Genomic DNA, 72,089 nt, shown 5'->3' on the forward strand with positions numbered 1-72,089 from the left:
AAATAGCTCACCAGCCCTCAGCACGACCGCACATTTACCTTTCATAATGCTGCCCGAAGAAGCGCAGTAGCTTCTGATTAGATATTTGGGGGGCTAGGGTAAAGCCTACAGCGCGAACGTTATTCAAGAAATGCTCAGCTTAGCAGCTCAAAGTACTGCAATAGAATAGAATAGAATAGAATAGAATAAAATAGAATTTTATTTCATGTTCTTTATAAGACATGACAATCCAACTAGTAAACGCCATATCCGATATGGGAGAGGTGGGCCTCAACATAAATAGTTGTTATTTGATGGCCCGGTTACATGTTACCTAAGCCTAATTTGATTTCCTAGGTTCCGTAGCCTAGGTTCAAATCTCCGGAAAGAGGCTTCTTTTGTTGGCCGAGTGTGTTTATTTGGACGATTCGCCGACGACCCGACGGATACTACATAAAATAGACATGTACGTCAGACCCGGCGGTGCGGGAGAGACATGCAGCGGTTCACCATATCCGATGAACTGGAGCACCGGAGTTCAGCCACTCCGTCCCTCTCGGCTCGGCCTTCCTACTGCATGAAAACATACTTGCATACGCCTAAAGAAGTGCAAGGACTTTTATCCGGCTCACTTCTGCGAACAACGTGCGAATAGCAGGTCATGACAATTTCGTTAGTATGGCTAATGCGCCATAACAGATAACGTGAGAAACAATGGACACGGCAGAACCGAAACCGAATCCATCTAGAACTCCCCAAAAATAAAGAGCTGAACTACATCCTCACAATTCCCCTTCATTCCAATAATACTAAAGTTTTTCCTAAAGAAAAAACAGCATTGACAAAAATCGCAATGGCATATTAATGAAATTTAGAATGTTGAACAGCGTCCAATAGCATTGCAAGACAAGTTCGCCTCATACGAAACATCAAGGGAAATGGTAAAGAGCATGCGAAAAGAACATCGCTGTGGAATCCTTTTCTACTCAATAGGTTCACGTAAACGCACTCACAGAAGTGGAAACCTGCCCTATAGGACTCCAAACCTTCATCTGCACAAGTGATCTCAGAACGTTTTCAAATCACTTTAGTGTTCCTTTAGAGATTCCCTGAAGTGAATTCTTCAAACTTATGTTTGTATTTGCATTTCATAGACTTCATCCGCTCAATAAAACAGTATTCAATTTATAAAACCGGTAAGAATAAAAAATTTGCGCCCGTCGGTCAGTCATGCAGCACTTCTACAAACTATACAATCCCGTCACAAAAAATATAGCGGATTATCACGACCGACCGGCTGCGGCCGTAGCCACGGTAGACAAGCAAGGAAGCGCAGTCACCTCAGGTACAATCCTGACGAAGCATCCTGAGGTGGCGGAAGAGGCGGCTATTGCGCTCGCGATAGCTAGCACAGAAGCCAACATTATTGTGTCCGATTCCAAGACGGCAATGAGAAACTTCCTGGCGGGATGAATATCCCTGCAAGCGGCCAATATTCTTTCGACGTTTATTGGTGACAGATGCAGGCATGTTAGCCTTGTATGTACACCAGCTCACTCGTCTCTGGGGGAATGGACTGGCTCACAAGACAGCCCGAGATTTCGGCAACTAGGCTAACATCGACGGAGACATCTGGCCTACGTTCAAGGGGAGCAGAGACAGGCTGGCCACGTACAGGGATATTACGCACCACTACAGGTTGAGCCGCCTCAAGTACCCTGCACCACACTCTTCCCTCACGAGATGGCAGTTGGTTGCGTGGAGACGACTACAGTCAAACATCTTCCCCTACCCCGTTTTCTACAACCGATATCTCCCAGACACATATTCGGAGAGATGCAAGTGCAGTACAGACAAAGCCACCCTACAACACATCATATGTGCATGCCCCCAGAAACTTCGTTTACCTTCGTCTTGATCAAACATCAGGACTCAAGATCAATGGGAGGCTGCCTTGCTCAGCTCTCACCCCGCCCGACTCACAACAACTACTCGTCCAGCTGGCGGAAGATGCCGCTAGGGCCCACGGGCTCATGGCTGCCATCTAACGGGGAAGGCTAGGTGACTTCCTCCCTGTCACCCCCTCCCTTCTACCAGTTTGGGCTCAAATAAAGTTCCTTCTCTCTCTCTTTCACACACACAAAAATATATCTTAAGGCACTCCAGAAGTGTCTTGAAAAGGCAAAAACCGCATTGTGTAGAGGGTAATGTTCATGTTTCTTTTAACAGTTTGTGGCAAAATGTCGCGCAACAACACCGCGTCGCGGCAAAAACAAAGCAACAGTAATGGTTCCTTGTTGATATAAGCGGAAATTGTTCGACCAAGAGATCGAACGTCCTTTTTCCCGCAAGCATGTTTTCACTAAGCGTTTTGATTTCGGCAGCTTAAAGAAAAACGTTTTTGAGTATTCTAAACCCTAGACATATCTTATCACTAGTGGCTGCATTCTTTAGGCGGGAAAAAACGAGATCGCAAATGTGCGATCATGCTGCTGGACTCCGCGCTAGCTCAACCTACGCAAAAAATGTTTCCCGTGTTTTAATTTTGCGCTTTGCAAGAAAAGTGTTGGTTGTTTTTCTTTTTTGCTTATTACCCACATTAAAGTCGCTTAATGCTCTCCCACTTTTTAATGGCCTTTGGTTTTCTACTACGTACCAGTTACATGGGCAACTACAGCTTACACCTCCTGTGAAGCGAACTCAGAGAAGCATCGTAAGCCAATATACATATTGCAGGGGCGCTAGTGTAGACATACATTGACTTGGACTTTTTACAAGCTAACAAAATATTCTTCGGGCACAATTCTTGTCGGGGTTTGGTTTCAACTGAGCGAAGGAATTGCGACAATGCGCCGGCAGCCCGCCGAGGGTCGGTGAGCCGCAGTAGGCGTAGTCAGGCGAAGCCCATAAGACTAAGCGTCATACGAAGCGTCATAAAAAATCGGCAAGGAGGATGCAGAGATTAAGACCACACTTTAAAATTAACTTTTTTACTAAATAAATTCGCGTAAAAGCACCCAGAGTGGTCAAAACCTGGCACAGGGACGCCAGACTACAGTCTCCGCGCTTAATCCCGCAATGTTTACACATTACTTAAGCGTCCCCGTAAGGTAATTCGACTTCCATGCACAAGGTAACGTGTATGGCACAGCGTCGCAGGTGGCCCTTATATGTTCCTATGGTTAAGGGTGCATATTCCTTCTCTCCGAAAAAAAAAATTGTTCCCCGTACCATTTGAATGCTTGAAGAATTTGGCGGGTATTCGCAAACCCTCGGCTAACGCCATAGCCAACAGAATTCACGCAGGTATCGCCATCCACTAAGCCATCGAATTTCTGCTCAGACGTCCTACAGATCGCTTAAAACGTACCGCCGCAATACTATTACAAATATGTGCCTTCCGCTTTTACAAAAAGTCGAGAGAAATGAATCGCGAAGCTTGGTATGGAGCTGCGATAAAGAACTTGATAGGCTTTCACCGAGCCGCCGTCACAACACCGCTCTGGTGGAGGGCGGGGAAAGTCAGGCCCGTGGACAACACTTTAGTAGAAGGGTGGCATAATTCTACTGCGCTGTCGCTCTTCGGGTTAATATCCCGCCCTTACGTAACTTACTCAGTTCCTTAAAGGGAAGCTGAAGCGCTTTCCAAAAAATTTGAGTTAGATTAACAGTTATATAGTTTCTTGCGCGCTGATTCCGAATATGACATTGAAATTTATCGTACAGGAGTCCAAGTGGCATTTATCTTGCAAAAAGCGCGGCCCCGTTTGAAAGACGCGCGCTTTTCGTCTTTTGACGCCCCTGATTGGTTGCGCCCGTCATGACGTCAAAGGAGGACACCCTTCGGCCGCGCGGGTTGTCGGAAGCATTGCGAACGATCGCACGGTTGCCTTTGCGGCAATTTAGCTTGCAGTTTATTTTCGCACATGACTGGAAGTTTATTTTATAATTTCCCGTGCTGTTGGTTCAATTATGTTGGAGTTTAAATTTGCTTTACACGACAGAGAACCCCAAAGCAGTGACTGTGACGTCGACTAGTGGGTTCCGTCAAAATATTTTTGAATTAGGCAACCAGCATAGGGGGATTGTATACCTTATGTTAATATTAGGTACTGCCTTAACTGTTTCTTATTATACACAAAACCATTTATGCCGAAGATTAATGGGCGTTTTATGAACAATCTACCAGCGAAAAGCACGTACGTGCACTGCGCGAAAAAATAGCGTTCATGCGCTGTAAACGTATATGCGACACTCATCTTGCCGGTACACGCATAAACCAACAAGCAGACTCTGCTTCCGCATTTCCTTTGTTCGTTGTCGCCCACCCCAGCCCCGTTACTCATCCCCGTACACAGACCCACACGCGCGCGCCATTTCGGCAGCGGCGCTACGGCGCCTCCGCGATTGCTAGCTGCACTTCGATGAGTGGCGTCTTACTGCTTCACATGCATTTATTCTGAAAACACTGCAGCATACTAGTGCCTGCTCAGCATTATTGGCTGTAGTAGTGCTTGATTTTCGCTTGTGCGTTGCGCATTCTGCTACAATATTACGGCCACCTCGTTATAATTAACAGACAAGTCGGACAAGGCAGTTACGTTGTAGTTACGTTACTATAGGTACCAATCACCAAACGTTTGTGATAATGAATCGTTGGCCTGTTTCAGCATTTTTAGATTTAAGCATTTACCGCGCTAGTCGGACAGAGGCCGTATATTTACTCTTCGCTCCTAATTTTTTTTAGTATCATCATTATATATATCACCGACTATCACTGGAGCATACTTGAGGTTCAGTGACAACAAGTGCTTGCCAGGTTATAATATGCAGCCACACGGAATCTTGGGCAAAAAATTAGGCCCCCGCAGTCAACACGAATTATAGCACGGTGGTGGTTCGGAGTGGTGTTTTTTTTTTTAATTCCAGACAAACATCACCTTATCGTGACATGTATACTTGCAAAATAAGTAATCTGGCTGTCTTGGTTCTTTTACTTTGTAGGAATACTGTTTCCTCTTAGCCGAAAGAGAACTTCTATGAGGATTAGCCCCTTGTTTTAGTTTCGCCAAAAAATTGTTTTTTTGAACACTGTCCTGAGCCCATAGGGAAAGAAAACCGACGCGTTTAACGAAACAAGTATTTCCTGAACAAATGTGACTTGGTTTCTGGAATGGAACGAAACATCCCCGGCCAAAGTACAGCAGTATTCCCCATTCTTCCTAAATGTAGAATCTAGTGTGAACATTCACGTCCGTCGCATCAAAAAAAAAAAAAAAAAAACCAGCATTGGAGCGGTTTACAAAGTATTTAACGTAGTGTAGTATATTCTCTGTCATCAAGCACAGCCACCTCGGCTGTCGCTTCCGTATGTTATCAAGCATCCCGGCGTGGCATTATTCTGCTTAGGAATACGGCATGATAACGTATGCCTCGTTTGGCGTTCGTGCAGACTTTTTGAACACGGAAATTGTACAAATGAGTGCTATCAACCACAACAACAAGTATCATTCACAAGAAAACACGGCGAAAAGAGCGTGGCCGAGGCGGCCGATCCGGCCGGAAGTCCAGGTATGACGTTTTTCAGCCGGTTTTCGCCCGCGCTCTTCGGTCTTCCGGCATCGCGCGGCGAGATGGGGGCGGGGCATCGGGCCACTTTTGTTTGCTCATTGTGCCGCTTCTATTGCATGTATTGCGAAAATATTTCGTACACATGAACTATTCAATGTGTACTTGCTACTAGTCAACTTTTCTTTTAATTCTAAAACCGCTTCACGTTCCCTTTAAAACAGTTGAACTATCACCTGTCGTGTTCCGTGCGGGGAGACCCGCGCGCAGGCGCGCACCGTGAAGAGCAAGTGGACAGCAGCCAGCTCACGAACAAGAACTGGTTTATTGGCACAGCGCGCGCTTCTTATGCGCGCTGGCGGTTGCTTATCCGAGAGATAACTAAACATACAGGTGACGCCTGTCGGCGCTGTCACATCACCGAAGAACCAAACTCAAACTTCGAAGCTTTATCCAATCACTCTGGTGAGACGTATAGAGGAGAGTCTTGCGCGGGATCGAAAGGCAGCATAGTAAAATTGGGCAATTTCTGTTATTTAGCAATAGTCAAGCTCTCTGGTAGAAAGTGTGAAGTTATCTGTACGGTATAAAGGGGCCTTTTTACTCTTGCAAGCTCGCCTAAATTGTAACTAAAAATACCAAAGAGCACAACTGAGCAAGCGACTGTTCGCAGATATCAGTTACACTTGCTTAAGCTGCATGTGTTCATGCTGCGTAGGGGAACTTGAGTTCGTTCAGAGGAACACATCATTTTAAGCAAAGCTTTCTACCTCTACCAGCCAACGGTTCTTTCGCGGCGTGGGGACAAAACCTCCAACGCGGCGGAGACGGCGGCTGGGGGTAGGTGGGGCGATAGGTTTCACTCACGGAGCACTCGGTAGACGGCGCGGCGAATTTACCAAGCGTTACCGGCGCGGAGGTGGCTGTTCGGCGGCGGGCGCGTTGGCGGTACGGCTTTGTCGTCTGTTTTAGCGACAGTTGTTTTGGGCCTGTTTTGGCGCAGCTTCGCGTCCATTCTGTGCTTCCTTCTCACGGCTTGATGAACTTGTTCGACAGCACCTCCTGGGGTACCCGAACCCGATGGAATTAAGTGGTCGTACGGCAACGATACGTAAGGTATTGGTTTGCAGGGCGGAAAAACAAAATGTAGACACCGCATACAGACATCTGGTAGGTAGAGAAACACTACCTTTTGCGCACGGCTTGACGTGAATGGTACTCCGTTTTCAAAGTTGGTGAATACCAATTCGATTGTGTTTTAAGAGGTGAAAGGAGAAAAAGGCGAAAGGAGTCACTGGTTCTGGTAAATAGCGATTGTAGAAGTTCGCTCAGCTTTCTCGCAATTCTCAAACTTACTAAACTAACTAGTTTTAAATCGGCACAAATGGGAATCACTAAGCTCACATGCCGAATTATTTCGGTGTCGGCGCTTGTGGCACGCGGTGGTGCAGCCCGAGCCAGTCTATCAAGATGGCTAGGTTCCGCTGTCCAACCCTTCGAAAGATGCTCCTCTCCATTTTATTTCTGTCGAAGCACGGCCCGCCTACAGCGGCGGCGTCTGCCGCTGTACACCGACCGTGGCCGACGCTGCTGCATTCGGGACGCCACCCCCGCGAATTCCAGGTAACGGCTGCCAGAATCTCTGGTTTCCCTCTTTATAGCGCCACGTGTGTGAATCCAAGTGACGTCGCATGGGAAATTTTTGTGGGTGACGTTTAAACCTTTGCTTTCGAATCAACTTCACAGCGTGGATTGGAGCCAGTTTTTTAGATATGCGGTTGGTGCATTCTTGCTAAGAGGAAGGTAACAAATCTTGTAAATACGCACGCATGCAGACACAGGCATGAAAGAGAACCCAGCGCGTCCACAAAAATGTTTGTTGTGGACGTTATTCTGTCCACATGACAGTGATAGCATATATCTCGTAAACTAGTTACCGTATTTACTCGCCTAATTGTCGCACCTTTTTCCCCAAAAATATGATGCAAATTTAGGGGTGCGTTCTTTACGCGATAGTAAATTTTTCTGGAAAAACGTTTCAGCGCAGAAAACGCAAGCAATTCGCAGGTCAGAATTTTTACGATAGGTTTCGTGAACATAATAAATAAAAACATAACAAAAACCCCACAGACCACCGCCAGCCACGTTGCAAAGTGACGCAAAATGCAGTGTTTTTATGAATTACGGAACCCGCCGGAACGAGTTTGCTGCGAGGGGAGAACATGTCGACCAATAAGTGCCTGCCGCTGTCTCAGTGAGGGATATGAAAACAGACACGACTGCCGACGCAGCAAGCTGAGCGCGTTTTTTCTTTTTCTTGTGAGTACATTATGTGCTTTTAGTGAGAGTTTCTCTCATGCTAGCCGATATTGCTAATATCGGAAAGTCTGCGGCAATAACGTAGCCACGTCCGCTTTGAAAGAGGAAGAAACATAGGCAAGTACGACCATTATCAGCTGGACTTGGCAGACATACGACATACTGCTGCGGCAAGTTGAGGGTGCGATCATTGCGCGGGAAGTAAAAAAAGACGTATTTTGACGACGAACTTCAGGGGTGCGATCATTACGCGAGTGCTATCATTACGCGAGTAGATACGGTATTTCGTAATCGTTTAGCTGTGTTTCGGGAATAGCATTCCTGGCCACGTGGAAAGCCTAATGCATGGAATACATTTAAAGTTGAACTATCGGTATTTCAGTGATGTTATACATTCGCACCTGAAATGACAACGTTCTTGCTATTAATTTACTGAATTGGGTAGTGAATATGATTCTAGAGTGCTTCGGACGCTCATTATGTCAAGTAGCCAAAGACGACGCAGCTGTCTTGAAGGACAAACAAAACAAGTTTATTAAAGCGAACTTTTGCTCCCCTAAAAACTCAAAGAATACACAGGCGGCGAAGAAGCAGTCAACAAAGTGACCCGTGCCTAGTGTCGGCGAACCCAATGCCGCGCCGTCCCCGCTGCAGGCATTTATCTTTCGGCCCGGGTGTTCCTCGAACCATCGAATTACATCGAGAACACTAGATAAACAAGACTATTCTAGGCTAGTGGCGCTAGGGCGAAGCATTCTCCCTTTAAATTAGATAATCACCTGCGGCATCAGAAAGAACGGAACATACGCTTCACTCGGGACACAGATAACACAGCCCTGTGCAGCTGGGCGGTAAAAGCAAGAACATAAACAAACAAATCCAATGCATGGTTTGTGGCATCACCGCCCTCTAAGAGTGCATCGACCCGATGCTAAAATAAAATGACGCTCCTAAAAACCAAAAAAAGTCCCTCATTTTGCGTATTAAGGTTTTAGGCGATCCACATAAGTGAGTTCGGGCTGCGTGCTTCGTCGTGATGTTCTGAAATCACCGTCGGGGAACACCTCGTAGGAAAATTGGCCAACAAGTTGTAGAATCCGGTAGTTTCCGAAATACCGTCACAGTAGCTTCTCACTGAGTCCACGTCGTCGGATGACACTCCAAACCCACACACGATGCCCACGATAGTACTCAGCGTCTCGGCGTCGGAGGTTGTAGCGTCCAGCATCCACCAGCTGCTGGTCCGATGTACCAACTCCAGCGACCTGGTGGGCCTCCTCCGAATGCTGAAGGTATTCTTCGACGTCGGTGTTGAGGTTGCCGCCTTGTACGTTCGGAAGCATGGCTTCAAGCATTGTAGTCCACCGTCTTCCGTAGACAAGCTGGAGAGCCCTGTTGTACGCAAACGTGACGTACGGAAGTACTTCGTCCCAAGTCGTGTATTCAACGTGGCGTACTTAGACAGCATATCCGCGATGGTCTTATTCAGACTATTGTAACAAAGTGTAAATTTTCTGGAGTATACCGTCGTCAGCTATGTGCCATCGATCAACGAGCCATCTTCTTCATCAAATCAACATCTTCATCGACCGATTCACCCATCACATCGTATTTCAACTGGTGCCGTGACCAGGATGGATCAAGAGGCTCCCTGCGGACGACGGAGAGGCTACTCCACGGATGGGGCGACATCCCAGTGAGAGGCCCCAGGGAGCAGAAGCTCCAAGCTGCAGCGGCGACAAGCCAGGTTCCGGGGTAACATCTCCGTGAGAGACCCCGAGGGAGCAGAAGCTCCAGGCTGCAGTGACGCGGACGACGTCAAGGACGGGATAGGGCTGCCTTCTCGGAGGCAGCACCCGGGGGAGCGACGGCGGGCGTTCGACCGCTCGAGTGAATGCGCCACGTGTGCCCCGAGCTCTTTGCAAGCGAAGTGTGCAGTGTTTGTGCGCGAGCGACGGCCACCCTGGCCCACCTGATGTGGGGTTGTGACGCAGTGTGCGCGGACGGTCAGACGTTACCGCCGCGAGTGAGACAGTGCGTGGGGTCCGCGGACCCGAGTGACCAAAGGAGGGCCGTCCAGCAGCTCGAGGCTGCCCTGGCCCTGCAGAGACGAAAGGGCGACCGCCCGAGTAGTCCGAGCGGGGTAGGGGCGCACCAAAGCCTTGGGTCCTAGGCCCGACGTGAACTCTTAGGACTATAAGAGTAGCGTAAGGTAGGGTGACCCCCGTGCCCTGCGCGGCCGATGGGGATCCCGCATGCCGGACGTGTGACAATAAAGTCTTTTCTCTCTCTCTCTCGAGTGAATGAGCGTCGTCGGTTAGGCGACAACGAGGTTCCTCTGAGAGTTCGAGCCGAGCATCGAGCGGAGCGAGAAGTTTGTGCGAGGCCCCTGGAGCGTGGCTCCAACTCAGTACGAGAGGGTGCATCGGACACATCGCGTCACGCCGGACGGCGGTGTCACCACAGGTGGGCCCTGATTTGTTTTCTCCGGGTACACAATGGCCACAACGCTAACGGAAGGTCGGGGCTCCGATCAGAGCCGTATGGCTATGGTTTGGGAGACTGAAGAGCTTCGAGCTAGGCTGGCTCTCCGAAATGCCCAGAATGCGTCTGAAAAGGCGAGGCTAGCGGGTAGTCGGGGCATTGGCGGTCTTTCCGATTGGTCAGGTAATGAGCTCAGTGCTCCACTGGTGGTCGGAAGGGCCGAAATCGCTTATGAAAAAGCGATGTTTCGTCGGAATGATCAGCTCACAGTGGATATCCGTGGGCCTACCCAAATATTGACCATGTTCGCTCCATCATGGGCGTTTAGAGCGCCTCAGAATAAGGAGTGTGAGGCCGGAGCGACACGCGTAGAAGCTTGCAAGCGTATGGAGCCCGAGATGGCAGCTGCTGCAGGTGAGGCGGCTCAGGGAGTAGAGAATCCATCTAGCACTCCCGTTGTCGTGGAGTAGAGCAATGCTGTGCTCAGTTGAGGAGGCCGCCAGTCCAGTTGTCGAGCAATTACTTAGCATGCCCTTTGTGACGGAGGAGGTAGTAACTTCTCGAAGAATAGCGGCCTTAACATCTATCGGCACTCCAGTTCACGCGGATACTGAGCAGCTGTCGGTTACTGATGCAGCACAGCCGTGTTTTGTGCATATTGTCACGAAGCCAAGGACGACGCAGTTGTTTGGAAAAGAAACAAGTTTATTGGAGCGAACTTGTGCTCCCCTAACAACTGAAAAGAATACAGAGGCGGCGAGGCAGCGGTCAACAAAGTGACGTACGTGCGTCGGCGAGCGTCGCAGAATCGAATGCCCCGGCGTCTGCTCTGCAGGCTTTTTATCTTTCGGCGCGCGTGGTTCTGGAACCGTCGATTCGCATCGAGAACATTGTAGATGCAAGAAGATTATTCCGGGCTGTTCACGTAAATCGGAATGCTCTCCCTATCACAACAGATAACACATGCGGCACAGAAAGAAGGAATGGAACACGCGCTTCCCTTGGCACGGAGATAACACAGACCGGCGCAGCCGGGCGGTAAAAGCAAAACACAAATAAACAAACCCAATGTATGGTTTGCGGCATTACCCCCCCTCTAAGAGTGCATCGACCCGATGCTAACATAAGCGACAGTCCGAAAATAAAAATAAAAGTTCGTCATCGTCCGTAGAAAGGTTTCAAGCGAACCACGTGGATGACTTCGGGCCGCGTACGTCGTCGTGATGTGCCGGAGTCACCATCGGGGATCACTTCGTAGGTAAGTTGGCCAACACGTCGCAGAATCTGGTAGGGTCCGAAATACCGTCGCAGAAGTTTCTCACTCAGTCCGCGTCGTCGGATGGGAGTCCAAACCCACACACGATCCCCTGGTTGGTACTCGGCGTCTCGGCGTCGGAGGTTGTAGCGGCCGGCATCCACCAGCTGCTGGTCCCTTATACGAACTCGAGCGAGCTGGCGGGCCTCCTCCGCACGTTGAAGGTATCCTTGGACGTCGGCGTTGAGGTCGTCGTCTTCTAGATGCGGAAGCATGGCGTCGAGCATCGTAGTCGGTCGTCTTCCGTAGACAAGCTCGAACGGTGTCATCTGCGTAGTTTCCTGCGTCACTGTATTGTACGCAAACGTGACATACGGGAGGACTTCGTCCCAAGTCTTATGTTCAACGTCGACGTACATGGACAGCATATCCGCAATCGTCTTGTTCAGACGTTCCGTTAGTCCGTTCGTTTGGGGGTGGTACGCCGTCGTTCTTCGGTGATCCGTGTTGCTGTAGCGTAAGATTCCTTGCATCAGCTCCGCGGTAAAGGCCGTTCCGCGGTCCGTGATTAGGACTTCAGGGGCTCCATGTCGCAGCACAACTTGGTTTATAAAGAACTTGGCGACTTCTTGTGCAGTCCCCCGCGGAAGAGCGGCGGTCTCTGCGTAGCGCGTCATGTAGTCTGTCGCTACGACAATCCACTTGTTCTGCGATCGTGACGTCGGGAACGGGCCTAGGAGGTCCATTCCAATCTGTTGAAAGGGCCTCGACGGGACGGTGATCGGTTGCAGAAGTCCGGCGGGTCTTGTCGGCGGCATTTTTCGTCGCTGGCAGTCCCGGCAACTCCGAACGTAGTGGGTGACGTCGGATGTAAGGCGGGGCCAGAAGTACTTCGCCTTAATTTTTGCAATAGTGCGAGCTGTGCCGAGATGTCCGGAAGACGGGTCGTCGTGGGACGCTTCCAAAATTTCGTCACGAAGGTCTGCGGGGATGACAAGTAGATAATTCGTTCTTGTTCCGGGGCTGAAATTCTTCTTCACGAGGACGGAGTTTTTAAGGCTGAATGCTGGTAAGTTACGCTTGAACGCTCTAGGCACGGCGACGTTTCGTCCTTCGAGGTAGTCGATCATTACGCGCAAGTCGGGGTCGGCACGCTGCTGGGCGGCTAGGTCGCTCTCCGTAACAACACCGAAGAACGCGCTGTCTTCATCGGAGTCTTGTGTTGGCGGGTCGACAGGGGCGCGGGACAGGCAGTCGGCGTCGGAGTGTTTCCTCCCGGATTTGTAGACGATTGTAACGTCGAACTCTTGCAGGCGCAGACTCCACCGCCCAAGACGGCCAGAGGGGTCCTTCAAATTGGCGAGCCAACACAGCGCATGGTGGTCTGTTACAACCTTGAACGGTCTGCCATACACGTATGGGCGAAATTTTGAAATGGCCCATATAATAGCCAAGCACTCTTTTTCGGAGGCAGAGTAGTTTTTCTCCTCCTTCGACAGACCACGGCTGGCATAGGCGATTACGTTTTCGCACCCGCTTTGTTTTTGGACAAGGACGGCACCCAAGCCTATATCACTGGCGTCCGTGTGTATTTCCGTGTCGGCGTTTTCGTCGAAATGAGCGAGCACGGGCGGGCTTTGCTGATGTTTTTTCAGCTCGCAGAATGCCTTTTCTTGGTCGTCTTCCCAGCTGAAAGGGGTGCTGTCTTTCGTCAAGCGCGTGAGCGGCTCTGCAATGCGTGCGAAGTTTGCGACGAAGCGCCGGTAGTATGCGCACAGTCCAAGAAACCTGCGCACGCTCTTCTTATCTTTCGGCCTTGGGAAGTTCGCTATGGCTGAAGTTTTCAACGGGTCAGGCAGGACTCCCGCGGCGTTGACGACATGGCCCAAAAACTTCAGTTCCTCGTACGCGAAGCGGCACTTTTCAGGCTTCAGCGTTAACCCCGACGTACGGATGGCCTCGAGTACAGACTGCAACCTTGCGAGGTGTTCGTCGAAAGTCCTAGAGAATACCACAACGTCGTCGAGGTATACGAGGTAGGTGTGCCACTTTAGGCCAGCTAGCACAGTGTCCATGACTCTCTGGAACGTTGCTGGTGCCGTGCATAGCCCAAACGGCATCACCTTGAACTCGTATAGGCCATCCGGGGTTATGAATGCAGTCTTCTCTCGATCTCTCTCGTCCACTTCAATTTGCCAGTAGCCTGTCTTCAGATCCATCGATGAGAAGTACCTCGCATGGCAGAGGTGGTCGAGGGCGTCGTCGATTCGGGGGAGGGGGTAAACGTCCTTTTTGGTGATCTTGTTCAATCGCCGGTAGTCAACGCAGAACCTCAGTGTGCCGTCTTTTTTCTTCACGAGTACGACCGGCGCAGCCCACGGACTTTTCGATGGCTGTATAATGTCGCCGTTGAGCATGTCGTAGACTTGAGTCCGGATGGCTTCACGCTCGTGTGAAGAGACGCGGTACGGTGACTGTCGGGTAGGTCGTGCTCCATCCTCGGTTATTATCCGGTGCTTCGCCAGAGGTGTTTGACGTAACTTTGAGTTCGACGAAAAACACTCGCTGTAGCGACGCAGCAAAGCCAATAACTTGTTCCTTTCATCTTGCGGTAGCGCCGGATTCACGTCGAAGGGGTGCGGAGGCTTGAAGGTATCGTCGGGTGCGCGTTCAAAGTCGGCGACTGCTAACACGTCACTTGCTTGTTGCATTTCTTTGACGAACGCAATTGCAGCGCCCTTGTTTACATGCTGGTACTCCTCGGTGAAATTGGTGACCAAAACGTGGGCTTTTCGCTGCTTAAACCGTGCAATGCCTCTTGCGACAGACACACCGCGGTCAAGAAGCAACCTTTGGTCACTCTCCACAATAGCGTCGACGTCGGGAGCAGCACCTTCACAGTGTACGGTGATCATCAAGCTTGCGCGGGGTGGCAGGGTGACGTGATCATCGGCGATCCTTACAGCTGCACAGTGTTCGGGGTTCGATTCCGGCGTCATGGAGTGGTCGCAGGAAAAAGTTATCGACTTCGTCTGCAGATCGATTATTGCGCCGTTGTCCGTCAAAAAGTCCATTCCGAGAATTACGTCGCGGGAGCAGTTGGGCAAAACGACGAACACCGCAGGGTACGTCGTGCCGTCTATGGTGACGCGCGATGTGCACGTTCCACTTGGCGTCACGAGGTGGCCTCCTGCTGTGCGTATGTGCGGACCATCCCATCTGGTCATAACTTTCTTCAGTTTAGACGCAAATGGTCCGCTCATTACCGAATAGTCAGCTCCCGTGTCTACGAGGGCGACTACGTCAAAGCCGTCGATGGACACCTTGACGTCAGACGCAGTCTTCCTCGAGTTCCGGGTTCGTCGGGGCGTCGTATCTCGGCTTGTGCGTGTTGGCGGTCGGGCACTGTGCGTCGTCGTTGTCGTCGTCTTCTCAGCGGACGTCTCGGTCAGGTCGGGTACGCGTCGCGGCGTATAGCTGTCGTCGTGTTCGGGAGTCTCGTCAGGGTTAGGTCGGGTCGTCTTGATGAGGGCATGTCGTGAATCATTGTCTTCACCGCGTCCTTGTGTCGTTGGAGGGTTTCCAGTTTTTCGCCGTAGAGCAACTTCACCTCCAGAAGTTGCTGCTTTTAGTTTCCCCCGCGTGGGCTGGGGGACCTTCCACGGGCGAAGTCAGCGTTGCTACGGCGGTTCGGCGATTGGTATGGGTAGGGCGACGGCGAACGGTTGAAACGGGCTGGTCGACGGCTGGTGTTGGACAGGTACTCTTCGATCTCCGATGGACGCTGGCCAGTTCGGGGGCGGGGTGCGTCGACGGAGAACCCTCGCAAACCGAGCCTCCTGTAGGGGCAGCGACGGTAGACGTGGTCGGCCTCTCCGCAGTGGTAGCATAGCGGACGATTGTCGGACGTTCGCCACACGTCGGTCTTCCTTGGGGCAGGGGGTTGCGCCGCAGGTGGTCGGGCCGACGAGAGGGGACGACGGTACGGAGCCTCGTGACGATAGGGTGCAGGTGGGCGAGGGCGATGTACAGCAGCTGCGTAGGTCATGGCTTGCGGCTCGCGAGGTGCTACTGGCGTCGTTGAAGTTCCCAGCGCTTGCTGCACTTCTTCTCTAATGACGTCGGTAAGAGAAGCGACTTGTGGTTGCGGCGGCGTCGGGAGCAGTTTCCGCAGCTCCTCCCTCACTATTTCGCGGATAGTCTCGCGTAGGCTGCCGGCCGGGATCCGCGTGCTGCCAAAGTCGTTCGCATTGGCCGCGCCAACAAAGTTGCGGTCATACTGCTTAGCACGCATCTCGAGGGCTTTCTCAATGGTGCTGGCTTCGGTAACGAATTCGGCGACGGTTTTGGGCGGATTTCGGACAAGTCCGGCAAACAGTTCCTCCTTCACTCCGCGCATTAAGAACCGCAACTTCTTTTCTTCCGTCATTTCGGGATCCGCGCGGCGAAATAGCTGCTTCATCTCCTCAACGAAGATCAAGACGCCTTCATTGGGGTGTTGCGTGCGCGTTTCCAACAAAAGGGCGGCTCTTTCTTTCCGCACGACGGTAGTGAAGGTCTTAGTGAACTCGCTTTTGAACTGAGCCCAGTTTGTCAAGGAGCTCTCGTGGTTCTCGAACCAAGTGCGAGCCGAATCTTCCAAGTAAAAGAAAACATGCCGGAACGTTTCTGCGTCGTCCCACCTGTTGAATTTCCGGACGCGCTCCAGTTTCTCCAACCATTCTTCTGGGTCTTCTGCGGGGGCTCCTCGAAATGATGGCGGTTCCCGTGGCTGCTGCAGAACGACAGGAGGATTGGCTTGGTTGAGCATGGTGCTGGTTGCGACGTCTTTCTTCTTCGTCTTTTCCGGTAGTAGACCGAACTCGGGTGGTAAATCTTGCACGCGGAGGCTGGCTCTTGTTGGACTGGCTTGGCGGCTTCCAGAGGTTGTAGTGGGCATGAAGGGTGCGTACCCAGCACCTCCACCAGATGTCACGAAGCCAAGGACGACGCAGTTGTTTGGAACAAGTTTATTGGAGCGAACTTGCGCTCCCCTAACAACTGAAAAGAATACAGAGGCGGCGAGGCAGCGGTCAACGAAGTGACGTACGTGCGTCGGCGAGCGTCGCAGAATCGAATGCCCCGGCGTCTGCTCTGCAGGCTTTTTATCTTTCGGCGCGCGTGGTTCTGGAACCGTCGATTCGCATCGAGAACATTGTAGATGCAAGAAGATTATTCCGGGCTGTTCACGTAAATCGGAATGCTCTCCCTATCACAACAGATAACACATGCGGCACAGAAAGAAGGAATGGAACACGCGCTTCCCTTGGCACGGAGATAACACAGACCGGCGCAGCCGGGCGGTAAAAGCAAAACACAAATAAACAAACCCAATGTATGGTTTGCGGCATTACCCCCCCTCTAAGAGTGCATCGACCCGATGCTAACATAAGCGACAGTCCGAAAATAAAAATAAAAGTTCGTCATCGTCCGTAGAAAGGTTTCAAGCGAACCACGTGGATGACTTCGGGCCGCGTACGTCGTCGTGATGTGCCGGAGTCACCATCGGGGATCACTTCGTAGGTAAGTTGGCCAACACGTCGCAGAATCTGGTAGGGTCCGAAATACCGTCGCAGAAGTTTCTCACTCAGTCCGCGTCGTCGGATGGGAGTCCAAACCCACACACGATCCCCTGGTTGGTACTCGGCGTCTCGGCGTCGGAGGTTGTAGCGGCCGGCATCCACCAGCTGCTGGTCCCTTATACGAACTCGAGCGAGCTGGCGGGCCTCCTCCGCACGTTGAAGGTATCCTTGGACGTCGGCGTTGAGGTCGTCGAATTCTAGATGCGGAAGCATGGCGTCGAGCATCGTAGTCGGTCGTCTTCCGTAGACAAGCTCGAACGGTGTCATCTGCGTAGTTTCCTGCGTCGCTGTATTGTACGCAAACGTGACATACGGGAGGACTTCGTCCCAAGTCTTATGTTCAACGTCGACGTACATGGACAGCATATCGGCAATCGTCTTGTTCAGACGTTCCGTTAGTCCGTTCGTTTGGGGGTGGTACGCCGTCGTTCTTCGGTGATCCGTGTTGCTGTAGCGTAAGATTCCTTGCATCAGCTCCGCGGTAAAGGCCGTTCCGCGGTCCGTGATTAGGACTTCAGGGGCTCCATGTCGCAGCACAACTTGGTTTATAAAGAACTTGGCGACTTCTTGTGCAGTCCCCCGCGGAAGAGCGGCGGTCTCTGCGTAGCGCGTCATGTAGTCTGTCGCTACGACAATCCACTTGTTCTGCGATCGTGATGTCGGGAACGGGCCTAGGAGGTCCATTCCAATCTGTTGAAAGGGCCTCGACGAGACGGTGATCGGTTGCAGAAGTCCGGCGGGTCTTGTCGGCGGCGTTTTTCGTCGCTGGCAGTCCCGGCAACTCCGAACGTAGTGGGTGACGTCGGATGTAAGGCGGGGCCAGAAGTACTTCGCCTTAATTTTTGCAATAGTGCGAGCTGTGCCGAGATGTCCGGAAGACGGGTCGTCGTGGGGCGCTTCCAAAATTTCGTCACGAAGGTCTGCGGGGATGACAAGTAGATAATTCGTTCTTGTTCCGGGGCTGAAATTCTTCTTCACGAGGACGGAGTTTTTAAGGCTGAATGCTGGTAAGTTACGCTTGAACGCTCTAGGCACGGCGACGTTTCGTCCTTCGAGGTAGTCGATCATTACGCGCAAGTCGGGGTCGGCACGCTGCTGGGCGGCTAGGTCGCTCTCCGTAACAACACCGAAGAACGCGCTGTCTTCATCGGAGTCTTGTGTTGGCGGGTCGACAGGGGCGCGGGACAGGCAGTCGGCGTCGAAGTGTTTCCTCCCGGATTTGTAGACGATTGTAACGTCGAACTCTTGCAGGCGCAGACTCCACCGCCCAAGACGGCCAGAGGGGTCCTTCAAATTGGCGAGCCAACACAGCGCATGGTGGTCTGTTACAACCTTGAACGGTCTGCCATACACGTATGGGCGAAATTTTGAAATGGCCCATATAATAGCCAAGCACTCTTTTTCGGAGGCAGAGTAGTTTTTCTCCTCCTTCGACAGACCACGGCTGGCATAGGCGATTACGTTTTCGCACCCGCTTTGTTTTTGGACAAGGACGGCACCCAAGCCTATATCACTGGCGTCCGTGTGTATTTCCGTGTCGGCGTTTTCGTCGAAATGAGCGAGCACGGGCGGGCTTTGCAGATGTTTTTTCAGCTCGCAGAATGCCTTTTCTTGGTCGTCTTCCCAGCTGAAAGGGGTGCTGTCTTTCGTCAAGCGCGTGAGCGGCTCTGCAATGCGTGCGAAGTTTGCGACGAAGCGCCGGTAGTATGCGCACAGTCCAAGAAACCTGCGCACGCTCTTCTTATCTTTCGGCCTTGGGAAGTTCGCTATGGCTGAAGTTTTCAACGGGTCAGGCAGGACTCCCGCGGCGTTGACGACATGGCCCAAAAACTTCAGTTCCTCGTACGCGAAGCGGCACTTTTCAGGCTTCAGCGTTAACCCCGACGTACGGATGGCCTCGAGTACAGACTGCAACCTTGCGAGGTGTTCGTCGAAAGTCCTAGAGAATACCACAACGTCGTCGAGGTATACGAGGCAGGTGTGCCACTTTAGGCCAGCTAGCACAGTGTCCATGACTCTCTGGAACGTTGCTGGTGCCGTGCATAGCCCAAACGGCATCACCTTGAACTCGTATAGGCCATCCGGGGTTATGAATGCAGTCTTCTCTCGATCTCTCTCGTCCACTTCAATTTGCCAGTAGCCTGTCTTCAGATCCATCGATGAGAAGTACCTCGCATGGCAGAGGTGGTCGAGGGCGTCGTCGATTCGGGGGAGGGGGTAAACGTCCTTTTTGGTGATCTTGTTCAATCGCCGGTAGTCAACGCAGAACCTCAGTGTGCCGTCTTTTTTCTTCACGAGTACGACCGGCGCAGCCCACGGACTTTTCGATGGCTGTATAATGTCGCCGTTGAGCATGTCGTAGACTTGAGTCCGGATGGCTTCACGCTCGTGTGAAGAGACGCGGTACGGTGACTGTCGGGTAGGTCGTGCTCCATCCTCGGTTATTATCCGGTGCTTCGCCAGAGGTGTTTGACGTAACTTTGAGTTCGACGAAAAACACTCGCTGTAGCGACGCAGCAAAGCCAATAACTTGTTCCTTTCATCTTGCGGTAGCGCCGGATTCACGTCGAAGGGGTGCGGAGGCTTGAAGTTATCGTGGGTGCGCGTTCAAAGTCGGCGACTGCTAACACGTCACTTGCTTGTTGCATTTCTTCGACGAACGCAATTGCAGCGCCCTTGTTTACACACTGGTACTCCTCGGTGAAATTGGTGACCAAAACGTGGGCTTTTCGCTGCTTAAACCGTGCAATGCCTCTTGCGACAGACACACCGCGGTCAAGAAGCAACCTTTGGTCACTCTCCACGATAGCGTCGACGTCGGGAGCAGCACCTTCACAGTGTACGGTGATCATCAAGCTTGCGCGGGGTGGCAGGGTGACGTGATCATCGGCGATCCTTACAGCTGCACAGTGTTCGGGGTTCGATTCCGGCGTCATGGAGTGGTCGCAAGAAAAAGTTATCGACTTCGTCTGCAGATCGATTATTGCGCCGTTGTCCGTCAAAAAGTCCATTCCGAGAATTACGTCGCGGGAGCAGTTGGGTAAAACGACGAACACCGCAGGGTACGTCGTGCCGTCTATGGTGACGCGCGATGTGCACGTTCCACTTGGCGTCACGAGGTGGCCTCCTGCTGTGCGTATGTGCGGACCATCCCATCTGGTCATAACTTTCTTCAGTTTAGACGCAAATGGTCCGCTCATTACCGAATAGTCAGCTCCCGTGTCTACGAGGGCGACTACGTCAAAGCCGTCGATGGACACCTTGACGTCAGACGCAGTCTTCCTCGAGTTCCGGGTTCGTCGGGGCGTCGTATCTCGGCTTGTGCGTGTTGGCGGTCGGGCACTGTGCGTCGTCGTTGTCGTCGTCTTCTCAGCGGACGTCTCGGTCAGGTCGGGTACGCGTCGCGGCTTATAGCTGTCGTCGTGTTCGGGAGTCTCGTCAGGGTTAGGTCGGGTCGTCTTGATGAGGGCATGTCGTGAATCATTGTCTTCACCGCGTCCTTGTGTCGTTGGAGGGTTTCCAGTTTTTCGCCGTAGAGCAACTTCACCTCCAGAAGTTGCTGCTTTTAGTTTCCCCCGCGTGGGCTGGGGGACCTTCCACGGGCGAAGTCAGCGTTGCTACGGCGGTTCGGCGATTGGTATGGGTAGGGCGACGGCGAACGGTTGAAACGGGCTGGTCGACGGCTGGTGTTGGACAGGTACTCTTCGATCTCCGATGGACGCTGGCCAGTTCGGGGGCGGGGTGCGTCGACGGAGAACCCTCGCAAACCGAGCCTCCTGTAGGGGCAGCGACGGTAGACGTGGTCGGCCTCTCCGCAGTGGTAGCATAGCGGACGATTGTCGGACGTTCGCCACACGTCGGTCTTCCTTGGGGCAGGGGGTTGCGCCGCAGGTGGTCGGGCCGGCGAGAGGGGACGACGGTACGGAGCCTCGTGACGATAGGGTGCAGGTGGGCGAGGGCGATGTACAGCAGCTGCGTAGGTCATGGCTTGCGGCTCGCGAAGTGCTACTGGCGTCGTTGAAGTTCCCAGCGCTTGCTGCACTTCTTCTCTAATGACGTCGGTAAGAGAAGCGACTTGTGGTTGCGGCGGCGTCGGGAGCAGTTTCCGCAGCTCCTCCCTCACTATTTCGCGGATAGTCTCGCGTAGGCTGCCGGCCGGGATCCGCGTGCTGCCAAAGTCGTTCGCATTGGCCGCGCCAACAAAGTTGCGGTTATACTGCTTAGCACGCATCTCGAGGGCTTTCTCAATGGTGCTGGCTTCGGTAACGAATTCGGCGACGGTTTTGGGCGGATTTCGGACAAGTCCGGCAAACAGTTCCTCCTTCACTCCGCGCATTAAGAACCGCAACTTCTTTTCTTCCGTCATTTCGGGATCCGCGCGGCGAAATAGCTGCTTCATCTCCTCAACGAAGATCAAGACGCCTTCATTGGGGTGTTGCGTGCGCGTTTCCAACAAAAGGGCGGCTCTTTCTTTCCGCACGACGGTAGTGAAGGTCTTAGTGAACTCGCTTTTGAACTGAGCCCAGTTTGTCAAGGAGCTCTCGTGGTTCTCGAACCAAGTGCGAGCCGAATCTTCCAAGTAAAAGAAAACATGCCGGAACGTTTCTGCGTCGTCCCACCTGTTGAATTTCCGGACGCGCTCCAGTTTCTCCAACCATTCTTCTGGGTCTTCTGCGGGGGCTCCTCGGAATGATGGCGGTTCCCGTGGCTGCTGCAGAACGACAGGAGGATTGGCTTGGTTGAGCATGGTGCTGGTTGCGACGTCTTTCTTCTTCGTCTTTTCCGGTAGTAGACCGAACTCGGGTGGTAAATCTTGCACGCGGAGGCTGGCTCTTGTTGGACTGGCTTGGCGGCTTCCAGAGGTTGTAGTGGGCATGAAGGGTGCGTACCCAGCACCTCCACCAGATGTCACGAAGCCAAGGACGACGCAGTTGTTTGGAACAAGTTTATTGGAGCGAACTTGCGCTCCCCTAACAACTGAAAAGAATACAGAGGCGGCGAGGCAGCGGTCAACAAAGTGACGTACGTGCGTCGGCGAGCGTCGCAGAATCGAATGCCCCGGCGTCTGCTCTGCAGGCTTTTTATCTTTCGGCGCGCGTGGTTCTGGAACCGTCGATTCGCATCGAGAACATTGTAGATGCAAGAAGATTATTCCGGGCTGTTCACGTAAATCGGAATGCTCTCCCTATCACAACAGATAACACATGCGGCACAGAAAGAAGGAATGGAACACGCGCTTCCCTTGGCACGGAGATAACACAGACCGGCGCAGCCGGGCGGTAAAAGCAAAACACAAATAAACAAACCCAATGTATGGTTTGCGGCAATATCGATACTGCATGCGCAGGCATAGAGCAAACGGTTGACCGCGAAGAAGCGGTAGGAGAGGGACTGCAGCCAGGACTGGCACTGAGCGAGTGTGAGGGGGACAGCGTGCATGTTCCTAGTGGAACGGAAGTTAGCCACAGCTCACACCAAGGCAAAGCACCAAGTGGTAGCGAAGTCCCAGAGAGTAGGGGGGTCGGTTCCAACCAAACGGATGCGGTGCATTTCGCACGCGGTGATACTGGCCAGCTAATTGTCACCTGGAAGTGCAGAAAAGTCGAAAGCCCTGGCGCAACAACGCAACGTGCCCGTAGGTCAATTGTGATAAAGCTGAGAAAGCGTAAGACGTGGCGAAGTGTAGCGTCGCAGGTGCAGCCACGACGTACTCGCTTCCGCAAAGTAGGGTGTTCCTTCTATGTCTGGAGCAAAGGACACTGCGAGCCTCACCATGGATTATTTAGCATCAGCTGGTGGGGCATGGCATTGGGTCAGTTTAGTTACCGTACGACGGTCGTTGTGTTCCGCCACGGAAGAACCGTGCACGCTAATTATAACTTGGGGTAAGGAACCTTGGAGTCAGCGATGCTTTGTGCACACTCAGCTCAGCTGTAAAGATGTTTTTCTTGTATCTGTTGGAATCACTTAAGGTGAAGTGTTATTGTCAGGTCGGCTTGTAATTGCCTCACTTCTCTAGTTACTTGGATTTTTGTGTGGAGCGTTCATCTTACATTTCGGTGGTTGTTTTCTGAGTCTTATCTTCGCATTATATCCGTAGTTGAGCGCCACTGAGCTTAGATTATTGTACTGAGTGTAGGAAGTTGGTGCCAGTTTGCATTATCCGCATTTGAATATTGGGTGGTTCAGCTCTTGTTGTGCACGTAGGATCTGTAGGGTCCTGTTTGGGTATAGGTTTTGATGAACAATTGTGAGCGCGTGCGGTGCGTTACAGCACTTGCTTGCGGTGAAGGTTCAGGTGACTCCCATTGTTTTGTTTTTTTTGGCGTGTGGTCATGGTGGGCCATGGAATGTACAAGTGGGGCACCACCCTGTGCGTGTTTGGTGGCGTGGATGCTGTGCAGTTTGAACTCTCGCAACGCACCGCACGTGGGCCCGCAGCAGGGACGAACAAACTTTGTTTTCGGATAGAATACTCGTGTGCGAGAACGCAAAGAGACGATGAACGTTTTTAGAGTTTCTTTAACTGCTACAGAAGTAGCCGCATTTTGTGTCTTTGGGTTTGTCTGTGTGTCTCTTCGTCTCGTTAAACTGAAAGAATGTTGTTGCATGCGTTTGTAGTGCTATTGTGGTTTGTATTATTGCTTAGCTTGCTTTTTCAGTGTTCGCCTGTTTGTGCAGGGTATAAAGCGAAATCTCTTTTGTGTTTCGAGTGCAGAAGGCTTTCGCCTTTTTAGATGTTAGTGAGGAGTTTGTGGGTGTTTTCTTAATATGGTAGTGAGTGTCCGCTGGGACAGTTTGAGGTTTCCATTCGGTGTGCAGTGTGTAATCTTGGGAGTATTGCATGCAGCTTTTGTTCTATACAGGGTTCTTTCATGGTTTACGGTGCTATGGCAGTTTAGGTTGTAGGTACAACTTGTGTACATACAACATTATTGGCGGGGAGGTGTTAAGTTTGGGGGTTATTTCGCCTAATTCCTAAGACTGGCCTGTACTGTTTTTTTTTATTTCATTTTCGTAGAGGCTTGGACTGAGTGTCAACTAGGCGGTCTAGAGCAGCTGAGGGGCGCGACGCGGCGCAGATGGAAGCATTTCTTCGAGTGCATTTTTTTCTTTCTCTCGGGGCGGCGGACACCGCTTAGCGCTTTGGCGGCAACTTGGAATCGGTTGGCCCTAATTCTCGGAAGCATGCGAGTGACGGAGTCCATCTTGTTTCGCACCGGGCGCGTTAAGTGTCCAGGCTGCGGCGCTGTACCGGTAGCGGCAGCGCAGTGCCCGGGTCATAAATCGCTCGCTGGACTCTTGACGAAGACGCGAAATGTCACAGCGGCGGCAGCGGCGGCGACGGCTTTCTTTCGAACTGTAACACGCTCTGTTTTGTTTTGCAATGGGTAATTCAGGGATGACCGGAAACGGAGCGAAAACTGGACATAAATTCTCAGAACCGTTGGCAGCGGAAACGGGCATGTTTCGGCGGCGGCGACCTTTAGTAAACAAGCAGCGACCCGCCGCAGGCATTTTTTGGCACGTGGGGTATGGGGAGTGTAGGCCTTGTCGGGCCCTTTGAGGTCACTTCCGAAATCGGTGTAACAACGCGTCAGACTTGGTTTGTTCGTTTGTTTTTCTTCTTGCGGCTTCTGGTGCGAATAGTTTGTGAGTATTGACGCGAAGTTTGCGTGGGAATGGGAAAGGAGCTTGGGACAAGGGGTGGGCCAATTGCTTAATTATGAGCTCCGCCTGTGTCGGCCGTGTGGCCTATGAATGGCCAGATATTTTCATTATTTGTCCTTCTCTGTCTCTTTGCTTCTGCCTTTCTTGGAGGCGTGGTTTGTTTTAATAAAACCAAGGTGTTTGTTGTAGAGAGGGGGAGAGAGCCCCGCTTGATGGGGCCTCGTCACGAGCCTTCCTCGAGCAATGGTACTGCGATGTCTGTTGTAAATTAGCTGTAAATATTGTAATAAAGTGTACATTTTGTGGAAAAGACCGTCGTCAGCTCTGTGCCTTCGATCAACGAGCCATCTTCATCATCAAAATCAACATCTTCTTCGACCGATTCACCGATAACATCGTATTTCAAACTCAGACGTTCCGTTATTCTATTGTTTTAAGGTTGGTACGCCATCGTTCTTCGGAGATGTCTGTTGCTGTACCGTAAGATTCCTTGCATACGCTCCGCAGTAAAGGACGTTCCGTGGTCCATGACTAGGACCTCAGGGGCTCCATGTAACAGCACAACTTGGTTTATGAAGATGTTCGCGATTTCTTGTGCAGTCCCCCTCGGAAGAGCGGCGATCTTTGCGTAGCGCGTCATGTAGTATGTCGCTACGACAATCCACTTGTTCTCAGATCGTGAAGTAGAGAAGCGGACCACAAAGCCCACTCCAATCTTTTAGAAATGCCTTAATCGGACGGCTATCACCTGCAGAAGTCCTGCGGGTATCCTCGGCGGCGTTTTTCGTCGCTGGCAGACATGGCAGCTCCGAACGCAGTGGGTACGTCGGATGCAAGGCGGGGCCAGTAGTACTTCGCTTTGATTTTTCCAATAGTGTGAGCTGTGCCGAGATGTCCGGACGACGAGTCGTGGTGGCACGCTTCCAAAATTTCGGCACTGAAGGTCTCTGGGGACGACGAGAAGATGATTTGTTCTCGTTCCGGGGCTGAAATTCTTCTTCATGAGGACGGCGTTTTTCAGGCTGAATGATGGTAAGTTGCGTTTCAAAGCACTAGGCACGGCGACGTTGCCTCCTTCGAGGTAGTCGATCACGATGCGTAAGTCGGGGTCGGCACGCTGCTGGGCGGCTAGGTTACTCTTAGTCACGACTCCGAAGAACGCGCTATCTTCATCGGAGTCTCGTGGTGGTGGGTCGACAAGGACGCGGGACAGGCAGTGGGCATCGGAGTGTTTCCTGCCGGATTTATAGACGATTGTCACGTCGAACCCTTGCAGGCACAAGCTACACCGCCCAAGACTGCCAGAGGAGTCCTTCAAATTGGCGAGCCAACATAGCGCGTTGTGGTCGGTCACAACCTTGAATGGTCCACTATATACCTGTGGGCGAAATGTTGAAATGACCCATATAATCGCGAGGCAATCTGTTTAATAGGCTGAGTGGTTTTATCCTCGTTCCACAGACCGCGGGTGGCAAAGGCTATTATTTTTCGCAACCGCATTGCTTTTGTACGAGGACGATGCCCAAGCCGTCCTCACTGGCGTCCATGTGCATTTCTGTTTTATCGTTTGCGTCGAAAGGAGCGAGCACGGGCGGGTTTTGCAGGAGTTGTTGCAGCTGGCAGACTGATATTTCGTGGGCGTTTTCCCAGCTGAAAGCGGTGCCATCTTTGGTCAAGCGTGTGAGTGGCTCTGCAATGTATGCAAAGTTTTCGAAGACGCACTGATAATATGCACACAGTCCTTGCAGTCATCACACGCCCTTCTTGTCCTTCAGTCTTGGGAAGTTCGTTATGGCTGAGGTTTTCGCCGTGTCAGGCAAGACTCCCGCGACGTTGACGACATGGCCCAAAAACTTGAGTTCTTCGTTCACGAAGAGGCACTTTTCAGGCTTGAGCGTTAACCTCAACGTGCGAACAACCTCGACTAAAGACTAGAACTTTGCAAGGTGTTCGTCGAACGTTTGAGCGAAAACCATACCGTCGTCGACGTCGGGGTGTGGTGCGTCAACGGAAACCCTCCAAAACAGAGCCTCCTGTAGGGTCAGCGACAGTAGATGTAGTCGGCCTCTCCGCAGTGGTAGCACAGCGGACGATTTTCGGGCGTTCGCCACACGTCGGTCTTCCTTGGGGCGGGGGGTTACACCGCAGGTGGTCGGGCCGGCAACAGGGACTACTGTACGGAGCCTCGTGACGATAGGGTGCAGGTGGGCGAGGTGGATGGAGAGCAGCCTCGTAGGCCATGGCTTCGTTGAAGCTCCCAGTGCTTGCTGCACTTCTTCCCTAATGACGTCAATAAGGGAAGCGACTTGGGGTTGCACGGGCTTTGGGAGAAGTTTCCGCGGCTCCTCCCTCACTACGGCGGCGATAGCCTCGCGTATACGCTATCTGACGGAATCCGCATGCTGTAGACGTTCGAATTGGCCGCGCCAACAAAATTGCGGTCATACTGATCAGCACGCATTTCGAGGGCCTTCTGAATTGTGCTGCTTCTTTTCTTCCGTCATCTAAAGGTAACCACGCCTGGAAAACCTCTTCATCTGTTCGACGAGCACCACAATGGTTTCGTTAGGGTGTTGTGTCCGAGCCTGCAGCAAGACGTCGGCCCGCCCTTTTCGCGCAATCCTGATGAACGTCGTTAAAAATTGCGTTCTGAATTCCTTCCCAGGCTCTAGGGAGTTCTCATGGCTTTCGAATCAGATCCGTGCTGAATCTTCAAGGTAGCAGAACACTTGTTTGAGTTTCTCCGCGTCGTCCCATCGGTTGAACAGCCTGACGCGTTCGACTTTCGACTTTTGCCAATTATTCTTAAGGATCCTCTGAAGGTGACCCATGGAATGATGCGTGCTCCCTGGGTCGCTGAAGTACGAATGCTGGATTGGAGGCACTGGTTATGGTGCCTGCATTGATCATGGTTGTTTGACGATGTTTTTTGTCTTCACTTCATCTATAAGCCCTTCAAAATCTGGCTGAAGACGATGCTGTCGGTTGCTGATACGAGTTGGGCTTGCTTGCCGGCTTGACGAAGGCTTACCGTGCATGACCCCCACACCTCCACACTATGTGAAGTAGCCAAAGACGATGCAGCTGTATTGAAAGAAAAAAACAAGTTTATTTGAGTGAAGGTGTGCTCCCCTAACAACTCAAAGGATACACAGGCGGCGAAGCAGCAGTCAGAAAAGTAACGTGCGCAGGCTAGTGTCGACAAAACGACTGCCGCAGCGTCTCCTCTGCGGGCATTTATCTTTCGGCGCGGGTGTTTCTCGCATCTTCGAATTACATCCAGAACACTGTAGATAAAAGAAGGCTATTCTAGGCTTGTGGTGTTAGGGCGAGACATTCTCCCTATCAAATGAGATAATCCTTGCGGCATAAGAAAGAATGCAACATGCGCTTCACTCGGCCCACAGATAACACAGCCCGGCGCAGCCGTGCGGTAAAAGCAAAAAACATAAATAACCAAATCCAATCCTTCGTTCACGGCGATATAATACGGAAGAGCCTGAATATCCACCGAGATTAAAGATTCCCAGGATGGAACAACCGATCGAATTTACACATCCATCGTGGCGAAAGATCCATCGAGACAGAAGGTCCAATCGAGCCTGAATGTCCAACGAGATGAATGACCCATCGAGATGAAAGATCCACTGTTGGACCTTTCGTGTGGGATCTTTCGTGTTGTTGGACCTTTAGACGCTGAATCCCCGGGCACCCGCCGCCTGTGCAGGCCCTCTTTCACGCCGGAAAAGCATGAGCAGAGCGCACACTGCAAACAGCGCAGATATTTACTTTTACTTACATTTAACACGTGGTGTTCCCCTTCCTGTCCCCAAAGTTCACCGTTGCACATTGTCTTGTAAATAGGCAATCTGTGCCTCAGTACAATCACAGCACACCCGTCGCTGCAACCAACATTTTAGATGAAGGCAATTGTGCATTGCATCTCTAGCTAAGCTCAGCACTTTTCCATTTATTTGTCTTTATTTACGGTGATCGCGTACCGGTTCGCCCTTATGCTAGGGAGTTTAAACAGATTAACATTGCGTTCTTTCTGCGTTCCCTGTTGCCGTTGCAGGTGGGAATATTCATTCTTTTCCGCTCTCGCGTGAATCGCTCTGCTCCTGAGGGTTACATTCTGACACCCCGTGCATTCCATTGCCCCAACAACACGATCTCGGGTGTCTCGGGCATGCAGCGGCGGGAAACCCTACCCTATCGCAACAGCGCTTGTCGTAACCGGCGGGTGGGCTCATCAGGATGGCTGCTTACCGGAGACGCTCAAGGGATCGTTGTACCCTTACAACAACAGTGTGCACTAGCTGAAGTCGAAAGAGCCACTAAGCTTCACACATAGTGCCACATTTAATTGCAGCCCTTTCGTCGTGCGGAGGTGAGTACCTCTTTATCATTTCTCAGTTTGGCCCATTTGAAAGATCGCATTTGTACAGGCTTAATTTTCTGTGGAAAATACTTTGGGCGTGCTCCATTCTCAGCTGTAGGCCACACCCTCCCATGATGCATGGGTCTGATTCCATTCGTACAAATAGCCAGCGACGTTCACCTGTGTTTTTAATTGCTGGTATCAACATTACGAATAAATGAGCATTTTCTACTATTTTTGCAAGGTGGGTGTGCGTTGTTGTGGCTTCGTGCCTGTTTGAAAAGGTTTCGTTACACAAGAGCCTATTTTGCCTCCCTTGTCCTGGGTCTCCATTAACCATTTACCACAACATTATGCCACAGATTTTCCTTAGCCTCTTTGGAAGCTAGTTTGCGTTGTTTAAAACTGGTTTCGTTAACTTCATAAGCTTCGGACTACCTTTATACCGCTAAATTGCATTCTCTTCGTGGATGTCTCTCTGAGCCTCGTGAGTTTCCTCCCAAATCTCGTCTAATTATGAAACATACAGTCAGACTAGCTGCATCGCCAATGCTTTCGGTGATTACTTTTTATTACCTCGGGAACAACAATTGGGTATTTATCAAACAAATTTGCTTTGTTCACCATGATATTTTTTTATGCCACATCTGAAGAAGTATTTTGTATATTCGGCCACTTAAAAAAAATGGCCATATATCTGCTCGTTTCGTTGCAAATGTCGTCAAAAGACTATTGTCTTTCTGGGCCTTTGGAAAGGAATGCCCCCCTTTGCTTTCCCACTCACCTCTCATGCTGTCCCTGTTCCGTCGCGCTCATCCCAAGGAAAACACACTAAATGTTTGCTTAAGGCGATTTGAATTCGCCGCGTTCCACTGCTACAGGCCGGGTTCCTCGATGCCGAGCTGCAGTACGGCGGAGACGCGCGTGAATCGAGGCGACCAACTTCAAGGTTTATGGAACCGCGTTGCCGTCCGCCACGTGCGTTCCAAGCAGAACGTGGAATCAAGCTAGTGGAACCTTCCGTTGCTGTTGCTGCGTGATTTATCATATGCCGCCAGGAGGTGGCGCGGGCAACAGCAGGCGGCGGTTTACTGCAGTAGATGTAGAATATCATTTGCTACCGAAAAACCATGCATCCATTATTTTTAATAAAGGAAAACTATAAATATTCCTGTGTATTAATTTTCGGTCTGATATTTGCGTAATGTCTTGTTCATGTTCAACAAAGTTGACAAGGATGAACATATAAGCCGGGATTAGACGCTCACATTTGGCTGTAACTATATAAGACTATTGCGCAGTATTCATTTTACTTTGGCCGGGTGGCTGAATCGAGTCGCAAACAGATAGACGGACAGACCGATTGACATACAGACACAACAAAATGTCTAGGTTTAAGCAGCCCAAGAAAGACTATCGCCTTTAAAAAATACTCCGGGATTCGTCAATATATGCCCTCCTCATTCAGAAATTGCCGCATATTAGATTTGCGACACTATAAGTAATTTATTTATCTCATGAAAGTTCTAAGTAACGCGTACCTCTGCGCACCATCGGCGCCACTGGCGTGCCCCCACGGTCATTTGTGCTCGTTGTCGTGAAGCATGAAAACCTCTCCAGTGGCGACGGAATCGCGGAAGCTGCCGGCCCACTTCTACTTCAGCATGGAATCGCTATCGCGAGGGGATTGGTCACCCTTACGCGCGGTGTTATGGATGTTCTGCTCAAAAATTTCTCGTACCACCGTCCAGAAATCGCCAAAAAAACTACCCTCGTAGTTTTAGATGCAAAGCATCTCTTGCTCTGGGCTCCGTCGTCCGTCGTCCATCCATCCGCCGGCCCAGGAGAACACCGGCAACACTGCCGCTCCAGGAGCCCTTTAAGGGAAAGCGTGCTCGTCTCGTGCCGGCCCAGGAAGACAACGGCAACACTGTCGCTCCAGCATCTCATGGTCGGGGCTATGTCCCTCATTGTTGTGGCGCCGTCCACACCCCCACTGCGCATGCTCGGCTCATCTCGGTTCGGCCCAGGAAGACACCGGTAACACTGTCACTCCAGGAGCCATTAAAGGGTAAGGCACCACCGGGCGTTCACCAAGCCGAGCATGCGCAGTGGGGTGTGGACGGCACAACAACGACAAGGGAGGGACATAGCCCCGTCGCATCTAATAAAATTACACCATCTTCCCGTAGGGGAACACTGAGTAGTATGCGAAACAGCCATGGGCTCAACGCAATTTCCCATTTCGTAGTTCCGGTAAGTGGAAAGTGTGGTAGTTACCATGGAAACCAAACTGTAAATATAACGGTAGCTACGTACCTCAACCTAACGGAAACGACGAACTGAAAACTAATGGGCACTTGAATCGACCCCATGGCTGCTTTGCATACTACTCAGGGTTCCCCTACGGGAAGATGGTGTGATTTTTTTAGGACGTCCCCGACACGGTGTATTGCTTTCTGCGTCAGAGCGACCGGACTCCTAAGACGACGAGAAATTTCAACACGAAAGTGTTTTGTGCCCGGGTACACAAGATCTCACCGGCGTCCCATCCGTCACGGAAATCATGTCGGCAAAAAAATTTCCATCGGCGCGGCTCCGCCCGGATTCGAGCCGCGAAATCTCTCGCCGCAACGGGAGGTACTCAGCGCTACGCCAACTAGACTATGAATTGAAGCGCGGGTAGGTTTACGAACGCGCCTTATATCTTTCCAACTACCTTTTTCTGCATTGCGATGGTCCCGCCGTCTAGGACAGGCGAAGCGAAGTAGCTCATCATGACAATTAGGAGCGCCGACAGTTGGCGCCTGGATGCCAGCGTCTTCGTGTATACGCGGGAGGCGGGTGAATTAAGGCACCCCCCTCAACCTACTGTCTTCGGTTTCAGTCTCGGTTCCGTTTCGTTCGCACAGTGTTCAAGGGGCCGTGGTTTCAGTGTGAATTTACGATATGTTCCGGCGCGTGCAATCCAGTGCCTAATGTTGATGCGTCTAACAGTGCCATACAAACGTAATATAAATACCGATGCGCAAGTTCGTATGAATGCACAATAAACATTTAAATGCTCCTGTGAAGGCCCATTTCAGTTTCGTGTTTCACCGATTCCTATGAAAGAGGCATCAACCACATTTTTTGACTTGGCGTTAACTCGCGCTTACCGCAATCAAAGCGAGGAAAGCTCTTGGAACTGTTGCACAGATTCAGCGACTGCTTCTCGTGAACTTCACGCGTCCGACAAACTCCACTCGCCAAACACCGCATCATCACGGATGAATCTGAGCGACCCGTTTACCAACATCCCTACCCCATGTCACGAAAGGAACACCGCGCTTGAAGTGGCACCAGTTATTTTTTCAGGAGGATAGTTCTCCGACATGGGGCGCCCGATGTTTTTATTACGGAACGTGGACCGCATTTACCGCAAAACTGCTGCAGGAAGTACTCACAGTCAGAGCACATCTTAACGAAAAGCCACTGCGTGCCACCCTCAGCCGAACGGCTGATGGAGCGGCTAAATAAAACCACCGCCGACATGCTTAGCATGTACGCTGATGTTGAAGCATCAAAGGCAGTCCCTGGCTCCAGGTAAGCACCGTCAGCACGCCCGCGCCTCACATTATCTGCGGTGATTTTAACGCACACAACGAACTTTGGGGGAGTGCTTCTACGAATTCTCGCGGAGCAAGACTCGCCGAGCTGATGGTAAAATATTCTATTGGACCGCTCAATGACGGCAGTGTGACGTTCTTAAAAAACCCAAAGGTCACCAGCTGCATTGATATTTCGTTCGTTTCGAGCCATTACATCCGAAAATTTGCTTGGTGCACAGACTTCGAAACAAGAGGGAGTGATCACTACCCCATCCTTATATCCTCTCCCAGTGCAGCTATGTTTCGACGTGAACTGAGGGTCAAATGCACAGATTGGGAAGGCTACAGGGCGTCTGCAGACCTCAGAATCACAGCAGCAACTCCGGACGAAGACCTTATACCAATTTTAACCAACTGCCTTCAGGAATCCTCCCGAACCATGAAGAAACATTTACATGTAAAGACCGACCAAGACTACGAAAAATTACGAGCCGTTCGCAGGCGAGCAGAACGAAAGGCACGACGCACTAAGGCATTAGAAGATGTACGAGAGGCTCGAAGAACACAGAGGAAGGTGAGGCGTCACTTGGAAAAGTTGAGAACGCAGCGGTGGCGTGATTTCTGCTCAAAATTAGACTTCCACGAACCTCTGTCACGCATCTGGCGCGTTGTTAAGGGAATGCGCAGCAATGTTCAGCAGCTATACCCATTCAGAGCGCTATCGTTGCACATTGGGATTTCCCCAAAAGAGGCGGCTGAAGAGTTCTGTAGAATCCTGACCACAAAATCAATACCTCCGACATGCCCCAGAAGTGGCTCCTCCGAAGTACCGCCAGCTGCTTGCCCCGCCATCGACCTCCCCTTTACCGTGCAAGAACTCAACGCAGCCATTTCCCGTGCCAACAAACGTTCTTCGCCTGGGCAAGACGAAATCACCTACGAGGCCATATCTCACCTGTCTCACCACTCTCGATTACGTCTCCTGGAATACTACAATTCACTCTGGCTCACTGGCACCGTACCTTCAGAATGGAAACTAGCAAAGCTCGTGGCCATCCTGAAGCCTGGAAAATCACCCACGAGGTATGATTCTTTCAGACCGATAGCTTTGCTAAGCTGTGTCGGTAAAATTATGGAAAAAATGATACACAGGAGAATGACCTGGTTCCTTGAAAGCAAAAAACTTTATCCACCTGAGATGAACGGTTTTCGCGAGAATAGAGCTGCCATCGACAACGTAATTTCCCTGGTTTCGTCTCTAGAAGACGAATTACATAACGGATACATCCCCATTGCAGTATTCTTGGACATAAAATCGGCATTCGATTCCGTTTTCCATGATGCAATCCTAACATCTCTTGCTGCTCTTGGCTTCGGGGGAAAACTTTATGCGTGGATAACAAACTACCTACAGGGGCGAGAACTCTTCATGTGCACTCCAGAAGGCCCAACGTCCTACTACGCTATACAAAAAGGAGTGCCTCAAGGGGCCGTTTTGAGCCCTCTCCTGTTCAACCTGACACTCATCCACCTAAAGCGAGTCCTCCCGCGTGGCGTACATATCACACTCTATGCGGACGACATCTGCATTTGGAGTGCGGCGCGGTCACGTCGCACCACACCACAAAGACTGCAGAAAGCTCTTGCGAAAATATCAGCATACCTTTCGCCAATAGGACTGCATTTATCCTCTGAGAAAAGTGTTTCGATGGCTTTTACTCGCAAGAACATGAAGCAATATCCATTAGTCCTCGGAGGCCGTACCCTGCAATATGTACGTACTCAAAGATTCCTCGGAATCTTAATAGACCGCAGTATTTCGTGGGCTCCGGAGGTTAAAAGGCTCCGTACGAGAATATCTGCGATGTCAAAGATCGTCGGGTATCTTGCCGGTAGTCGATGGGGCAGTGACTGCCGCTCCATGATACTACTCTGTAAAGCCTATGTCGACGGCATACTGCGCTACAGTCTCCCTGTCCTCCAAAATCTGTCACCAACAAGCAGGAAACAGCTAGACGCGGCAAGAAACAATTGCCTCCGTATCTGCCTCGGACTTCCCAGAGGGTCGTCGTGCTTGGGTACTGTCGCTGAAGCTGGCTGTCTGCCCTTGGACGTGATTAGGCTCCAAGAAACCGTGCGGATACACCTGCGACATCGGATGCACGCCAAAACCCGTACAATAACCCGACTGATAGAAAATGGGAACTCAAGTTTCGGTCGAACATTGAAGTCGTTGCACCTTTCGATTCCCACCCAGGCACCAAATTCAATGCCGTCTCATTTCCCGCCCTGGACCCTATCGCCATTGCATATTAGATGCAACATCCCGGGAATCGACTCTAAAAAGAATATGAATCAAAGTGGCTTGTTACAGTTGACACTCTGCCACATTTGCCGACTATACTCAGGCACAAAACAAATTTTTACTGACGGGTCGTGTACGCCTGACCGCAGTTCCTCCGGGATCTTCATCTCGTCCACTGGACAGACGTTCTCTTATCGTCTCGAGCGGGCAACGTCATCTATGTCAGCCGAGCTTCACGCCATCAAGGAAGCCATCCGGTACATTCTCCGCCAACCGCCGGGGCAATGGACCATCTTCACTGATTCCAAGGCAGCCCTCCAAAGTCTACTGCGCAACGACTGCTTCAGCATTCACGAACACGCCTCTCGTGAAATAACTTACTTGCACCACCAGGCCAAAGACACTGGGCACCAAGTGACATTTCAGTGGCTACCAGGCCACTGTGGTGTTCCAGGTAATGAAAAGGCAGATGAAGCAGCTCGCAGGGGCCTTCAAATGCATAATATGAGGAAGGTCTTCTTCACCAAACATGATGCCTCAGCTATGACGAAGGCATTTGTTTTAATGGAGCGGAACCGTCTCTGGTCTCTTCCAGAGCACCACCATCCGTTCTTGCAATACATAGACCCCGAGCTGAGGATTAAGCTGCCAGAGCGACTTCCGCGCCGACTAGAAACTTTGTATCACCGATTACGACTCAATGCAGCGCTTACAAAAACTTACCTGTTTCGACTTGGCGCCACCTCGAATCCTTACTGCGATAACTGCGGATCGCCAGAAACCGTGGAACACGTACTGTTAGAGTGCCCCGCTTACATGCTCGCAAGGTGCCGTTTGGAGCAGAAGATCGAACACCTACGCCCAGGACCAATCAGCCTACAAGTGCTCCTTGGCCCCTGGCACACTCCTTCAGCACAACGCAAAGCACTAAAGGCGTTGTTTGAATACCTGGACGAGATCGGCGTCACTGAACTGATTTAAACTACTGAGAACATGACGTTCGTCGAACTGTTCACACAAACTACATGATGCCCGTTTCTTTTTTTTTTTTTTTTTTTTACTCCTCTTCTCTTTCTTCTGCCCTGTATCTATAGGGCCTTTTCTACCCTCCCCTACCCATTCCCCCGCCGAGTAGCATGTCGGTGGTACGATTCCGGCAAAACTCTCGGCTTTCTCCTCTAATAAAGAGCTTTCTCTCTCTCTCTCTCTGATGTTGAACACCGGACCTGGGATGCACTTCTCCCCTACATCCCGTTTGCGTATAATACGGCCCAGCAGGAAACGACTCAAACGACACCATTCACCGTCCTCTACGGCAGAGCAGCTTCAGCTATGCTCGAAGCCATGCTCTTTCACTACATCAACGACGGGTATGACATCACCTCCAAGCAATTCCTACAGCGCGTTGTAGAAGCTTGCCCGCCTCCGCATCACCGAACACTATGGACGCCTCCAGCTACGACCTTCGCCGTCGTCACGCGGCATTTGCGCTGGGTGAACTTGTTTGTGTTTGTATACCGGTCCGATGTCGAGGGCTATCGACAAAGCTTCTAAGCAATTATTTCAGGCCGCACAAGGTACTTCGTCAACTTTGCGATGTAGCTTACCAAGTGGTGGTGCCCGAGAATTCTGGTGTTGCCGGTCGTCGTTTGTCTCGACCCGAGACAGTCCATGTAGTGTGTTTGACACGACCATTCGGTCTTCGGACCATGTTGACTGTGATCAGCTTCAGCATCGGGATGATGCTATTCCGGGAGGGGTATAGTGCTACGTGTGTAACCCGTGACAGCGCGCATACGGCAAGCTAATCGTCCGGAGGGGGTGTGCGCCATTTTTGCGTGGGTCTCCATCATCATCATAGAGATCTCAAGCATAATCATCGCCGTCTCTTCCGTGAAGAAGACGAAAACGAGTCCCTTCGTGAGCGCGGGTTGTTGGTGTGACTGCTACCAGGCATCATACACATGTTTCTTGCCATTCATCTCGTGGGGGTCCAAATGGTCAAGTCGTCCGGGTTAAGCGGATGCCGTAAATACGGGATGTCATTGAGTATCCGAGGGAGATCTTTCATTACTATACTGAATAGGAGCGGTGATATCACCGAACCTTGTGGAGTGCCCTTTGGTATTGTTTTAAATGTTCTTGAACGGAGGTTGGCCTATTCCGATGGTTGTCGTGCGTCCTGTCACCCCCCCGGGATCAATAAGGGAGCAACAAGACGCCCTTCAATTATCCATCGACAAGGCACACGACTACCTTCGAGCCCGAGAACTACAATGCGCCCCAGAGAAGTCAGCTCTGCTTACTCTAATATCTGGGAAAGCTACGCACAGGAAGAAAAGCATCCCTGAGCCCGAGCTCACAATACAGGGCAAACCAGTTCCCAGTGTGCCTCATCTGCGTATTTTAGGGCTTGTGATTCCCAAAAATGGATCAGGAATGCATACAATTGCCACTCTCAACCGCACTCTCAGCTAGCTAATGCACCTCATACATCGGGTGTCGAATAGAAGGTTTTGCTTGCTGGAGTCGGATACCCTGCGCATCATACAGGCACTGCTCATCAGCGGGGACGCATATGGCACTCCCTACCTTGCCTTTAAAACAACGGAGAAAGCCAGGTTGAATACTATAATTCGACAAGCTTACAAGATCGCCTTAGGACTACCATCAAAGACATCAACGAAAAGGTTGCTCCAACTGTGAATACATAATAGTTGGGAGGAGATAGAGGAAGCACACCGAACCTCTCAGCTTGAACGACTGAAGCTGACTCACACGGGAAGGACGACTTTAAGACAGCTAGGATATGCGACGCCACCCATGCAAGACCACAAGATACATGTTCCATTAGAGATTCAACAGCACATCCGAGTTCTACCGATACCAAGAAGCATGCACCCCGTTCATAACAAGGCACGCCGCATCGCTAGAGCTAAAGCCGTCAACGCCAAGTATGGAAATAATCCAACAACAAGATTCAGCGACGGAACCATATATCCAAATCAACCAGCACACGCCGTCTGAGTTGTAAACGCGGCCGGTCAGGAAATGACAGCTATGACTGTGCGTACAGCCTCAACAGAAGCCGCAGAGGAAGTTGCAATTGCCCTGGCTGCCACGACCAGCAAGGACTTTATACTAACTGACTCGCAAGCGGCATGTCGAAGTTAACAGCGGGGGCGCATCTCTATACCAGCACTGACCATTCTGAAAAATATTGCAGAGCTACCTGATACGGAAATCGTCTGGGTTCCTGGGCATGAATCAATCGACGGTAATGAGGCGGCTCACACCGCTGGCCGCACGAACATACACCGGGCCATTACCCGAGACAGAATGTTCTCCGCTGACACCAAAACGGACCCACTTCTCCGGTACTCAGACGTCCTAGGACATTATAGGCTCGGCAGAAGGGTATTCCCACCACCTCATCCTCAATTAAGCAGAGAAGAAGCCACCACTCTTCGGCGATTGCAGACAAATTCTTATCCCAACAGCACCCTCCGCCATTCCATCTACCCGACTCAGTATCCCTCCCTTTGCAATTTCTGTCGAACGCTGGGAACCCTGTATCACCAGGTATGGGAGTGCCAAAAAACTTCAAACCTACCCCCAATCCCCTGCCCAACTTTTGAGCAGTGGATGGCTCGTGTGGTCGATCCGGACCTTGGACACTAGCAAGAACTGGTCAAGAGGGCCTGGACGGCAAGTCGCAGCCTGGGTATCCCGGAATAAGGATGCCCTCCACCAGGCGAGTGCCCTGCCATCAGCACTTTTGCTCAATAAATGTTTATTCTCCTCCTCCTCCTTGCCATACATCCTCTTTTCCGCTGTCCTACTGGACCTAATCAGTTGTTGCACCGTGGCACTGGTCGAGGAGCTGGGTACAGGAGCGTCTGATGCCCAGGTCTGCCTCTGACAGCCTGAAAAGACCTCCCAGCGTCTACACTCCCCTACATTGCTGCAGCCGCCGCAAGCTAGGCCTACCTCTAGAACACGGTGCCGTGCTTGACACCGTACCAAAGCGTTAGGTTTCTGAAGCATAGGTAATGGCTCAGTTGTCAGTGCCGGCTCAGCTCACGCTTCAGCAGTTCCGCTCTCCTAACAGCTTTCAAGGGGCCAATTCCGAAGACATATATGACTGGCTAGAACAATTCGAGCCCATCGCCAGTTTCAACCAGTGAACACCTAAACAAACGCTTCAGAATGTCTACTTCTTGTTCGAAGACCGTGCCCGGACATGGTTTGAATACCACGAGCGAAGGTTAGAGATTTGGCACGATCACCGTCCGGAAATGCGCGACACCTTCGCCAGCACCGACCGCCGAGACTGTGCAGAGAACCATCTGGAAATACATATCCAAAATCTAAATGAAAGCGTCGCAATGTTCGTCAAGGACATGGCCCGTCTGTTCCGGTGCGCTGATTCTCATATATCGGAGCCCAAAAAGCTTTGGTATCTGATGCACGGCATCAAAGAACAGCTCTTTGCAGGCCTTGTGCGCAACCAACCATGCACTGTGCAAGCATTTATAAGGAGGCGACTGACATCGAGCGAGCTGTGCAGGAGAGGTGCCGTCAGTATGACCGAACAGCGATCAAAGCCCCGAGCCCGTCCGCCGAATCACTGATCACATCCATGGGCGAGAACAACCTGCTCGAACTTGTCCGCTGGGTTGTTCGTGTGGAGTTGGCAGAGTGTGGAATAGCGCCGTCACCGCCAGCTGTCATCTAGGTTGCAGATGTGGTACGGCAAGTAATTCGTCAGACAATCTCCGCTTCTGAGCGTCGACACCAGCTTACGCCCCAAATGCACTACGCGACTGCTCTCCAGTGCCAAATGCCCACCGTACCAACAGCAGCGACTGTGCCACCTGCCTGCATCATCCTTACCTACCCCAGCCCGCGTTTTAAAAGTTTTCTCTAATAAAACTACAGCCATAGACTTTACACAAAAAGCATTCGGTACGATTGCCTACACACTAAACTTTCTTACACCCTTTTTGGCCGAAAAGGGTGCAAGAACCTTGTTTCGTAGCGAACACCTTCAAAAGGTGTTTTGGCGACAAAACGCTGTACGGATAAAAGAAGGGTGTTCGTATGAATACTCTTAAACAGGGTTTAAGGTTACTCAACACCCTAAAATAATGGTGTGGCCAGGGTAGCACGGGGGAGCACGCAGCATTCAACATAATATAGTCAATACGCACAAGTTACACTTGGAACACTTTTACGTATGCATGCAAAGGTGCACGGTGGGCCGAAGTATACTTTGGCGCACCGTGAACCTTTGCATGCACACGTCAAAATGTTTATCGGAATTTAATTGGTTGGTTTGGTTTGTGGTTGGCGGGAGAGGAAAAGGAAAGAAAAGGCACTGAGGATATTTTGAGCTCGGCAGGGAGCTCACCTGCATACAACCCTGTGCAGGGGAAGGGAAGTAGAGGGGGAGTGACAGGATAAACTTGAGAGTGACAGAGGGAGAGAGAGAAAAAGGTGCAAAGAGTCCTAGAGTCAGGCAGTCAGTCCTGAAAGAGTCAGTCCTAGAAAGCTGTCAGTGCGGGCACCTCAGTTCGGGCACTGCACTCCGGGCTACAGCCGCTGCGTGAGGCCGGTCGCCTCCAGGTAATGGAGCAGATGGGCGAAGACTTCCCGTTGGGTTGCCGCAGGCCCCTTCGGGAACAGAAGGTCCTCCATGGCGGCGCTGGGAAGGCCTCGACGCTGGAGCACTCGGTGGAGCTCTGCTCTCGGGCCCGTGTGGCGGGGGCAGAAGCAGAGTAGGTGTTCCAGCGTCTCTGGTTCGGGGCAGTCCACACATGTGAGGTAGTTCTTGCATCCGTGTCGGTGCAGGCGCTCCGCCACATTGCAGTAGTCAAGCCGCATACGGAGAATCAGGCTGCGGGCTTTCCTGCTGATGCGTGCAGGCAGCGGCTGTGGTGCCAGGCCACTAACAACGCGAGGGTCAGGGTGCATCGCATGCACCCTGCGGGCCAGGGCGGTGCGGGCCTAGTCGAAAGCGGTGACGTCTTGGGAAACTGGGGTGCCCTTCTGGTGAGCCTCCCTGGCTCGGGCGTCGGCATCCTCATTGTCCCGGATGCCACTGTGGCCCGGCAGCCAGTGGAGGAGTAGGTCGCAGCCTCGGAAGGCCACAGTGTGCAGCTTAGCTGCAAGGGAGCGCTCTGGGTAACCGCTGCTGTTCATGGGCTGGTCGGCTGCGTGCAGCCACAGCAAGGCAGTCCTGGTGTCAGTGAGGATGACCGCCCCGGTGTGGTTCCGGGGCCCCTTCTCGAGGAGGAGGTCGGCGCCCAGGTGCAGCGCTGCGAGCTCCGCCCGTGTGGAAGTGGGGAAAGGCAGGCGGCAGGTCCTGCTGGCTCCCAGCTTAGGCAGCACGCACGCAGCCGCCCCCTTCGCACGTGCTGTGCTTGACGGAGCCGTCCGTGAACAGATGGAGGTAGCTGCTCAACTCATCCTGCAGCAGGGCGGCCGCCTCGCGGCCGATGGCCTGGGGCAGTGTGGTACTCTTAATGCGGACCCCACGGAGGTTCGTGGTGATCTGCAGGGCTTCCCCGGCATCTGGTGGTGGCGGCTTCAGGCGGGTTCGGTTCGGCATCTCGATCCCCTCATCAAAGATAGTGAGCAGCGCTCCCATGTGCGAGTTGGGCCGGCTACAAAATCTCTGCAGGAGCGCAGTCCCGTCACGTGCGGTCATCAGGCGCTGGATGTGCCGCAGCCCCGTCTGCAAGGCCCGCATCTCGATAGGCCAGGTGCCCGCCTCGGTGTAAGTGCCCGCCACCGGGGACGTGGAGGGGAGGCCCAGGAAGAGGCGAATGGCGCGACGCTGGTCGATCTCAAACTCCTGCCAGCGTCGTGGTCCCAGGTAGGCGAGTGGAAGCGCATAGAGCACAGCTGCGGAGGCCATGCCGTGCAACACGCGCTGCGCCACTTGGTCTGAGCATCGATTGCCTCGATCCAGAAGCTGCCGCACCCCTTGGAGCACCCGTGCGCTGCGTGCCCGGAGGCCTTTGACAGCGGGCAGCCATGTGAGCCGGCAGTCGATGAGCAGCCCCTGGTACTTCACGGTCAGCCTCCAGGGAAGAGGCCGTCCGTTGAGTGTGACGGGCGCTGTTGCCCGTCGAGCCCTGCATCCTCCCGGGTGTAGCATAAGGGCCTGCGTTTTGGCCTCCGACAGCTGCAGGCCACGGCTCTCGAGGAAGACTGCAACTGCTCCCAGAGCATCCTGGAGGCACGCCTTGACTGTGTGGCAGTCTTTGGTGGGGCCATGGGTCCAGAGGGCCACGTCGTCATCATCCACCGCGTATCGCAAGCCTTGAGGGATGCAGTCGGGGAGAGGAGCCACCACCAAGTTGAATAGGAACGGGCTCAGCACGCTCCCCTGGGGCACCCCGGAGCGCACGTCTCGAGGACTGCTGGTCGCCCAGCCGACCCTCACCCGCTGTGTCCGGGAATGCAGCAATGCCCGGATGTAGCCTCCGAGGCGCCCCACAACGTCCGTGCCGTCCAGCGCCTCCAGGATGGCCCCGTGGGCGACCGTGTCGAATGCCCACCGTATATCCAGCAGGAGCAGGAAGGCCACGTCCTTGTGGCGGTCCTGTTCCAGCATGGAGATAACGTCCCCCAGGGAGTCAGCCGTGCAGCGGTGCAGCCGTGCAGCCGTGCAGCCTAAAGCTGCTTTGCTGCTCCCGGAAGACGCCGCTGTGGTCTGCGATCCACTCAAGGCGGGCCAGGGCTGCACTCTCCATGACCTTCCCGGCAGCCGACGTCAGGAACCCGGGTCAGCAGCACTCTGGCTCCGTTGGGGGGTTGCCTACCTTGAGAATTGGCAAGATGAGCCCCACGAGCCAGGGTGGCGGGAGGACACCAGTCTGCCAGACCCGACTAAACAGTCGCAGAAGCGGCTCTAGCTGAGTCACATCCAGGTTCCACAGCATCTGGTACGTCACCCAATCGATACTAGTAGCACTCCGCCGCTTGGTGCAGCGATTCAGAGCGGCTTGCAGCTAACGAAGTGTGATGTCTGTGGAGCAGAGGGACACCACTCTCTCATCGTGTGGGGCGGCTGGCGCCGCGTCCAGCGGGGCCGCAGGAACTGGAGGCGGGGTTTGAGCGGCCATGGCAAACTGGTCGGCGAACAGCTCCGCCCGGGCCTCTTCGCTGATGCCCAGGAATATGACGACCGCGAGCAGGGGACGCCGGCGGGTTGTGGTAGGTCCAAGCAGAGCCTTAAAGACACGCCAGGCTCTGCCCGGGTACCTGCGAGAGTCCATGGATGAACACAGCGACTCCCAGCCCTGCCTGCGATGCTGCCGTGCCCGTCGGCGGCATTGGGCGTCTGCCCGCCGCTACTCCGTCCAGTCCTCTGGGCGATTGCTTTGCATAGCCTTCATCTGTCGCTGGTTGCGGCGGGGCCGAAGCCCAAGCAGCTCCATGTCGGGGAGTGGCGTGCAGAGAGGCACCTCTCCCCGTACCATTGCCTTATCGGCACTCCGCACGATGGCTGCGAGGAAGTCGACTTCCAGGTCCTCAGTGCATTTGGTCATTTTCTTGCGGACGTCGACCCAGCTAGTGACAGCCTAAGCCCTTGTGTCGGCTCGCTAGTGGTGGTTCCCGGGAGTGGCCATTATGCGGTAGTGGTCAGAACCCCACGTGCTGACGGTGGTCTCCCAGGAATAGGCCCACCGCTGCGTCACCAGGGTTAGGTCGATGCATGACTGCTGTACCGTGCCACGATGACGACAAGGGCAGACGAAAGTAGGCCTGCCGGTGTTGGCCACGTGCAGTCCACACGAAGTGGCAGAGTCCAACAGCTCCCGTCCTCTTCGCGTGGCTCGCTGACTCCCCCAGGCCAATTTAATTGGACCTCACCATGTGTTGTGCAGCTGATGGAAGAAGGTTACGGGACAGGTTTTGAAACGCAACTAAGGTTCTCAAATATATTTCTGGCTCACACTCGTGGGCTTGTGTGTTTTGCTTCACCTGTGGACGGCTTTGCTGTCTTCAATAAAAGTTTCGGGCTCCATTTTGAAGTCAGGTGTCTTGTCTCGTATTGACCACGAATTGTTCGGACTCCTGCTTTGGTGGTCATCTGCCTTTACAAAGTAGAATAGGTCCTGATATTTTAGGTACAAAGTACATTACTAATAGTAGCTTTCTTTGTAACGAGCCCACTTAACACTTCTAGCCACGCACTTTGTCGCATTGAACTGAGAAATAAAAGGTAATGCATTGTAATTTGGTAACTTGGCATTTATAAATACATTTTTCATATTTTCCATGGAGATGGTTGGATTTTTTCGGTGCAAGGCAAACTGAGGCAAATAGCGTCCAAAAAGTGGTCAACTGATATAGATGAAAAACAAGATACTAAAATCGGTGAGCAATAAGAAAAGTAAAATCTAATACAGACAATGAGGATGGCTGGTGTATGGGGCCAGTTTGTATTATCTACGATATACAAATCGCACATTATTGCATTTTTTGAAACACACTTTGAAGCTTTGAAACTTTGATATTATATGAGCTGTAGAAACTTGACATCTGACAGGGACTTGAAAACGCTTTTAGAAGGAATCGTGGTATCGTTGCCTAAAATGAATGACGGGTGTTGAGGTATCTGTCGTCTGTAAAGTTCTCGGAATCATTCGTGTCTTGTGTCGAGTGCTTTGCAATGTATTAATGCGTGAATTACAGATCGGGCGTCTTCGCATCTGCTACACAGGTGCCTTGAAAATAGCGTGAAATGCAAGTGCGTTGCCAGCGCGTGGCCTATCCGTAAGCTGCCCTAAGTGAGTCCTGGGTATCCGTTGCCTGTATCGGTGATGTACGGTCCGAAGTGTGATTGTATTCTGAGTATTTTGCTGTCTCCCTATTCCCGGCAGTCTGCTTGCCATGTTTTATGGTACTGGCTTATGTGTGGCTTGTGGTCCGTGTAGGGAATTGTGGTTCTGTCCACTGCATTCGAGTGTGCTCCAGCAGCAGCCATTCAATCAGTGGCATCATTCCTCACGATCCCAGTGTTGCCTGGAATCCAGCACGCGGCCAATTGTGGTTCTAACGCATATGTAGTCATATAGTATTGAAGGCAAGATTCAGAACCTGACTTCTGGAAGACTTTTGAGACGACAATGTCTGAAAAACACTCAGGGAGTATATAGAGATAATAGATTTGGGAATTGTAGTTTGTAGAATACGATTAAAACAATTAGTGTAGCGTGAGCATCTGCAGAGAAGATACTCCAGTATCTATATTAGTGGTTTTACTAACATTACATCCGGGTTCCTGCGCAGCGCAGGATACCGCAGTGGCAGCTTTTGAGGCGTCAGTGTAAAATTCTGCACACTTCTGTTTGTCCTGCAGTGGATAGGTGTGCTGCAGAATCGCACTTCTGGCCAATCGGTTCTTTTTTATATGTATGACAGGCACGTCACATGGTATAGGACCAAGATGCCATGGGGGTATACAGTTCGTGGTAGAAGATTTGATCGTACCTAAAACGGAGACAGAAAGTTCGAAAATTTTGATTTTCACCAAATAGCCACTCAGCATAGGCTCCGTACCGCGAAGTTTGCCGCGCGAGCGCAGCGCCTGCCGCGATAGACACGCGCAACTCTGGGTCGGTCCCGCCGCGAGGACCGCCTTCAGCGGAAGTCAAGGCAACTTTGCAAAAAACGTGTGTTATAACGTTATTTGCGCATCTATGTAGTACATAATGCAACAAAGTCATGTAAAAAGCTATGTAGTCGGGGGAAACCTCCAAATAAAACGGGGCGCTGATAAAATGCTTTCGCCTCGCTGACGAGCCGTAGGCTAACACAACTGGGAAGCATGTGTTGAAGGCCTTGCAATCTCCAGCAGATTTTTCTTCTCTGTTTTTTTTTTCACAGATACCAAGCATGGTTACTGAACTTGAAAGGCCCACATTAAGCGAGCGGATTACATACTGCCATGGTGTACGATCAGCTTGTTAGTAGGCTGGTTAGCAGGCGGTCAATACACATAAGTGCGCTTTAAATTTGACAACAAAGAGGGCCCCCAAGAACAGTTATAGCATTGTAGTTTTATCACCCAGCGGTTCTACTCTGCCTCATCTGATAACTCACGTGCTTATACCTCCGTATGAAATACATATAACCACATATGGGGCGCGGACACTTACAGGTGTTAACGTTCCCAAATGTTTCACGAGCTTTAGGATAGTGTGAGGCCGCTTGTTAAGCGGGCGGGCTTGTGGCCCGCGGAGGAGGATCAACGACAAGTGATGCCATGGGTTCAGCCCAACTAAAAAACATATATTCTTTTGAGGACACAGGAACGCTCGAGAAAAGAAGTGGTGACCTGATCAGCAACAAAAAGCAGCACACGCGCAACGCGCAGGAATGACGAACACTCAAGTCCGAGTCAAAGTTCGCGCGGAAGGGAAAAAACGAGGGGACACGCTCACGTCACAGTTTATTCGACGCTGGGCGGGATGACGTCGATAGAACGTGTGGAACGTCGGTGGAACGTCGCCTGTTGAGACGTGGTGTTCGCAGGTACAGAATGTCGATGCCCGCTCTAGTTCTTGGCCACTCTAGGCCTCGCCCCGAATCTTGACCCGGAATATGCCCCCGGATCTCGCAAGCGGGAACAGGCACCCCGTGTTGCAGCAGAGGGACCCCGGAACAGCTCCCGGGGCGATTCTCGGAGCACGGCGCAAGCACGCTCCTGGTTTGACCTCAAACCGCCTCCCGAAAAGGCCTTGCGCCCGTTCCTCCAGCGCTGTCTCGTCGCTAGTCACTGCCGGCACACCCCCCTCTCATGCTCCCAGCTCAGCGTGGACCCTGCCGTCGTCGTCTTCTCTTCCACCGCCGGTTAGTTTACATCGTCTGTTGGCGCGCTCTCGCGGCCCGGGGATGTCAATCATCACAGATAGCATAGCATAAAATCACCGCCTCTCCTTGCAAAATAAACAATTAAATTGTTGTCTAAGCCACTGAAAAGCAATGAAAAATAGAGCTAAGACGTGCCGCAATGAAAGTTGGAACAATATGTACACAGGAAAAAATGTTTCGCGTTCAGGGAGGAGGAGAACGAGGAGAACAAACTTTATTTATCCCATATGTTGTGATTGCGGTCACTCTGGACCAGTGAGGGGTGTCCTCAGAGAACTAAATGTTTCTCTAGGGACTTTTGTTGCAAAGGTGTTGGCGGTAATAAAAGCGCTACTATTGCTTCCTAACGGAGGTCTCCTGCCGAACCCGTTGGCTTGGGGAGAAAAAAAACCGAATATGAACATTCCGTAATTTATTCCGATACGCCTATTAGATGTTCTGCTTACCCCTTGCCCCATCCAATCCCTGCCCAGAGGTATTTCTTGTGATAGCCTTCTCGTGAAGAGTTTCTTTTTCAAAGCGTGTTTACATGTATGCAAGTAGCGTATTGGGCTTCAACTGGAAGCCCAAAAGTTTCTCGGTCAAGTGGGCACTTATTAACCTCCGCACGTTTACCCCAACAAACGTGAATTTCATACTGTTACATGTATGGAGCATTACATTCGGATCAAAGACCCATATGTAACTCCCATGCGGTCGGGTCAGTAGTTCTGCAGCCGCATTCAAGTGCACTCACATGAATGGAATACCCCGCGCGGAAACCTCGCGCAACGTCTGATATATTTGCAGACAAACCTTCCGCTTTTGTAGATTGAACAATATAAATTACGTTTTCTTTTGAAGCGAAACATGCTGATATCGAGAAGATTTGCCCTGCAGGCAGGCTGTACATGCGTTTCTCTTCTGGGCATCACTCCTATGCTGCCTTTATATGCCTTCCTATACGCGAGTTCAACCGAATAAATCCTACTTCATTCACATGCACTATGTGGCCGGATTACTTTACAATCTGTTACTTCGTTTTAAGCCCAAAAGGGGCGACCTATATGCTTAATCCGCGTTGCAAAAAGAAGAGCGCCCCCGAGCCAGCGGCGTACCGGCTTGCGGGGACCGACCCAGTGTTGCGCATATCTGCCGAAGGGGGCGCTGGGTGTCGCGGGCTCCGTGTCGCCCTCTGGGCGCTGTCCGGCGCCTATAGCGATGAAATTTTTGTTTGTCTCTCGCTAGCTGAAAACTTTAATGTTTATTAATCACGCGAATAATAATTTTGACCAACCAGGGCCGACTACCGTTTCTGGGTGATTTCGTGCCCCTTAATAGCATTGACTGGTTTTTATGAGAAGATATTGCACTTCATCTGTCGTCTGCGCAGGGATTCGGGGCTAGTGCGGTACCTATATCTACTTTTCGGTCTCCACACTCACCTTTTTTTGTGTAAGCTAAAAGGTTAATGAAAGAACAGAATGCATTGATTTGGGTGACGATGTCCCATCTTCTAACTTGCCAAAATTCGCCAGAAATTCAGAAATTCTTTACTAATGCGTAGCATTCTTTGCACTCGTCTAGAGTGGGAGTTCTGTACAGACACATTTGGTTGAAAAAGGCCTCACCACTTTGGGTGATTTTATTGTTTTAAAAGGGTCCTAAATGGCGTTTTTATTGACACTAAATGAGCGATCGCGTTCGTTAGGCTGGGTGGTCATTGTCATCCGCGTCAAGTATATCATTTCAGGTTCAGCGGAAAGATCACACTTCAGGGAGCTTTTCTCGCAAGCGTTATTCAAGAAATGTGCAGCTTACCAGCCAAAATTTTTAAAACCAGATATGAAACATTAACGTCACACAAAGGCTGGGCTTCCATCTAGTATATAGCTTACCTTGCCAAACCCAACCGTTCCGTTGTGCCGCAGTCGACTTAAGCGTCGTCCCCACTCCACCAATGCGGCGTGCTAAAATTCCGGCGGGGTGTTGCTTTTTTTTCTGGGCGGTTTTTCAAGTGCCATGGTTTGCGTAAATTGGCAAATTCAAAACGAAACTTTCTGATTTAACTGGGAACTGCCGTTTGCAACGTCAATACATTTCGTAAGTCACTGGCACAATTTGTTCAGCTTTAATCTCATTCTTTTTGTGTAAACCAATTAAATTGTGCTTTCACAGGAAACAATACTGCTTTGCGTATTTCGGCAATTTGTCATGTCTTTATATAAAGTAAATATAGTTTCTTTCAATCCACTTAACCAAGACAATGTAGCCTTCGGAAAAGGGGATGTAGGGCCGCGGACGGCAACCGAACCCGCCACGTTCCGAAATTGGCAGCACTCAACACGAAAAAAAAATGGACGAGCACCCTTCATAGAAAAACAGAACACTCTAGGCTGCCCGGGGAAAGAGATAGCGTGGAATAGCTGTTCAGTTCAATTATGTGCAGGGTAGAACAAAGGGGCAGGCGTGGCCTCAAAGCCCGCACTACTCTTCCGACACCGCTCGTAATATTGACACTTGTCTTAAAGGCCAACTGCACTCAAAATTTCGACCGCGCGAAATCACTGTTCCTGCATAGTATGACTAAAAAGACCGCGAGTACGAAGTATGACGCCTAAAATGTGCGTAATTACGCCCCAAGCGACCAGCAAAATTAGACGATTTTGAAAACGAAACTGGGCAAAACGCGGGCATTACGGGCAGGCGGAAGTGACGTATCAGCCAGCGGCGCGAGCGGCCAGACGCCCTGGCCTGACGGCGCAAGCTGTACGGACCATAGAGTTTCTCAATTAATGAGAAACTCTATGGTACGGACCGGCCGACGCGGCCGGCTCGGCCAGCCAGGAGGAGAGTGTGAGCAGTGTGAGCGCGCGTGGGGGGGGGGGGGGGCGGCGCTCGGAAAAGCGAGCGCTTGTACCGCAAGCACGACACTATTCGTGCGCTCCGACAGCAGCACACCGCGTAGGCATGATGTCGCGACGACACTCGAAAAGGAGAGCACCGTACGGTTAACGAAGCCTCTTCGGAGCCACGAACGCCAGGCCTACCGGTGCGAAATACGAGTTTCCTGGATTCTCCCGCTGCGAGGCAGGCCGATCGGCCTGGACGGCTGGCATTTCACTTCCGCTAAATGGCTGTTTGCGCGACACGCCGCCAGGTGCTGTGTCGTCTGCAAGGGCGTTATTTTGAGAGCCTGAAACTGAATAACCACGCAATCCACAGAGCTACCGGTCGCATCGCAGTAGTTATCATGGTACCTACTACACATTTCGAAGGCATTTAGCCAGGGTGAAATTTGACTGCAGTTGGCCTTTAATGTAAATGCAGGGGCGCGTAGGAGTTTCCAGGAAGTTGGGGGAGGGGGGATCGAATGCATGACGCAGTCTAAAATAAATGGCCCCGCGCCGTATAGGCAACCCTTCGGCTGCTTTTTGTCACGTTTATAAATATCCAGAACCGATCGAAATAAGGGGATGGAATGCTATTACTGCCTGTGTTCGCGCTTGAGTGGCGTAAGCCCAACATAAACAAGCCTGACAGGTGCGTGAACGAGCAGCCAATTAAGCAATATACAAACCGACGTTGGCTCGGAACGAATGTACGTGATTAAGCGGACTTCTGGGCAAGTTGGTATTCCATAGGCAACGAGTAAAGCGCAAAAAGCACAGTAGGGCGAAAGAAGTACGGGCTCACTCTAACACGTTTTAGGCGATTCTTTAGTCAATCGCTCACATATTTTAGACTCACATACGTACCAACATATGCCATCGCCTTGTCCATGCAGTTACCTTTACAGGGTCGTTCTCTTTTGCGCGATCTTTTGGCGTGGTGTGCAAGCGTGAAAGCCCTGCCCCATTCCTTCTGTCAGCTTTTGCAGCCATGAGCGGAGGGCGAAAGATAAATACAATAAGCAGAAAGATAAATACAAAAAGCAACAACCACAGATTTTCAAATTTGTTTTCTTTATTTCACTTTGCTCTTCACAGCTCTGTTCGACGAAGTAGTTTTTTTATGGACTCTATAACTTCACCCCCCTTCTGGCGTCATGCTGTTTTTTTTTTTGGTCACAAATTTTTTCTTAGCAAGCAGTGCATGATCCGCTTGCTGCCAGATGACAAAGACGCTGTACAAAACCCAATAAAATGCCTCAAGATCACCTCCAATAATAGACACACGTCGTTGACTACATACTATTCTGCAAGTAAAGTTTTCGCAAGAATGGTATGGCACGCAATGCCTCAAGAGAAACCGTCTGCCGCGCTGACGATAAATGAAGCGCACGGTCATGCAACACCTTATTGGAAAGTTTTGCTAGCAGACGATAACTGAAGCATGGGCATTTGATGGAAACCTCGTTTCCATAGAGCGGTCGCGACTGAAGCGCAGGCTCCGGCTGCAGACGGATAAACTCATGGTAGAACCTGCGGAAGCCATGTCCGGCGAACCAGCTAAAAAGCAAGAAACATGTCAGTAGTAATCCTATTGCGCACACAACGGCTGACTGTCGACTGAGGTCGGTCGCCAATGCGTTCGCTACCAACGCTTCCGTTGAAGGTGCTCGTCGCCTAAAACCGCAGCGCGCACAACACTTGCTCCTCGGCAGTCATGGAGCGAAAGCCGCCTCGAAGTCGTCACAAACGGGGTAAATGCAAAACGGGTCAAAAGTAAATGCATTCTGCATGAGTATTGCAAATACTGCGTCATTGGGTGAATACTCCCGGGACGTTTGTGGCGGATCAAGCAAGGAAAGCAGGACCCAGACGTCCGGTTCTCGTGGTGGTCACGGAACACTCAAGCTCGAGCACGCGAGCGCGGCCGATCTTCATCTTCTGATCGTGCCACGCCCCCTGCCTTCGCTTGTCTCAACCACCCATTCCACCTTTATTTTCTACACACTCCCCGGCCCGCCAAGAAGTTTAAGGGTTGGCTTCAAGGAAGTAGAGCCGTTGAATGGGCCGCCTGATTTCTTGACCAGTTGACAGGCGGAGTACACAGGAGCGGGCGATTCCGTCGCGTCCGGGTAGCAACTTGGCCACACGGCCGAGTCCCCAAAACGTTGGGGCGTATCCTTCATCGTGCACTACAACCACGTCTCCGACTGCGAGTTGGTGTAACGGATGTGAGGGCGCTTCGTGAGCGGACCGCAGAAGCAGCAGGTATTCATTCCGCCATCTTTGCCATAGGCGATTTGTGACGTTCTGTCGGTGCCTCCAGCGGCGTGTCAACTCGGAGCTTGTCGACGATGGCTCGAATGGCCCGAGGTTCTGGGGGAGGCACGTGTTCGGCTTGCCGAGCCAGAAGTGAGCCGGCGTTATGGGATGAGGTCCGTCGGCATCCGTGGTCAGGTACGTCAAGGGCCGGCTGTTGATAACCGCCTCCACTTCACACAACGTGGTTGCCAGTTCCTCAGCTGTCAGAGAGTTGCGCCCAAGGGTACGTCTCAGCGTCTCTTTCGTTATCCGAATCACTCGTTCCCACCAACCGCCCCACCACGGTGCCTTCTCTACGTTGAATTTCCAAACAATGCGCTTTCCGCTGCAGAAATCTTCGAGTGTGGCGTCGGTGAGGGAATGGAAGGACTTTGCACAGTGTTTAAAAGCGAGGGCGTTATCGGAGTATACCGTGGCAGTATACCGTGCTTGCTGTCGCCAGAATCACTGAGCTCCTTGCTCTGTTGCGGGCGCGGATATGCCTTGCGAGAAGGGGTAAGGGCATAGTTGTCGGTTCCCGAAGGGGACGGCAGGAACGCGTCTGGCTTATCGTCACCCTGCGTCTCATTCCTGTCTCTCGAAAGCAGCAAGCTCTCACTGTCGGGGAAGACGGCGAGGCTGGTACTTTGAGGGCAGATCGGGACAGTCAGTTCGCGCTGGGTGAGGTCCTCCGCTTCAACTGCGCACGGTTTCGTTACCAGAGATTCACCGTGAGTGGCGTTGACAGCAGAGTCACCAGGCACCATCCAAATGGCCGAACTTATGTTGGCTGTGTGTTCGTCGTGCGTGGTGGGCTCGAGCTGCTGTTGGCGCGTTTCTGGCTGAACCGTCGGAAGAGAGACAAAGTGGGTGTTTTGCGGTACGTTGGGAACACCCATGTGAGCTCGATTGTCACTCCTCCAGGTGGTTCGGACGTAGCCACCAGCGGCTGAATTCACAGCGGATTTGCCGACCGGGTGGAGCAGCACGCGCGTTTGACACGAGCGCATTTTGTCGTCAAAATGCTGGGATACGGCAATGTCTTCCTTCAGTTTGTCGCCAGTCAGGTTTCCTTGAATTGCAGCGTCGAGGGCCCGTATCTCGCTCGGCGTGTCGTGGAAGTGGTAAATGTTGGCGGTCAGATCGGTCATGTGCGGAGCCGGGTCCTGGAGAAGGGCGTCGATTGCCGTAATGAGCCCTGTGATTTTCTCTCGCAGGAGCCGGCGGCGTAGCTGCAGGCGTTCCAATGGAAGGGGTGGCGTAGAAAAACGAGGGTCGGCTTGGGCACGAGCCATGATGGGCAGCGGTCGAGGGCAAGGCCTCCCGGAACAAATAGCGCGAAGGTTCCAGGCCCCGCGAGCCTCGCAGCCGCTGCGCCGTCAAAGTCAGGTCCGCTCGTGCCTCGAATCCCGGGTTTCGGCACCAGCGTGTGGAGGATCCAAGAGGAAAGGCCGACCCAGACACCCGTTCTCGTAAGGCGATGGAACCAACTGTGAGCGAGGCAGTGGGTGAAGCTTCGTCTTCTTCTTTACCCCAGCTATCGCTCTCTGCCTGCGCCCATCTCATTTATTTACAACACACTCCCTCCTCCATACGCTGGTGCCCAGCGTGTGGAGGATCCAAGAGGAAAGGCCGACCCAGACACCCGTTCTCGTAAGGCGATGGAACCAACTGTGAGCGAGGCAGTGGGCGCAGCTTCGTCTTCTTCTTTACCCCAGCTATCGCCCTCTGCCTGCGCCCATCTCATTTATTTACAACACACTCCCCCGCGGCCAGAAAGGCAAGGACTGGCTTTCAAGCTGAGCCTTCTAATGCGGCGCCTCAATTGTCCCAGTGATCAGGCAAAAATAAATGATGTCGGACTGTTCGCACGCGCGGCACTTTGAGCGATGATTCTCATCTGATGTTGCATCCTCCAGTTGCTGTGATGTTCTCTGTGCATCAGGATCACGCGCTTCGCACCGTTGGTCTTGTGGTAGCCGCCGGGGTCATAAGGGAACCCGATTAGTTGGGATGGCTCGATGTGCGTCTTGATGACAAGCAAGTTCCTGAAGCTGCACTGCTTGTTAGGTGGGCAAATGGCTGTGGCTGTGGCTGTTACACACAAAGGGCGCCATGGAGAATTCTTGGTGGCGGGCTGGCTGCCATTCCACTTTCTTCCGTTGCGATTCTCTATTTGCGGCGCTTTCGGGGAGTGCGGTATTCGGTATTTCACCGGGAAGTTCCAGATTCTGGACCGGATTTCCCGACGGAACCTTAAAACTAACAGCGGAATCTGTTCAGGTTGGCTACTGCAGACCAGGCGCCTGCTTGCAGGGATAGGGTCGCTGGCAACCACGCCATGGTTCTGCCGGTGTTGCACTAACTTTTTCCGGTGTGGCTTCAGTTGGCGGATTTTCTGGTACTTCAAATTGGCGTCGCAGTACTCTAGCAGGGTCGTCTCTGCCGGCGATAGAATCCGTGGTTGTGCCCGAAGAGTCTTCTCTGGTTTCTCCATTTCGACGTCAGGGGGCTTCTTCACTTCTTTCCTGCTTGGAGGCCCCTCGCGAGCTTGTTGGAGCGGACCGCCAGGCATATGCAACCCAGAAGGCAGGGCCGCTTCAGCAGGATTGTCACAGTGTGGAGTTTCAGGGAATTCACTCTGTGGCACAGTGCTGTGGTCGGCAGTGAGGACGCCCATGCAAGTAAGATCATTCTGGACGGACACCCGAACGCCCAGAGGATCCTCTGCTTTGTCGGTTACTGGTTCCATGTGCTGAGGGTCGTCGCGGGCAGCGTTGCGAACCTCAATCAGCGTAATCATTTCCAAACGAGCAACCGGTGCATTTTTATCGCGGATGGGGCCCTCACGCTGCTCTGGGAGCGACTCGGCTGGAACCGTCGGGAGAGTTACAAAGTGGGGGCTTTGCGGCACGGGAACACCCAGGAGCTTTCGATTGTAACTCACCCAGGTAGTTTGGGCGTAGCCACCGGCGGCGGCGGTATTCATAGCGGCTTTGCCAACCGGGTGGAGCAGTACGCGCGTTTCACAAGAGCGCACTTCGTCGTCGAAATGCTGCGATACGGCAATGTCTTCCTTCAGCTTGTCGCCGGTCAGATTTCTTTGAATTGCACTGTCGAGGGCTCGTATCTCGCTCGGCTTGTCGTGGTAGTGGTAAATGTTGGCGGTCAGATTGGTCACGTTCGGAGCCGGGTCCTGGAGAAGGGCGTCGATTGCCGTAATGAGCCCTGTGATTTTCTCTCGCAGGAGCCGGCGGCGTAGCTTCAGGCGTTCCAATGGAACGGGTGGCGTAGAACAACGAGGGTCGGCTTGGGCACGAGCCATGCTGGGCAGCGGTCGAGGGCAAGGCCTCCCGGAACACGTGGCGCGAAGGTTCGAGGCCTCGCGAGCCTCGCAGCCGCTGCGCCTCCAAAGGCAGGTCCACTCGTGCCTCGATTCCCGGGTTTCACGGCACCAGCGTGTGGAGGATCCAAGAGGAAAGGCCGACCCAGACACCCGTTCTCGTAAGGCGATGGAACCAACTGTGAGCGAGGCAGTGGGCGCAGCTTCGTCTTCTTCTTTACCCCAGCTATCGCCCTCTGCCTGCGCCCATCTCATTTATTTACAACGTTACCACGTTATTATTGTCCTCCGCTCCGCCATCCGGCCCTAGCCCGGCTTATTTCGACAGACGTTCGGTTAAAAGAACAGTATCTGAAAAAGGATACTTACAAAATCGAACCCCTACAGACCCTTCTTGTGCAAGGAAATGTCGACCCAACAGCGCTTCTTTCTGCCTCTCACCACAGAAAACCAGGCGTTACGGTCGGGAATCGAAACCGGAACCTTCGCGCTTGTGGTGTCCAGCACCATGCACCTTCGCGGCCACCAGAAGTCACTCCTACATGTTTCCCGTCGTAGTGCCGCTTCTGGAATCTGCGAGGCCCTCGGGACACCCTATCACATTGTAAAAGGTTGTAACCAAGTCCCACTTCCCCGTCACAAGCTGTTCTCTCAAAGGACAAGGTAGAAACTATCGTACGCTATGCATGCAAGCTGGCTTTGGGATACCCGTCAGCACCTCGATGCAGAAACTTCTACATTTGGGTGGTTATAATACCTTAGATGAACTTCTCGAAGCTCATCGTATGAACCAATTATTACGCCTCAGCTCGACTTCAACCGGCAGAACAATTCTGACCTACTGTGCTTGCGCTCACCGATTCAACACCGCCGGCCGATGCGACTGAGATTCCGCATGAGATTCGCCAATTCATTGATGTGGCCCCGCTGCCCCGGAACATGCATCCGACGCCGCAGAGACGCCAGAGCGAAAGCTAGCTTCAAACGCTACGGCCACAACGCCACCACAGTATACACAGAGCAGCCTAACTTCTACCCCGAAAGGAGAGCTACGACCGCTGCTGTGACTACAGCTCAAGCCCTCCTCACAAGCGCATCAATTCGTTCCACCCGTGCACTACAGGCAGAAGTAGTGGCCGTTGCCCCAGCAATTACCCAAACCCCTGCAGAGATCACTATCACGGACGTCAAACTAGCATGTATAGCTTTCTCTAGCGGGTTCATCTCACCTCCTGCCACACAAATTCCATTGCAGCATCCTCCACAACACCGCGTAAGGATTATCTGGGCTCGAGCCCATGCCGACGTGCTCGGCAACACGGCTGGCCATCAGCATGCGCGAGATCTGATTCAAGAGTTCGGCGAGCAGGAACTTCTTGTACTTAAAAGACATTGTGAGGCACTACCGCCTGCAGCAAACAATGTACCCTCATCCGCACAAAAACCTCACAAAAGAACAATAACGCAACATTCGAGACATCCAAACCAACACCTTTCTCCACGCAACTAGAGCCCATATTCTGGCTCCCACCCTGTACTCCTCGCAATGCCACTTCTCCGAGGCTCCGGGCACCCCTACAATATTATGTGCGCCTGTGATACCCCAACCTACGCCCCTACACTTCCCTTCCCCTGATCACTGAGAGAGAGCAGTTTCTAAATCAGACCCTGACGATCAGCTTTGGCTTGGGAAGAGAGCCCAAAAGGCCGGACGGTCTCAAGGGGCCCTGGATTAAGAACTCTTTTCCAAGGTTAACTGCTTCATAGGCATATTCATATTTTATTCGTTTTTGCTTCATAGGGTCGTTTATTTCTCTTCGTCCTCTATTCCACCTGTGACCTTTGGGACAGTGCCTTGGCCAGCTCCACCCTCGAGGATCAGCGTCAGCTGGTGTAGAGGGCTGTTGATGCGGCCTGAGCGCAAGGTGTCCTGTACTGAGGAAGCCAACCCCGAGAACTGCAAATTAATTTTTTCTAAATGAGAAAAGCTTATTCTCTCTCTTTCAAGACCGCACCACTTCGCGTACTACACCAGTTCTCTGCGCTTTAATGCGACGATGCTTCCTGTGGCTGCTCTTCCTGAAATTCCGGCAGTCCTTCGTCATCGGGTGTTGTGGCTGAGTGCATTGGTAATACAGGCCATGGTGGCAGTGGGAGTGCAGCCACCAGGTGCTCCCCCACAACATTCGCAAAAAATATATAACGTACCTAACATCATAGGCAACTATGGAAGCACCGAGCAGTTCTTGGGCTGGTCCTCTGAACTGCTCGCATTAGGGGCAAAAGTCCCGTTTCGCTGGCCTTGGGAAGTCCTCTGGCCGGCGTTCGGGCAAAAGCCCCACTACGCCGCTCTTGGGCAAGTCCTCTGAGCGGTGTCTTGGGCAGAAGTCCTGTTGTTCCATCCTTAGGCAAGTCCTCTGGATGGAGCTCCAGGCAGAAGTCCTGCTGTGCCGCGCATGGGCAGGTCCTCTGCGTGGCACACCGGGCAAAAGTCCCGCTTGGCCACTCTTGGGCAAGTCCTCTGAGTGGCTTCTCGGGCAGAAGTCCCCCAATGCGGTGCTTCCTGGGAGGAGAGCTGGTCTTGTCGATTTGGGCAGGAGAGCGGAGCCTTTGCAGCTGTCTTCCAGTGACGGTCGCCACCGCAAGTGTTGCAGGCGCCGTCTGCTGGGATTGAGCTAGACGAGCTGCGGATGAAGGCTGAGTGTGTACATGGCGCCTCGGTGCGTTGTTACGCCTTGTGTCCGTGGGTTGCCTGCTGGCTCTTCGCGGGGTATACGGCTTCTGTAGAGCGTTAGCTGCTCCTGTATAGAGAGGGTGGGGGAGCTTGTACATCGAAGCTCGTGAGTTTGGCGGGCTTGGATGTGCCTCGGCACAGCTCGTTTCCCATAAGGACAGTCAGGGGCGTTTGCGCACCAGGCCATCCGGGCAGATGGTTGAGTGGCACAGCGGGAAACCGCTAGTGTCAACGGGTGCCCCTGTCGGTTCGAACAGGGGGAGCTGTGGGGAGGCACACCGTTTGGTGGACTGCGAACCTGGCATAATCACGAGCTTCTATGCATGAGCTTCGACATGTGGGGAATCCCTCGTCCCTCTCCTGCAGGGGCCGTATTCCTGTCAATGGAGGGAGAACCTCTGGACACTGAGGACAACCGGCAACGGGTTAAATCATGCGCTAGCCAACATGCCTTCCTCGTAACTGGCTCATTCTGGTGGAACGCGACACCAGGGACGGCCGCCACTGGTGAGTGCAGCTAATTTGGCCTGCGTTGCCTGTTCAGTTCGCAAGATCAGCTCTCCTTCCGGCACTTTGCAGCGGCCACCTGCAGAGTGCCAATTTTTTATTCTTCTAACAATGATGATCACAAAACACCGTAGAGAACCAAGTCCGTTGAACTGTTCTTTTACGTACGTCTTTACTGCAGTTCTGATGTACTAATATTAAGAACTACATCAACTTGTCTAAAAATCTCCCAGTGAGGATTTAAAAAAAATCCCTCTGTGTGGAGTTGATGACATGTTGAATGAAGAATGTACTAACAACAAATAGTATTTTTCAACTATAAATTGTCCATACAACATACCCGAAACGCATCTTCTAATAAGCAGTCACTCCATCTCTTGTAGTTACAATGCCCCTCTTTCTGTCTAACGGCCTTCTGACGAGTAAAAGAAGCGCACAGAAGTGTTTTTCCGCTAGATACCCCAGCATGGCGAGTGCTGACCAACCGCATCCTTTGTCCAAAGGCACGCTCGTGTATCTATCCGACCCCACATTTTGTAGGGGCGCTATGGTGAATGCTGAACACCAGGCATCCCCGGCGTACCAGCCCTCGCCATTGTTTATTACCGGAGGCCTAGGTGCCTCCTTTCGAAGCATTGGTGTCTGATCCAGGTGCGTTGCAGATCCTGCAGCCTCTGGATGCCTTGAACGTGGGAATAAACGCCTGAAGCTTGACCACAAGCAGCCGTGGGAGACCATGCGGGGGGTCCCTCGAACCCCTTCGTGCGGGGTGAGGGACCGCTTGGCTCCCACCAGTCGAAAGGGTTCAAGCGCCCTTCCCCCGTACTGTCTCGGCAGAAGATAAAGGACTTGGAAACGCCCTACCGCTGCGGCAGACCTAGAAGGCTCCTGCTCCCCGACTTGAGCTGATGGTAACCCTCCAGAATAAAAATGGGTACAAGCGCCTACCATGCGGGGGATCCTGGAAACCGCAATACCACTCCGGACCTTGTCATTGGTTACAAGAAAGTGGTAGGTACTTCGGTACCACTGGGCACTAACCAGAACAAAATGGCACACGCACCCCCTGAATTGGGGATCTCATGCTTAGGAAGTTACCCGAATTAGTCGGGAAATGCCCCCGTTGAAGAGGTCGTAACTTTTAACCGCAGCGATGGCTCGAAGGTACAGCACTCGCCTCGTATGCGGGAGCTACCGGGTTCGAATCCATGTACCACCGGGCACGCGGTATGGATAGGGGCGGCTGGACTTGGGTAAGTCTACCCTTCATGCCACCTTCACGCAGCAACTTTTCAGCAGCCGCTCCTTTTCATAGGGTCAATTTCCCGTGCAAGCCCGGTGAACTTCCCAAGTGGTGTAGTCCCGCACAAGGGTGGAGTGGTACGCCGGGGAGTCCCTTGTACCTATTTTACTGGTAATGGCCCGGCGCCACCAAGGCACACAAATGCACATGGTGCCTTCCACAGCCATGACGGACGCTCAACTCGCAACCGACTGTGGCAGGACATGCCGCCAGACTCTTTCACCCTCGGCAATTGCGCAAGGCGGCATGATGTCCAGGGGCGCCGCCAGATGGACAAGAGTGAGGGACACCTCGCAAGGGTAAAGGCAGCTTTCCAGACGTGAATTCTCCTTTCAAGAGTCCGCACTAGACCAGGGACGCCTGTACCCATTAAAGAAACATGTGGGTGCCAGGCGGTACGCTGTTTCGAACGGTGTGGCAGTACAGATTTCCACAACCTTTCATATTGGGTTTTAAGTGCACAACGCTTTAGGGGCTTCCCTTGTTATCGTAGCTCGCTCGCTGGACCCGCGTTCCGTCGTAGCGGCTGTCGTCGCGGCGTAACCCAGAGGCTTCGAAAGCCAAGCAGATTATATAGTTATAAGCATTCGAAATTCGTGAGCTGCTGGCGCTTGCCATACAACTCCGCGTTGTTTAGCCCAAAGAAAACTGCAGGTACATTTGAGGCAAAAATATACGTAATTAACCGGCAGCGCCCGCGTTCGTTTAGTTAAGAACGCTCGTTGGGTGGGTTTTTTACGATAGTAAGGGCAACGCAAGTGGCAATGCAATGCTGGCACGTGCAGGAGGAAAAGTATGCGAAAAAAAAATTAAAGCCGTTCCACTCAACGTGAAAGCTGTCGTAAATGCAGAGCAGTGATTCGCCATAACGGCCTGTGGCACCGTTATCCGCTTACTGCTACTACCCATCACGCTCTTCGCCTCCCTGTCTCACTTCCCTCTTGATGAATTGAACGGAGGTTTGTCCAAAGCAGTTCAAATTTCCCGCCTTCGCAGTGCTCGCGCGCCCCCTGCCTGGAACGAACAGCGCGAGCGGTTCTCGCACGTGCCGGCACCTTACTGCGCAGTCCACAACGCGTTGTTTTTGGCGGTCCCATCTCCCCGCGAGGGGGACTCGAGTAAATGCGTCGCATAGGGGGTGGATGTATTGCGTTAACGTTTAGTGTTTGGGGAGTTGGTGGTAGTGAATGCGTTGTATCAGCAGCTTCTTGACGTAGTTTGAATGAGTCAAGGATATAAGGCGCGTTCGTAGCCTCCCATTCTGTGTCGGCTTTGTGGTGCAGTGGGTAGAGCACCATGTACATTGCGTTCCGCCCGCAGGGTCGAGTGATCGAAACCAGGCGCCGGATAGTATTTTTTTTATGTAGTGTAGGGCGGGGTGCGGACAACGACGGTGCGGACTACGACGGACGACAACGCGGGTGGCATCGTGTGTTACTGAAGTGCTCTGCATTTAAAACGGCGCAAACGGAAAGCAAAAAGTGCGACGGCCCCGTGCCAAAGCGATGTTCCCAGCGCAAACCTATCGCTGTAGCCGGCGTGGGCAAGCGGATTTTTTTGCAAAGGTCACCGAGAAGCGAGGCAGCATGGGCAATATCCGACCGACACGCTCGCGCTCTGCGTCGCGAATGGCGAAACGGGGAGGAAACGCGTCGCGAGCCAGAATGCGGTGTTTTGATTTGCAATAACACCCCTAATACATATCGCTTTAACAAAATTTTTGAAGATGGTGAACGCGTTTAACTGAAAATGTGAACACCAATATATCGGAAAAACCTCTTTCAGGGCCTTTTCGAGTTTTTTTTTTTTTCGTTTTGCCTTCACTTCCTCAATTATGTATTCATCTATGGCTGCAAAGCGTAGGCCACAGTTGGTCTGCTTTTTCGGTGTTTTTTCGTGTTTGCGGCGTTCTTTTCCGCACTTCTCTTGTTTAGTCTTCGTTGCGTTGCGGACACGTATAAGATGCATATTTTGTATTCCGTGAGATAATTTGCGTATTTTTTTCAAAGTTATTTCCAACCACTTATCTCCATTTACGCTTTCGTAACGATTAAATATGTTACTTCCGTGACTACAATTTTAGTGGAAAGAAGAACGATAATAAAGCAATCAATCAATCAATCAATCAATCAATTAATCAATCATGTTTATTTACGTGCAAGCAACAGCCAAAGGCCCGAGTGCTGGCGCACGGACAGTTACATCAAAACAAAATACAAGAAACACATTGCATGAAACAAACAAACGACAAACCACATACAAATTGAAGTAGTGAAATTGGCAAATAAAAGCGCAGTGCAGTGAAGGGCGGGTAAAGGTTAAAAAAAGACGCCTTTGTGGCTCTGCTTGTTGTAAAAACCGCACAACAAGCAGGGCAACAACGTTGATAGTAATACGACAAAAACAACGGCAAGAGTATAGAGACAAATGATAAGACAAGCAAATCACAGGAAACCGTTTCAAAAATATGCAACTATCCGTCTGTTAAAACAGAACCGCCAAGGAAACTAAATTCCAGAAATCAAGAAAAAAGAGAACGGCAGAGATATCATAGATGTTTAACATACTGTACTAAACAGTGCAGTACGGTAAATTTTAAAGGATGCTTATGATAAATTATTTTATTAGGAAGGGGAGGACCGAAGCTCGCTGGGGGGGAAGAGAAGGAATAGGGAGGGGGTAGACGCCCACTAAATGACGCTCGCCTGGCCACTGGCAAAGGAAACTTGAAACATGTCAAGTTGTTCAAAGAAGCGGTTGTAACAATCCTGTATTCTGCGCATAGGAGAATGATTCGAGTTGCGCGCAGAGATCAAGAACGGGCGATGCGACCTGGTGGGCCTTTTTGGAACACTAACCTCTAAACAGCTAAGCAAGTCTGCGGAAGAAAGGTCTGTTGCAAATTGTATTTGATCCTCTCGTTGAGCTGTCACGTGGTTCGAATAAGCCACGCAAGGAAGATGACGATGAAGAATATATGTACGTGCAGAACGCAGTGCGTGCACTGCCTTTTGGTTTGTCTTTTGAAAAAGAACACGACGCTTGCTGAGATGGATGCCGGGTTTTGAGTCTCTTTTCTTCGGCGCCACTAAAAGCCGAGCCGCAGTTTTACCACAAGGTCACCATGAACAATTATGTGAAGGAATGTAAGGTCTGCACGCATACATTTGCAGTTCAAGGAAGAGATTGAAGGAACTATGCGTAAGTCAGAATCAGGACCCGGAATGTGAATGTGATGACGGTGCTTAAATATGGATAAAAACTTCTTCTGCGCACGTTTGATTCATTTACTACTAGATTTGGAGATGCCGTTCCTTACAACAGAAGAATATTCTAACTGAGCGGTACATATTGTATTGTATAGCATTACAACTGGATCTGGAGAAGAGAATTCCTTTGAAATCCGGCACAAAATTTCAAAGACTGCGGAGCCCTCGCCCGGTGATGAGCCTAATATCAGAAGTAAAAAAAAAGTACTGTAATAAGCACCCCGAGGTCCCTAATCTCGTCAACCCTTTGTAGAGGAGCTCTCTAATACTGTAGGAAAACACTAAAGGATCGGTTTTCCGGCAGCACATGATAACCTTTGTTTTAGCAGGGTTCAAAATTACAGTTTTTGCTGCACCAGACCTACAATTCCGACACATCCCTCTGAAAGGCACAGCAGTCCTGAACACCGCTAATGTGCCTAAATTGTTTGGCATCATGATCATAGAGAAAAAATGAAGATTTTATTAAGACTCTTGACACATGGTTGATAAAGATAGCAACCAATAGTGTACCCAGCACGGAACCTTGAGGTACACCAGTTGTAGTGTAAACATCAGACTTTTTGTTGTTTACATCTACGTGAAAGGAATGGTCAAGGAGATAGTTGGTCAACAACGCAACAAGGATTGCACCTACGCAGGACGCAGTCATCAAGGTAATTAATACTTGATGGTTCACTACATCAAACGTCTTGCTGAAGTCAAAATAAATGACGTCCAACTGGCCGTTTTCACAAACTGCAGCCGACGCCTGTGTCATAAAGCTTGCAAGGTTTGTAACCGTCGATGGACCCGAGAAAAAGCCGTGCTGATTTGGTATCAGAACGTTCTTGCGGCAAGCAACAAGAACTTTCTACAGACCTGACTCAAAGAATATTGCGGTGATATGAAGGCGTGAGATCGGGCGATAATTGGTAACAGCTGACTTATCACCAGGTTTAAATATTGGAAAACTTCGACCGATCTTCCATGCATAAGGAAATTTGCCTAAAAGTTATTTTTTATTATAAATGGAAGTTAAAACACGCACAAAAATGTTTCCGTAAGCCCTCATGAGGGCTTCTGGAGTTTCACCTGCACCACAGGAAAATTATTGTTTCATCCGTTTAAGGCTATCATTGACAAGTTTTTCATCTATACCTATAAAGTGAAGTGCCCGACTGACTGACTGACTGACTGACTGACTGACTGACTGACTGACTGACTGACTGACTGACTCATCAACACCCAGCGAAAACTGCTACATCTAGAGACTTGAAATTTCGGGAGTACATTTGCGACATTGCGTAGAGGCTCACTAAGGGGGGGGGGGGGATTTTGGAAATTGTAATCCTAACCAAGGGAAAGGGGGAAATTCTATTTTCCTAAATACGTGATTACCTTCTTCTCCCGTTCATATATTTAAGTGATTTTTGCTGATACATGTAGCCCTTAAGAATATCTAAAAAGTACTTTTTGGATTTCGCCCTAACTAAGACTATCGAGGTTATTTCGCACTCCGGAGAAACATTGGTGTACCTAAAGATTCTCAAATAAATCTTTCGAAGATTCGTTATTCCAAGTGATTTTTGCTACCATGTGTTACTCAAACAAATGCAGAGAATCTTTTTTAGCATTTCTTCCTGCTACGCCGCTAAAGGGGCAAAATCGGTTTTTACAAATGACGCGGCTGTCGAGCCAGAAAGGCCTAGGAGATGATATCCACGCCTAGCCATACTGTTCTTTCAAATGGTTTCAGATTTCATGAGCGCATTGTAATTACGTTGTTGGATGTGAATATTGCTGAAAATTCTAAAACCTTCCACCATGGGGAGAGTAAAAAGCGGCAAAATAGTTGTTTAGATACTTTTTTTATCACACGCAACTTGAGATATTTAACTGGTTTTTGTTGAGGTAGGAGAGTTACTACGGTGTCTAAACACTGTTCTGCAACATTATTCTATGGCACCCACCCAATAGAAGCAAGGAGGATTTTCGGAAAACACTGTGTTTTTACACATTCGTCAATAAGCACACAGCCAGTTGATATATCGCATTCGTTTTTGCTTGAAAATGCTGCCCATACAATTGCCCAAAAATCAATTTCAGTATTTTGTCCTAACATGCGGATAAGAAGGCAAGCGAGGTTTTTTTTTTCACTCCCCTCTGGACGTAGAATTCAGTTGAATTTTCCCGCGTTCACGTAGCGCTCGCCATCTGTTGGCACTTTCTGCAACCATGCGCCTGCCGTCGGGGCCCTGTCATTTACCATAAATCTGAAAGTGAAGACGGACAGGTAAAAGGTGCAAATAGTAGCGTTCGCCATCTGTTGGGACTTCCTAGAACCTCGCTTCTCCCTTAGGGAGCCCGTGTTACTTATTATAAAAATTCCCCGCATTTCCCCGAGGGGAAGAATGTGAAAGTGCGAATGCACGAGTTGAATTTGCGCGGTTCGGTAATGTTCGCGAAAGAGAGATCACACACACACACACAACTACAAAGAAAGAAAGATGCATTTATTCACAGACACCTATTTGTGTTGTCGTTGTACTTGATTGCTAGAGCGGATCTCAGCTTTGAAATTTCGTGTCAGTAGTCCTTTAAGCGGGTGCATTAGCCCTTCTCACGCCCGATTCCTGTCCAATCCCCCACGTGAGTATGTGCCATGTCAGCGGCCAGGCAGCGCGCGCCCATCTTTGAAATTTCGTGTCAGTACTCCTTTAGGCGGGTGCATTAGCCCTTCTCACGCCCGATTCCTGGCCAATCCCCCACGTGGGTATGTGCCATGTCAGCGGCCAGGCAGCGCGCGCCCATCTCCCCCCGTTGCTAAGGAAGACGAGGAGCGCGCGCACCCGCAGCTGTTTCTATGCGGACTACGGCGGCGGACGATTCAGGCTCGCTTAACAAGTGCATTCGCACTTAAAAGAAATAAGAGGTCAGCTGTATCGCGCCTAGCCTTTAGATCAGGCAGCACTTGCAAGTACCATGGTCCGAGTCAAGACGGTGATACTCGCGAGGGAAGCGATGTCTACGTATGAACAGCAGCTTATTCTGCACTTTATCAATGGCCCCGCTGTTAGATTTGCATGTGCCATTCCAGACAACCGAGGCATATTCCAGCACGGGACTACAGACAGTGGAGTACAGTTTCAGGAAGGACTTTGCACTACGGAATTCTCTAGACATCCGGCAGATTATGCCCATGCGGCGGAGAGCTCGCTGTTTGATGGATGTAACGTGCGGTGTAAAAGTTAGCTGGTTACCAAAGAGCACTCCAAGATAAGTTGTCGTCCAGATTCGAGGCAAAGTAACATCATGAACTGAGTAATTATAAAGCAGGCAGTCTATTTTACGCGTGTATGGCAACACTTTGGTTTTCGCTGCGTTCACTATCAGTTCGTTCTTTGTACACCAGAGTGTAAATGCATCCACGTCTCTTTGCAAATGCCCGCAGTCGCTAAGACACGAAACTTCCTTAAAAATCTTCTCATCAGCATAAAGTAAAAAAGAAGAATGCCTTATAGCAGCGGAAAAAAAATAATAATACTTTATTGCTCGTATTTGTGCAAGTACAGAGTCGCGGGCCCGTCAAAGCCTACTTAGGCTTGAGGGACTGGGCCCGGCAAGTAGACGAAGCGAAAGAAAAAAAAGGCAAACAAGTACATAGTGTAACCTAGATATCAACAAAACATAGCCACATAACAGATAAGTATGCGTATAATCAGAGATACGAAATTTGCGAACAATCAGTTTTCTTAAGTTGCTTTTCGAAGAGGCCGAAAGAATTTCCTCCGGCAACTCATGAAATATTTTTGTTACATAAACACATCTTCGTGACCGAGTACACGAACGAGGAACAACGAAACGAGGCTGAGCACGCACAACTCTAACAGGGTTGTTTTCAACCTTAAAATCAGACTCCCAAAAGTGAGTGGTCACTACAGTTCGTACAACGAGAGTATCAAATGAAGGCACTACAACGCTTTGAAAATGTTTTAGAATTGTACATAGGAGAACCATAAGCTATAGATTTTAATATGTTTTTTAGAACAGAATCAACTCGAGTTTTCCAACGTGAAGAACAGCTACCAAAAATGGTGAAGCCATATCTTAAAACACTATATACGACAGCATGCGCTATACTTTTGTTAACATGCATGGGAACAAAATTTTTCATATTAAATAGTACACAAGCCAACTTACGGAGCTTACCACAGATATACGATAAATGGTGTTGCCACGTCAATGCACAGTCACAAAAATTCCTAAATACTTGACATATTCAACATATTCAACCACATTACATTGGCAAGGATGGTGGTGATCATGTAAATATACAGGAATGTTGATCAGTGTAGTTTTCAATGGATTTCGAAAGCAAATCATTTTAGTTTTGCTGTAATTTATATTAATGCCATGTTGAGAAAACCAACGTACCACGTTATTTATGTCACTTTATAAAACATTTACCGCTCTTCCATTGAGAGTAAAGCTGTGTCATCGGCGTAGTGAAAGACTTTACATTTAGCAATTGCCGAAGGAAAATCATTCATGTAAATATTGAGAGGAGTGGAGATAAATATGAACCCTGTGGTACACCGGTTGATAAAGGCAGAGGAGTGCTGAATTCTAAACGGTTATCCGTAGCAAAAACCTGAAATCGACGGCATAGATATTGATTTAGCAGATCGTAAAATGGCCCCCGAAAACCTAGTAAGTATAGTTTTCTTAACAATATTTTATGGCAAACGGAGTCAAACGCATTTGTTATATCTAAAAATAAAGCACAGGCGAAGAGATTACATTCAAAAGAGAAGTACAGTTCGTCCGCAAATTCTTCCAACAGTGTAATAGCGTTTGGCACCGAACCCAAACTGCCGAGGCGAAATTACGAAAAAAATTTCAAGAAAGGAGGACATCGTTATCAAAAATTTTTTTCTAATATTTGAGACAGGATGGGCAGTATAGAAATAGGCCTATATGAGTTTACATTATCTATCGGACCTGCTTTGTGGAGAGGACGTACGATAGCAGTTTTTAATGCCATGGGAACATCTGAACCGTTCATGAAGCCGTTTAAAACGAAAAGAACGACAATAATAATAATAATAATAATAATAATAACAATAATAATAATAATTTTCAGTCAAGCACTAATGAAGTACATAATCAGGCCTGCATAAGCAGCATCGGGCTAGTCTATCAGAGCCTCGAAGCGGCAAGCACTATTGTAAATTCTAACAAACGATACGGCAACTCAGAGTATCAACTAAGAACAGATAATTATGCGGTATTCACGAAATCTGTGCAAAGCTCTGACGCATGCGCCCACAAGCAATTTCAACTTATATTTTAAACCATGCGCAAAAAAGTACGCGAAGAGGAAAGTATAGCTGGCACATGTAGAAATGGCGTGTTCTTTTCCAGTACTTTCCGGAACAGGGAGGAATTGCGTAGCGCTGCTTCGATCTCAGGGACATGACAGGAGTGTAAAACGTTTTGAACTTATTAATGCAACAGTGTTCTAGGAGAACAGTTTCGATTGGGAGCGAGGCGAAATCGGGCAACATCAAGGTTTTGAATACATTCTCATCTTTGCCAATACACAAGTCATTTGCAAATGCAAAGGTACGCAAAAAAAAGAAAAATGGAAATGACTCAGTCTATCCAACATAAAGAACATTGACCATATACTGTAATACCACACCTAACCACACTGTAACCAAGGTAATGTACAATGAGTTTTCGCAGCGAAAATGGAATACATTTTCTTAATTTACGTAACAAACATGATACAGCAACAATTTTTTAAACCGACAGGCTAGGTGGGAAATCTAAGAAAGGCTGCTTTCGAAGAATAAACCCGAATTCTTCACTATCGATACATAATTTACAGGAATAAAAGAACAAGAATAGCAGGCCGATGAGTGTGGACATAAATATTGCGTTAAAGCAACTATTTGCAATTTAGGGCTCCACACGATTTGATCATTTCCGCTATTATATGTCGAATTTCGAACCTTGTTTTGTGAAATTCTTATTTCACCTTCGGTTTTCGAAGGTGTATCAGTTGGATATTTTTGTTATTTCGTGAAAATACGTTTGTAAAAATTGTATTGTGTCTATTTTCCTCATTCTTGGTTTCCAAAATTCTGTTCGGCCAGTTTGCTCACGCTCGGCAATTTAACGCTTTACAGGTTATTTCCACGTGGCTGATTTTGTGCGGAACCAGTACACGCGGGCTCAACTAGCACCCCCTCATACCCCTCGCTAGTGAATATCAGTGTTTGAGGCTCTCGGCTGCCAACGCCCAACGTAACTTTCGTGCCTGCTTGGAGCCCTTGGCTGTTCACGTCGGCTACTTCGTCGTCACAGCCATCATCACAAACACCGGATATAAAGCCTTGGCCCTGTCCGTGACAATTAGGCAGGCAGGGGAACGACCGTTCGTCCAGCATGCCTCGTTCTCTGCAATGTAACGTCTTGCAGGTTAGTGAAAACGATTCCTTGTACGCTACACTCTAAAAACTATATACTCCCTAAGAGTTCTAAATTGCCTGTCCTCTAGTGATCCTCGTCCGAGGGAGGTTTTGTTTACTTCCGCAAACCAGAGTCTTTTTAGAACGTATAAAGGTGGTGTTTAGGGAGTTTTAACAAATGCTTGTGTGAGTTTAGGAAAGTTAAAATGGAGTATTTTTTTACCTCCTCAAGGCGTTTTTAGGTGATGTTTATGGCGTTTTCAGGTGGTTGAGAAGGTGTCTATTTTAGTTTCCTTGGGAAGTATTTATATAACCTTCGGGGTATTGTTAGGAGGGTTTCCGAGAAGCAGTTTATTCTTTTTATTGGAGTTTTTACAGAGCTTTATGGAGCTTGGAGTATTTTAATGATTTCTCGGGTAGTTTTACCAAACCCAAAAGAGAGGTCTCTGTCCCACAAAAAGAGTATTGGTTCTTAAGAATTTTTTTTTCTTTTTTCGCTCACAAAAATGTGTAGAGCCTTTACTGAAAGAAAGAGCTGTATGTTATAACCATTAAAGAGCGTTAATGAAAGGTGGAAACTTGCGGTGGTATTTCGGCGTACAATGGTCACTTTGTCAAAGCTTTGGAGGGAGTACTTGGCTTCTGTTATATTTTCATATTGGCCTACACCATAGATGCGCCAATAGAGGAAAAAAAATAAATACATGCTCGATTCCTACCCTTGTTATTCCATACCTTATGAGAGGTAGAAATTATCACGCAAAAGAAAAAAAACGCTTGTGACTTTAGTAACACCAATGTATTTTTGTGCAATGACCAAATACAAAATGCAAAAAATTGCAGTTTCACGCAGAGCCATATGAGTAATGAATGAAAACAAACCATAACTAGCAAAAGTATTGAGAAGTGTTTACTTACGTACTATCATTTTATAGCCAATAAATGCAACTGCAAGACTGATGTGACAAAAACTGATTAGATCTAAGGCCTCCCCACATAGCTCGGTGCTTGCAAGTCATAAAGCGCGCTAAAAAAATCTGAAACCCGCAGGTCGTCCTTGGACATTAAATATCCAAAAAATCCGCAAGAAAGCACCACAGCCATGTAAACAGTAACGGTGCAAAGAAAAAAAGCTGGCCATATGCGTCCACGCCAACAGCATCGATCCCCTCGCACCATGCAGGCAGGGTGCGAGGCGAACTTTCTTTCTGAAAAAGCAACGGAAACAGAGAAATCAGTCAGATCCGAAAACAGTGTACGTAAAGACCTGTTCAAAATTTTGAGTCACGCAAATAAAACACAAGTCAGAGCACGTATAAAGGAACCTAAAATAACTGCAACCATTTTGCGTAGTAATCAAAACTTAACGACCAGGATTTCAATAAAGTTTAGGCTGAATCAATAATGCAATAGTGCTGTATTAGATTAAGTGTAAATATGGGGCTGGAGATCTTTGAGAGAGGCCTTTGTCCTGCAGTGTACACAAACAGACTGATGATGATAATGATGAAGAAGTACACTAGAAGCTCGTTATTTGAACTTGAAGAGGACCAAAAACTAGTTCAAGTGCAGTTTTAATTAAGAAGCGCGCGCTAGGAAATGAGAGGTCAGTTCCTCTCGGCCTATTATACGACTCTATCTGATCGCAAGCCCATCGATCCGGCACTGCAAAACCCTGCAACAGCTTGACCCGAACAACCCCGCAGGGGGCACCTTGTGTACTCAAGGTGTTTTGGTGAGTAACGCCACCACGGTCCCGAGCTCCGCAGGGGTGCCTACTACCGTGGGCACTTTGTGTCTTGCAACACCACGAACCCCAGCACATGTGGGTTGGACCCACCCACGTCCTGGCTGTGCGTGGCTTTGCCGTGTCCGGGGAAAAGGGGAACCAGGTGGCTGAGCCAAAGTTGGGGTCGTTTTGGACCTTTGCGGCCCCCCAGCAGCGGCAACACGCCACTTCAGCCCCCGCTTCTCGCAGACGGTACCCCCGGTCTGACCCGCCCGGGGGGAATCAGCCAGTCGCCTTTTCCCCTCTTCCCCTCCATTCTTTCACTTTCCTATCTCCTCTCCTACCCCTGTCCTGTCATCTCTTTCCTTCCTTATTTGTACATTTTTATTGGCGGCAAGAAAACCCTGTGCAAGGATATCAACCTTGGTACCAAGTATAGGGTTATAGCGGCAAAGTAACGCTTAGCGTGTACTTTAACGTCACGTTTCCTTGTTGGGCTCGGTGGTGGGC

The sequence above is a fragment of the Haemaphysalis longicornis genome, unplaced genomic scaffold (genome assembly GCF_048455015.1).
Source record: "Haemaphysalis longicornis isolate Haplotype H1 unplaced genomic scaffold, Haemaphysalis longicornis Haplotype H1 scaffold_7, whole genome shotgun sequence".
Classification (NCBI taxonomy): domain Eukaryota; kingdom Metazoa; phylum Arthropoda; class Arachnida; order Ixodida; family Ixodidae; genus Haemaphysalis; species Haemaphysalis longicornis.